Genomic DNA, 68000 nt, shown 5'->3' on the forward strand with positions numbered 1-68000 from the left:
GCATAAAAAGATGTGTCATTAATCTTTCTAAATCATTTATGTGTCTATATATATGAGGGCAAAGAGAATAACGGGCAAAACAAATTTAGAATAGAGAAATATGGCCTAAAAAATTAAACAAGTACAGAAATAAAGACAGACTTTCCCTGACATTCAGACCCTCGTGGATGCAAGATATCAATTTCAGTTCCAATAACACCTGTTTCTGAATGTTTAATTTCTCTGCAAGTTTTAAATAAAACATCTTTTTTATTTTCATATATAAATTCACCATTTAAAAAAGAAATATTTATTTCAATAAATCTTAACATAACAAAAAAATCGTCATAATTATTCTACCCTGATTGGTGTAAAATCACATTCCTCTGGGAAATTTGATCCTTCAACTGCCACAGTTTCGTCCTCATCTGAGTTTAGCTTATAACTTGGAATAGGTGAGAGTAGCGAATACCCTGAAAATGATGACATAGGCCGACACATTTCTACTGTATTTCCATTTTTGCTGTCCTCATTTGCGATAAACAAAGACGATAACCGTGCAGACGACATCGGGCGATTCTTTGTTATTGTTTTGTTTGTGCTATTTGTTGGCGAAAGTTATGTAAATGCAGAGGCTTACAATGGTCGGTTTAAATAATTATCATTCCTGTTGACTATTGATGGTAACGTTGCAATGCCTGAAGGCCATACTATTCTGCTTTCATCTAAGGATTCCTTTCTTCCCTTTTTCTGCGTTAGACGAGATAATCCCGCTGTTGGTAAAGAATGACTGGATTTTACCAGTGCATTCTTGGTAATTATGGACGGAAACTGCAGAAATTCTGATGGTAACCCTGGACAAGGTCTTTTGCATTTCTCGCTTATACTCACGGGAATGTGTGAAATAGGATTTTGATTTGCTTCCGATCTATTAACTTGATCGTCCCTCTTTGAAAAAACTTCAAAATAGTTTGGTAAGTGTTCGTTCGGATAGAGACTGGATATAAGGCAGTCCCTGAGTCGACGTTTCTTAATATTCGGAACAGGAATTATACTTATAGGACGCTTCGTCTAGTTTCATTTATTTTTTGCTTTTCTCTACATGTAACATTCTCTTCAGTATTTCAGACATAGCCCTTTAGTCTGAACGATATCCTATATTTTCTTGTGATTCTTGGTGATTTTGTACCCCTCTCTCGTTTTCTAGGTGATCCACTATCATCACCGTTCGGACTTGTAGCATTCTTGTACTATTGATTTTGATATCAGTCCCCTTTATCGTCGGTGTTATTTTTGGTTACGTCTTCCTGCATTCTACTGATAACGGTCAGCTTTGGTTTAGATTTCAGTTTCTTGGGACTCTCGAAAAAGACATTAAACTTATATTTTTCTACATAGCATGTTTTTCTTTTTATGCACCATAAAGATCATCAACACCAATTGCACTGTCAGCAGTTGTTGCATCTTCTTTGTGTATGTTTTTATGACTTGTTACTTTCCATTCACCAATGGAAGGTTGTGATTGAACCTGTGCCTTTCTTTCGTCTGAGGAGAGTTTTGATTTAGTCATATGTTTCTTTGGAATTTGAGACATAAAATCAAAACTAATATTTTTCTTCCCCTCACTGGTGGTCTGTTTTTGGACCATCTATATCCTTATCATCCTGTTTCACATCTTCTTTGTTTTCATTGCTTTTTATATTCTTATCTTTGACAGAAATCATCAGATTGAATGCTTTTCCTTTGTCTAGGGTGAGTTTTGGTTTAAACATTCGTTTCTAAGGTTTTTCGAACATCATGTCATAGACCAAGCTGAGTTCCTATAAGGGGATGAAGCGATGCTCCATCTCGAAGCAGGTTTCTACGATAAAAGGGGTCAGATTGACTGTGGAGAGAGAAATACATGTAGATGTAATACATTTAATGACTTGGGGGGATGAGAAATTAGACCAGTGGTCAATTTCGAAAGGGAGCTTGAAGAAGTTCAAGAAATACCACTGGTTTGCTGAGACTACTCCCATATTCAGTGAGTAGTTGAAGGCAGTTGAAGGGGAGGTGGGTGGGTAATTTGTTACTTTTTACGATAAAACTTATGTATGACTTTCCCTGTCAGCAGCAAAACTCAAACTGAAAACAACCTAGCATCCTGGGAAACCTGAGAAGCGTCTGTATCACCGCATGCCTCATGACCAAATAAGGAGTGTCCATGCAACCTGGGGCATGTGCTACACACATGCATCCTATAATGTGTCTTGAATAAACAACGCTTATTTACATAATATTAGCTCCTATTTATTATCGACTCCAAGGACTTAAGGATGTAATGCAAAGCTGTAATTACCACTTATAAAGTAGACCATGTGACAAAAAAGTACTATGTCTATTTTGCACGAGGTTTTTCCACTGTTAGACGATACAAGGGATGTAGCGACACATTGCGGTACATGTATTATATTCTTCTATGATATACTAATAATGATTCGTGTACCCTGTTATAGTTGATTCTAGTTTAGGTGTTCCTAATGATTTTTTAAACCCTGTTGTTGCAGTTCTTAAATTCTTGTGTTCCAGGTGATTATTTTTAAACCCTGTATTTGTAGTTCTCTTATTTAGGCATTCCTGGTGATATATTTTTCATAGATTTAAGACTTGTGACTTATATACCAAATATGACTTGAGTCATTATTCCTGAACCTACTTCTGATTAATACCTTCTGGCTCAACTGAATAGGACAAAACCTAATGTGTCAGAGTATAACATGAACCTCACTGTATAGGGGAGATAACTCTAGGAATTTACACATCTTCATTCTATACACCAGTTCTAAAAACATGATGACTCAAACACCACCTTCAAGATCTACTTTAAGACATACTACTAGACAAAATTTGGAATAGAAACTCCCTGCATAACAAGGCATCATTGAGTTTGCTGCTGACAAGATTATATATGTATTCAAAATTTTATTGATATAAAAATATAAATGTTTGGCCCTTGGGAGTCGTAATCAGCGAAGGGAAATTTAGCTCCAGGCCCTGTCGATGGACTAAGCCCCTTGGACTTGGACACTCCGTCAATCAACCGGAACAAGATTAGTTCCTATAATGGGACGAAGCAATGCTCCATCACGTAGCAGGTGGCTACGATAAAAGGGGGTCAGATTGACGGTGTAGAGAGAAATACATGTATATGTATTACATTAAATGACTTGGGGGGGGGGGGGGGGAAATGATGAGAAATTAGTCCAGTGGTCAATTTCGAAAGGGTCCAAAAAGTCAGATGTGAAACAGCTAGCGACCCTCAAGGTAATGAATGGGAAGAATTGAGTAAAAAGGAAGCCTTCAACTAAACACTGGGAAATTCTTTGTAAACACAGTATAAAATGTACATATTTTAATGCTATGACAAGCTATTAATGATACTGATATTAGTATAGTAATACAATAATAATAAAAGAGTTGATCTTAATGCTACATACATGTATCTATAAATGAACATTAACAACTGTTAAATTAAACTAAGTGTGACAAATATGTTGCTGTGCATACTTAATACAGGATTTATCTGTTCTTATGTAGCGATAACTATCAGAATTCCATCTGCCCAAAGTTTTGATCAAATGATCTTCAATGTTAGCCTTTCCAGCACTGGTAGCTGCGCCAATACGAAAAGAGTGTCCATTATAAAAGTCTGCTTGAAATCCACACAATTACCAATAATTTTTTTAAACTAGAAATAAAAAACTTCCTTTCCAAAGCTGAAAATTTTTCAGTCATGAACAGCGAATCTGAAAAAAATTGAAAACAACACGTTTAATAATTTCATGCGTCCGATGCGCATTTCTGGATTTACCTTCATCAGGAACGCTCAAAGCCAAACATTTGAAATCCGAGGGATGTATAAGTACCGAAACAGTTGAAGAGCTATATGACAAAAATACCTAAAACAAATAGCCAAATTCATCTAAGGTCAACGTGCACATTGACCTTTAGCTGATCTTAATTTCAAATATTTTTTTAAAGCTGTATAAATATGGACATAACGTATTGTTAAGCTTATGCAATTGTATGTCAATACCTTTTCTAAAAGGATCGATTTTAGATTTTTTTAAATGTAGAATTGCAAAATTTACATCAGAAACACATAAATACATTCGGAATTGAAATTAAATGCTTTAACAGTAAATTCACCACACCGTAAAACACATGAAATGCTACAATACAAACAGTTGCAAGCATACAATCTGTAAATTCTGAAATGTAACCAATCTTCAGTTTGAGAAAAACTTGCTTAATTATGTCAGAAGTAATAGGAAGTATTGGCCTGACAGACTGTTTTTGTGATCGCTTGACTGACTTCAGAACTAAGGCACATGTATCTTACAGATATACAGATTAATTGTAGAGTATTGTAATTTCAGATTTTGAAAACAATGTCCCACAAAATACCGGGTATATTAATAGTTAAATTTTGAAATGGTTATATCTTGTCTCATAAACAGCACTTTTCTTCTCGACGACTGCATTTGACCATAATTTGTTGACTGCGTTGGTCAAGTCTTAGACCACATTACTTCTGACACACCTGGGCAAGTATGTGGCTGAGCTCTGCCTGTGGAGCCAGTGTTTGAAAACGAGTAATCTGTAAACGAGACAAAGCATCAGAAATTTGGTTTTTGTGATCAGGGACATGTTTAGCACTGAAATGAAAATTACATTTAGCTGCACACCATGTTAGTTGGTGCATAAGTTTCATAATTTCTAAACATTTAGAACGCCATTTCTAACGAGAGCAACCGTTTCATAATTTTTTAAACATTTAGAACACCATTTCTAACGAGAGCGACCGTAGCTTCATTATTACACCAAAGTAATATCTTCTTTCAGGACTAAAAGTGTCCCCATAACAATGCTGCCACTACAATAGGGTAAAACTCTAGGAATGCCATTGAAGATTTTTCAATTAAAATAGGTAAATTATCAGGCCAAACAGATGAGAACCATTTCCCTTGAAAATAACACCCACATAAACTATTGTTGGAGCAGCATCTGTATACAGTTCAATATCAAAACTTGGTGTAAAATAGCTATCATGAAACATAGTGATACAATTCCTGTTTGAAAAAAATTTCAACCAAAATTCTAAATCAACTCTACATTCTTTGGTTAAATGAACAAACTCATTCAAATGTTTAACAGTAGTTGACAAATTAATAAGATATAACAAAAAAGATCTTCCAGGTAAAATAACTCTTGTGGCAAAATTGAAACGTACAAGATGATTTTACCAACAGTTTTGTTTGATAAAATCACATATCCTTTGTACTTTAATTATTGGAAGTCTTGCTTCCATTTTATTTGTATCCAATATAATGCCTAAATACTCTAGACAAGTTATCGGTCCTTCAGTCTTGTCCTTGGCTACTGGAATATTTAAACGTTTGAAAATGGTCATCATTATAGCCATGCTTCTTTCGCCATCCTCACTAATGTGACCAATAGACAGTACTTCTAGTATATGTTAAATATTCTTAACTTTATAATTTTTCTCTGCAATATAGCATATTGCCTGTGACAGTGTGTCATCAAATTTTGGACTGGACCGGCAACCGAATGTTAATCTTACATAAAAATAATAAAAGGACTGCAATTTAAAACAGAATAAAAGCCACTGGGATGACTTGTAAGGACATCTTTCTAAAGTACTGACTACTATTCTTTCTACAGTTAAAGATGGGCTTCAAAAATATTATGATGAGATATATTCTACCAGTCGTGTTAACCAGATGTGGATTCTCAAAAATTCGAAAGATCTACTGCTTAATCTTCGATCACAATCTTTGCAATTTTGCAGCAACATAAAAACTTTTGATTTTTCTACGCTTTACACTACTATTCCCCATGCTCAGTTGAAAGATCGACTTCACCATCTCATTAAACAGAGCTTTTTCTATAAAAATAGGAATCGTAGATACAAATTTCTTGTTTTGGGTTACAATAATTCATTTTTGGGAAGAACCACACTGAATCTACCAGAAAATATACTGAAGATGATATTATCAAAATGTTGGACTTTTTGATCGACAATATATTTGTTGAGTTTGGATGATTTATATTTCAACAGACAGTCGGTATTCCAATGGGTACTAATTGTGCACCCCTACTGGCCGATTTGTTTTTGTACTCGTATGAAGCAGAATTCATTCAGAACCTTCTAAAAGACAAAAAGAAAAAGCACCTTGCGAAATTCTTTAATTTTACTTTCCGATATATTGATGATGTCCTCATTTCAGCTAATACTTACATCTCATATATCCCAGTGAACTTGAAATTAAGAATACTACTGATACTAGAAGGACTGTTTCATACCTTGATCTTTTCCTCAATATTGACACAGATGAACGACTTCACACGAAAATCTATGATAAACGGGACGATTTCAACTTCCCAATTATCAATTTCCCATTTCTCAGCAGTAACAGACCCTCTGCCCCTTCGTATGGTGTTTATATATCTTAGTTGATACGTTATGCTCGTGCATGTTCACACTATACGGACTTCATATACAGGAGTGTGCTCCTAACGCAGAAACTGCTCCAACAAAGTTATGAGAAGGACAGATTAAAAATTACACTCCGTAAATTTTACGGACACCATCACGAATTGGTCGATCCATACGATGTGTCTTTGTCCAAACTAACTAAGGACATTTTTACCACGTGTTAGATTGTGGTTTGACATTACGTCGTCTTGTCTTTTAATTACCGAACGTGACTTATTCCCGATTGTGACTGTTTTGCTGAGTGAGACTTCGCATTGCTATAAGACGTGTCACGGTACCTTTCTATCCAAAATTCATGTATTTAGTTTTGATGTTATATTTGTTATTCTCATCGGATTTTGTCAAATGTCTTATCGTTTGTAGTTGTAAATCTTATTTTTTTTCTGTTATGGCAAAGATTTTTAATCACCCAGTTACTTAATTAAATTTTAGTTTGGGTCAACTAAATTTATACGATATATTTGGTTTACAGTTTGATTTAGAAGAAACACCGACATAGCTAGATAATACTATTAAGTATCTTATTACAACCACATTTTGTATTAATTAGTATTGTAATTTTCATTGTTATTGATAAATGTTATATGAGTATTATAAACCAAATCTTGAATTCTATCCTAATTCTATCCTATTTTGGGGAAATTTCAGAAATTCAAATGTGACGTCACCCTTTTTTTAGCGTTGATCTCTTTGGCTAACTCGGCTGTGAATTTTTATGTGCTGGTTTATGTTGTTTTATGTATCCGTTTTTATTCTGTAGTTAGTCACCACTTCGGTGTTATCATGTATATCTATTATATAGTCATTTTTATAAATTTACTGTTTGCAAAAGTATGAATTATTCTAAATACTAAGGATTTTCTTATCCCAGACATATAACCTTAGCCGTATTTGGCACAACTTTTTGGAACTTTTGGTCCTCAATGCTCTTCAACTTTGTACTTGTGTTGGCTGTCGTACTTTTTTTTATCTGAGTGTCACTGGTTAGTCTTGTGTGGACGAAACGCGCGTCTTGCGTATTAAATTTTAAACCTGGTACCTTTTGTTAGCTATTATTCGTATGTTTCTCTGTCCTATATGTTCTCCCATTTATTTGTATTGTAGTCCTGTCATGTAATGTTGTCATTTTAATGTTATATTTAACATTGCCATAAAAGCAGGAGGTTTGGCATGCCACAAAACCAGGTTCAACCCACCATTTTTTTCTTAAAATGTCCTGTACCAAGTCAGGAAAATGGCCTTTGTTATATTATAGTTCGTTTCTGTGTGTGTTACATTTTATGTTGTGTCGTAGTTCTCCTCTTATATTTGATGTGTTTCCCTCAGTTTTAGTTTGTAACCCGGATTTGTTTTTTTCTCAATCGATTTATGAATTTCGAACAGCGGTATACTACTGTTGCCTTTATTTGAACGCATCGGAAATGTCGTACTTACACAAACTGCTGTTTCTTCCCAATTTTAAAATAATTTTGATAGCGTCATCAATTTTTACATAAGACAGAGAGCATTTTTCTTTGTCAATCATATCATTAACACTTAAAAAGCTATCATTGTCATGTGGAGATGAAAGATCTAAAACTAAAAGTTTTTTCCCAGAGTGTTTACCCCCAACAACACCCAGTGGACTTACTCTATAATTTGTAAAAGATAAGGACTTAAAGGGTCCATATACAAAACATTTTTTACATTCTGTTTTAATTAATTCTGATATAATTGAAGGCTGAGACCTTGCAAAAAAATTGTTTTTACTTTCTTGTGATTCTAAAATTTCCACTTCAACCAGGCAATCAAAACCATGTCTCAGACCATTGCATAAATAAGATAAAAAATTTATATCAGAGTGTGAAATCAATTCATGCTCAAGTTTCTCTACATTTATTAATGTTAAAGCAACACGGTTGAACTTTTCTTCGAATAGTCATCCTGAATCTGATGTATTCCCCTTTGAGCACACCGTATAAGTAGACAAATCAATAGGTGGTGACATATCTGATCTCCTACAGGCTGAAGCCGAAAAAGTGTTGCACATTTCACTGACTTCGTGAAATATTCTAGAACGCACTTGTTTATCTAAAGTTTGTAGATTGTAAGAAGAATTGGATCTTGGAGTATCTTGCTGAACTGATGGGTTGAATGGGCAATTCTGTGTTGTATGATCTATCAGGTTGCAAATTTTGCAAGCATTGACCGAAGATCCTGCGGTAATTAAGGAAAGGAGTGAATTTTTTGTGGTAATCATAAAATTTTATACAGTAGAAGTTGTTGATATTTATGTCGATTAATTAGGCACTACACATTATTCTTTTATATTTCCCAAATGCCTGAATGAATTCTTGGATAGAAAGATGCCTGTTTAATCTTGGGTCGGTTTTGTTTGCCACATTAACTTGAACCCCATCTGCAATTACAGAACGACTCAATGAAGCTTCAAAATTGGGAATAAGGAGAGCACCTAAATTAACATCCTTACCCTCTATAATACTACGTTGCAATGAAGGTGCCACAATATCCACGTTTAAATATGAATCCGATCTGACTCGAATAAGTAACGCATATCCAATAGATGGTGGTGAAGGACGGTTCTGTTCAGTTCCGTGCCCAGTGAGGGGTATATCCTCCATGTTTCTGTTCTGGTACCACTGCGCCAGATCAAATTTCTTTGCATGGATACTTTTTGTTGATTTTTGATTAACGAGAAGGTTTACGGTCTGTTGAATACCTGACGCACATTGTGCGACAGATTGTGACTACGCTGAAAGAGTTTACGATAGCGGCCATGTTGTTGTCACCGACGATTATAACTTGCAAACTTCCGGTTGTTGCGTCAATGGTATCGCTACACGTACTCCTTTCTTCAACTGGAGGATTGCATGATACTTCTGTATAACTCTCTGCTGTCTGCATAGGAATAACGAGTGTTTCTTCGTTTACGGAATTATCCTCGGGATGGTGATCTTTGTTTTCTAAATAAAATTGTTTCAAAACGGATTTTGGAACATTTTTTGGTACGGCGATTGCTAACAGTTGCAACTTTTCTCTTAACTGTTAAGATGTCCAATTTTCTGGATTACTTAAGTCCAATTTTGTATTTGAATATGGATGATTCCTTGACTAGCGTCTGGAAGCCATATTTAACGAAAAAGATTCACGTAAATGTTTCTGACCAATCTCTAATTAATCCGTGGATTATAAACAGTTTAAGGCGCAAAGTTTCTTTCAGTTCGTACTTACGTTTATATACGAAGACAGACGTTATTTGTCCAATTAAAACGTAACAAACATACGATTAAGTCAATAATTAACTTTGAAAACGATAATGTGTTACTTTTTACGATAAAACTTATGCATGACTTTCCCTGTAAGCAGCAAAACTAAAACTGAAAACGACCTAACATGGTACCTGGGGAAACATGAGAAGGGTCTGTATCACTGCATGCCTCATGACCAAATAAGGAGTGTTCATGCAGTCTGGGGCATGTCAGTACCAATCATATGCTTCACATATGCATCCTATAATTTGTCTTGAATAAACAAAGCTTATATACATAATATAAGCTCCTATTTATATTCTTATCTTTGACAGAAATCATCAGATTGAATGCTTTTCCTTTGTCTGAGGTGAGTTTTGGTTTAAACATTCGTTTCTTAGGTTTTTCGAACATCATGTCAAAACAGGTATTAATATTTTCCCCATAACCGACTTTGTCTGTACCGTCTTTATGCTCATAAAAAATTCCCTTTTCCTCCTCGGCTCTTATTTTCTCGTCAATGATACCATCTGTGGCCTCATCAATATCCCCAGTGCAGACCAGTGCAGCTTTTGTCGTTTCATCCTCTTCTCTTATTATCTCATCCAGAATTCTTAAATTCGACTTAACTTATCAATACCAATTTGGCTAGCTTTGATTTCATCTTCATATATTAAATTTTCCTCGTAGTCTTCTACCTCTGCTTTAATATTCCGTCTTTTAACAGCTTCATTCAATTCCTTTGGATTTCTTGTATACACTCTAACGTACTTTTCTAGAGAAACACATTTATTGCCTATCCGCTATATATATAAAACGGTCACACATTTTAGTACCTTCTGCTTCCAAAACTGAATCCATACTAACCGATTTCTTAAGAACTCATTCTTTGAATGTTTCAGTTGGAAGTTTTTTTATTATTGCACAATCAATATTAATACTAGATAATGTATTTCCAATGGACAATTCTACAGCATTTGGATGATCTCCTCCTTGTTTCCTGTCATCCGATTGTAGTGGTGTATTTCCAATGGACAATTCTACATCATTTGGATGATCTCCTCCTTGTTTACTGTCATCCGATTGTAGTGGTGTATTTTGGCGTGCACACTCAGGTCTTTTCCTCCTTCTTATGACAATTCGTCTTCTGCTTTTCGAAGGTCTCCACATGTCATTACTGTCTCCATCAGGCCACCAGTTATTCTCAGCTGATTCAGTTGTTTTCTTTCCTAATTTTGTAGCCGTATCACCACTCTTCGTTGTCGTCTGATTCTCCTCAAAGTTAACTTGCCTATCTTGAGGTTAAAGGCAACGTTTATTGAGGTCATTGATTTCCAGTCCCAATGTTGATCTTACATACTATTCTTGGCCTTGACAAAATTTTCTATAGAATAAACTACTTTGACATCATCTAACCTGGTTAAAGACTGGTTTGCATGAATTTTGGAAAACATTTCCAGATCACCTACCTCTGGGACAGCTGGGTGAAACTCTACCTTTCCAAGATGACCGGAAATATTCTTTTACCTTCTCGTTGAATACATGATGACTGGCATGGTGTTAGGTGTGAATAAGGTGGTGGATCTTGTTTAATTGGGCAAAACATTTTTCGTAATCCAAAGAAAAACATTCGCCAAACGCCTCTAAATATCTGTGTTTTAGGAATTCCGTTGCCACTGAAACCTGATGAAAATAAAGCACATTTTTCGTGTATTAGCCATTTGACGAAATACTTCGATTTTTCTGTGATAGGCTGTCATGTACTTTGCTCGGAATGTTTCTTCTGTCTCTTCTCGTTCTGAATCTTTGAATGTTTGTTCAAATGATGTTGGGACTAGTAAGCTTGTTCCAGTGTTATCAAAAGTGAAACGCTCTGAGTGATGTGCATGGACATAATTAAGCTCTCCCTCAAGCTTATTACACATTTATGTTTTAAGATTTAACCAATACTGTTTTTCTTCCAACATCAAGTCCAATTCAATTATTCTTTTATTTTTCCTTTTAATTTCATCTTTGAGTCATAGCCAGTTGTTCAATATTTGACTCTGGATTTTGTTCTTTCCATGCCGACCTGAAAATAAAAGTAATTAGTTGTAGCAATATTTATATAGGAGGATAATCTTTTAGAATGTCAGCTCCAAACATTTTAAGTTTTTCGTCAATATTGTGTAACACCGCCGATTTTTTTTTCTCGAGCTGTATTTGTTCTCACAAGTAACTTCTATATTTTTGTTTTAAAACTTGCATCTCATATACGCTTCTGGTAAAAGAGAGACGGAGGATACCAAAGGGCTATTCAAACTCCTGTTGATGACAAACTGCAACACCATGACAAAAAAGCAAAAAGAAAGACCAAAAGACAAACAACAGTATACAAAACACAACATAGAAAACGGGAAAAATGCATTTATATCAATAACAAGCACAATGATAAAATAATATTTGTTACACCATTCTGCAGTTATCAGACAACTGAAATCAAACTTGCCGAATCTTTCTTTTGCAGTAGCGGATCCGGGGGGGGGGGGGGGGGTTACAATCAATGCATTTGAATGGTAACATATATTTGGAACCCCCCTTTCTCCTGGGTTGGAACCCTCCCTTTTAAAAATGGCTGGATCCGCCCCTGTGTTGTACGTGCAAACTAAAGCATTGTATTTTCAAAATATGAAGCGCTTTTCTGGATTTTCCTTCACCAGGAACGCTCAAACATTAAAAATGAAAGCCAATAATGTACAAATACGTTAGGAGCTGTATGATCAATATATATAGGGACGTATAAGAATAGCTGACTGTGTAATTGAAATTACAATCGTTTGAAAAAAAGTTAATTCGCGGTTATTACAACCGTTCACTTAAATAAATAGGATTGATTGATTGATTGATTGATTGGTTCGTTTGTTAATTGGTTGATTGATTGGTTGATTGATTGATCTGTTGGTTGATTGATTGATTGGTTAATAGATTGATTGAAAACGAATATGCACATTTGGAAAAATAAAGATGAATGTAAGCTTGAATGTAGACCGAATTCTTCTGTCTCTATATAGCATATATTTATTTCCTGATCTGCATTTGCTTTTTACTGTTTTGCTTTTTCCTATTATCGTTTTGTTTGCAAAAATAGTAAAAAGCAAATAAAGACCAGTAATATATGCTATATAGAGACAGAAGAATTCGGTCTAGCTTGAATGTCATTGTTTATTGTAATACTTGAATGAAGACAATCATGTAAAAAAAATATATACTAGTCTTACAAAAGACTAAGACAATTGGTTGGATCAAGAGAAATGATACAATGAAATCCCTACAGAAAATAAAAGATTTGTTCTTTATGTACACTGAATATAGCAGGTGAATATCATTTCACAATAATATATCCAGCAATGAAGGAAGTATATTAATATCTGCTATGAAAGAAGTTGTAAGTGTAAGTCTAAACAGAAAAACAAGTGACTAAAAAACGATCGGAATCATATGAACTCTAACCTGACCGTGACATCATGCACGTACGTCGACAGGTCACGGTAGGCGTCTCTTGGTTACATGCAACGCCTGTCATTCGGTTTCATAACAGTTGCCGTCCCACATATATCATTTTAAAAAGGAGTCATTAACTTAATAAAAAATAAATAAATAAAAAAGTTTTTTTCATATTGAAAATTGAGAAATTTAAACTTGACAAACATCTCAGTTAAACTTATAATTTCAGCTTAAACATTTGTTGCATATTACCAGTCTTTCTTTATTTCTATTTCCAAACCACCTCACATTGGTTAAATTGATGTTTGGTTTTTTTTCGGATTCATTATTTCGCTACCAGAGCATGCATACGATTAGATTTTTATATTATCTTGTGAGGGTTTTGTAAAAGTTTTCACAGCTTAATTGTTCCCAAATTTTGTAAGTAAATTCATTTTATATATTTTTTAGATATATATGTACAATGAGGCTACTAGTATTTTGTTTGTCATGTTCAATAAGACAAAATATATTTGTTTAAAGTCATAGGATCCTGAAAAAAAATGATTTTTTTTTTTTGTAAATACTTGAATGGCTAATAGGTTTTACTTTTAAAAAACGTGTACATATACTATTATTTAAAAGGAAATCCTTTATCGTATCCAAATCTTTAGCAATGTACTGCTATTAAATTGTTATCTTCCCGCACTCTGATTCACCGGGAGCAGGACGTTTGCGCTTTTTTACATGTAACACGAGAGGACATTTGCCCACCAAACATTTTTAAACACCTGGCAGCTTGTCCAGTATATTTGGTTTGTCCTGTATTATGGGCTTTTTATGTATGATGTAATGCATATAGACTCTACTTTCAGTTTTTTTTTTAATATACACAGGCCTTGTTATGACAAATGATTAGGAAAAAAGATGTTAAAAATACAAAAACAGTGCAAAATATAAAACTAAAATTATTTAATGAATTTGCCTAGACTATAAAAAAAATTCCAACTTGAACATCAGAATAACAAATATGTAAAAAGACTATGGTAGGGCGTATATTTTACAAAGCCTATGACCATGGAAATTAAAATAATCCTTTGTCATCTTAATTTTTTATAATCATCCATATTCACTGAATTTCATTAATTGTCAAAATCATTTATAGATATGGTTCCATGCAATGCTAAGAAGAGTAAGAAAAAAAAATAGAAGACTCGTGTAGACCAATGAATTGCTCCAAAAACGGCCATTTACATGTAAATCAGGGCTGAGATTACAATCAGAGACATCATGTTATAACATATACAATAATCTTAGATTCAATACAAACAGGCCTGGGACTATTATACTACAACAGTTAGTATAATAGTCCCAGAACAGGCTGAGACTGCTATATAGTAGTCTAAGTCAGACGACTACTACTTTTTATATAACATAGCTTTGTTGCAATAAATTAAACCCTAACGGGTTAAAATGTAAACTGTAAATGTAAATAAGAAAGGAGACATCACATGAGATACATATAGATCCATATAGACAAAATTGAAATACTATGTCTGATAAGAAACCATAAAAAAAACAGTGACCGTAGCGGTTCTGAATAACTGAATTAGTTATTGAAGAAATATTTGCTTTATTGCTTCAATTTTTAGAGTATGTAGAAAGTTGTATAAAATATTTGACAACTGGTTTACTGTTTCTTGGTGTTGCGTTGAAACCTAAAAATCAACACTTCATAATGAATTTTGCTATGCAGGTCACATGACTGTAAAATGGCTTCCAAAGAAATCGGTCCCAGAAATAGTGATCATTCGACGATTCATGCAAATATTGAATCAGCAAAACAGTGTTTGGATCTTGCCAGGGAACGGTTGCTTTTCAAACACTTTGATGATTGTATCAAAACATGCGAAAGAGGCATAGTAAAAGCTAAATTAGAATATAATGGGTATTAATATGTTTATTTATTAGTTTACTGTTTACATTGTGTAGTTATTACTCTATTATATAATACATAAACCCCTTTTAATATTCTGTGTCACAGTCCGAAGATTTTTTCTTATGTGAATGGTCAAATCAGAAAATCACTGTGGACACAGTAAGAATCCCAAAAGGTGCATAGGTTGCTGTCGTCTACTTCAAAATTTAAGTAACAGTCTGATCATTGACCCTTAAAATGCCACTGTGCATCTTTATGCAAAAATCTTCATGTTGTTAAATGTTTATCATGAACATGAATTTGTGTTAAATATATATAGACCCCAATCAAATCTTTTACCATTTATTCTCCCTGCATGAACATGTAACCAGATCAACTTTGTCTACCAGGCAACAATTTTTTTACAAAGGTCATAGACGCAAGACTTAACTGTTGTTATGGCATCGGCACTAGCCACAGCTTCGTGAGTTGTTTAATTTTGTGATAAGGTCAAATTGCCAAGACAAGTCTCTGGGTTAACAGGTTTTTTCTCTCAACATTTTGGCCAATTTTTTTACATTTGGTTAAATGTACTTAAGATCTACAAAAAGGGCCCTCTAAGCCCTATCATAAAAATACCACTAAACTTATTTTTGGGGAAAGATTCTTCACTCTTTACTGCCATGTTTCATCTCTTTAAAGAATTTATTTCTCATGTCAGATAAACTGTTCTTTATATATTTATCAAATAATTGCAAAACATGTATTTCAAAAACACAGCAACAGTTATCTGACTTTCAAAATGACTTGTGGGGGAAACTGCAGTTACAATTAATGTAGCTATTAAAATAGAAAATATCAGATTATTCCTTGAATGAAAAAACTTAATTAAAAACAAAGCAATCAAGGTGTCTACATGTAACTAATTTGTCTTTTATTTTACTTATAGAATTGTCTTTTTTATATGCATCTGATTTTAATGATCATTATGAAATACAGTACGCACTGAGAGTTTGTAATCGCGAATTCTAATCGCAGATTTCGGAGTGTAGCGGTGTCACACTGCGAATCACGGATTATACTCCCAATTTCCTCCAAAGATTCTCTCCCAACACCGCGTGGCTGTTAATTGGTTTATTGCCCATCGGATGTACTGAAAATTAATGACGCGTGACAACATAATCGGATTAGCCAGATTTATTACCTTTGTACAATTAATTGATCTTGATTGCACCTGTGTGCTTTAAAACACGGTATTAAAATTTCCTTTCTTTGACAGATAAAAATGTGACATTTTCATTCAAAATAAGATAATTATTCTTGTATGTATTTGTCCCATGTCATTGTCATTTGAAATAAAACGTACAAACATATAAAAATACGAATAAAACACTTATTTTGTATTTTTATTATAGTCCGGTCAGGTCATAATTTTTGTTTTTTCAACAAAGACAATTTTACTACAATTAGAATCTTTTATGACCTACTCAGTGAGCAATATCCGGTTCATTAATTGTTCAATATATAAATATCAACTGGCTTAAAACAAAATGATGTTTTTACGGTAATTTGTCCAATCTAAACCCAAGAGTTAATTTATCGGATCAACAAGTGAACTCTGTTACTTTCAATTTATTTTGCAATGTAAAATATTATGTTTCACTACCTCGGTAGATTACCGACTTGAAATATTTGAACTCAGAAAAGAAACTGTAAAGTGACAACTCTGTTGAACGAAGGGAAAACGTTTTGTATGCAATGTGCCCTATATTCATAAAAACACAACACTGAAAGACATTCCCCGCCCAGACACAACACAATAATCACAACCTAATTTAATTATATGAAGAAAAAAAATCATGTGTTGTTTATCTCTTGTTAAGATCTGTTATTGATCCTTTATTATTTAAAATAAAATTGGATGGGCGCAATCTGTATTTTACTGCTCGTTAAAAGTCCTTGGCGAAATTTAAAAAAGGAGTATTTCAACAATTAGTACTATAAAATATTTAAATGAAATTATATCGTGTTCTACAAGAAAGAAATATGTGAAAAAAATGTGGATCGGATTTTTACGATCTACACATTTTCACAGAGGATCTCTACCAACGCCAAATATAGTTTTTTTTTAATAAAACTATTTTTAAATGAACAGTGTAATTGAAAGAATTAACAACAACGTTTTGCTTTTAAATCTTTTATTTGTTTCAAGCAATCAGAAATATAACCTGATTATCAATAGACAGGAAATACAATTGTTTAATTACATAAGTAATCTCATATACCTTGACTGTCGCGTGCCGGTATAGATCAGAAGGATTAGGGCAATTAATTACCTGGTGTGACACCGCGTCACACCGGACTGGGAGAGATGTCGCTAATACAATAAACAAAAGGTAGCGAATTTACGCGGAAGTCAGAGGGAATACTCCCAAATTTCTCCGAGAATTTAGGGAGGGATGTCGGAGTTTCCTGGTGTCACACCAAGAAAAAACTTGGTGTTCGGAGTTTGGGAAGCCTATCGCGAAATCTGTACTGTACTTGTTCAATTTCTCTTGAATGGATGCAAAGCAAGTATACTTGACAACAATTTTCAGAAGGATATTTTTCACTGATTAAAAATGTTATATCTTTCAAAAAGATTCAAATGAAGCTCATAGTGTATGTGACTTGGGCTAAAGATGATAAGACGTAAAAATGATACTGCTAAACCTTGGCTGCCAAAACTTCCAACATAGACAAGTATTTTGAAGGTTCATTTAAATTTCTATAGCTATGAACAAATTCTTTAAGAATTTAACTAACATTTTCTAATTCCTTTAACATTCATAAAGAAAGGTGAGCAACTGTCCAATGACTGGTGCCTAGCTGAATTATTGATAAAATAAACTTTTATCTTTTTAGGAGTCCTGATATTGTAGAAGCACTATGCATTGTTGGAATACAGGCCTATGCAGAGCTAAATCATTGGCAACAGGTTCTTCCTTATGTACAGAATGTGTATACAAGTATTGAAGAATGTCCATTTAGAGTAGTTCAGCTATGGTGGGTGAAATAAACAGTTTCAAACATGATATAAAATCAAACTATGGTCAATGTTTGTAGTCTTTGATAAACAACATTGTCAAGTTGTTTGAAGACACAACATTTCACAACAGCCATTCTAAAATAAGTATACAAATGATGTACATGTTGTACATGATTCAAAACAGATGTGTGTACAAACTTTTGTAAGACACCGACAGCAACACTAAAACACAATTTAACAAAAAATAGACATCTGCAGGTCAGCATTTATACAGTCCAACAATGGACAACCATCCACAATATGGTAATTCCATACATGTGTAGGCTTGGTTAAAACCATAAAGTTTTTCAAGTTTAGATAATAACATACTTTTGTATATGATAACCATTTCAATGCTAAATTCTTATACAAAAAAAGGATATTCTGGAAATAAACAAATAACACTGAACATGTGAATGTTTGAACTTAGGATTAAAACATAAATTTAAGGTTGCAACCTCAAAATATGACATTCAAACATTGTAATCTCCTGTACACTTCGTTCTAATGTGAATACTGCATAAGTAAATAAGAAGTTCACTGGAAGGGAGACAGTATCAAGGCCATAAAAAAGAATATGTTTGTTTGCCCTAACCCTACCTACCAAGAAAATAGCTGCCTACTAAAAATCTTTTATTGTCCTGATGTGAAAATTTTTTTTTTAATCAGATAGGCATGAAGACTAACAAACATCTGACACTTCAATTTCTCTTTGCAGAAAAAAAAAGAAATTGCCTACCTACCTACCCACTGTCTCTACCTTTGGGTAGGGTTTGGGCAAACCAAAATATTTTTAAATGTGGCCCAAAACCCTCCAAACTGCCTCTTGTCTCATGCTGTACTGGAGGTCATGGGTTCAATCCCAAGCTGGTACAAAGGGAATACTCTTACATTGGTATTTACTGCTTTTCTGTCAAGTATTCAGCATTTATAAGTAATAAAAAAGACCGTTGATTTGGAGAAAAGAAAGGTGGCATGTCCCTCTGTAACATTATCTTGTTAGCTAGCAGGTTAAAATGCTACTCATGTCTCAAAACAGGGCATTAACATTTTATCATCATGAAGATGCATGTGATATTTGCCCCTGAATTTTTAGAAGACTGCAATCAACCAATCTTGCACCTCAATTGTGATTGTATTACTTCATAGAACTTTAAGATCAACTTAACCAATATCAGTATGTTATGAGAAAAGTTAACAGCACATAATTTTTTAATTTAACCATAATAGATTTAGTTTGAAGGTAATCATTTTATATATATCTTGTTTTGCAGTGTATTACTTCATGCCAAAGTAGAAGAGTATTCACAGTGTTATGCAATTGCTAGCATTTGGCTGAAAGATGTCAAAAACCAGAATGATCCCGATTACTTGACATTAGTTGAATTATACATATTAAATGTTTTGGTTCCAAGACAACAATACAATCTCATTGAACCTTTTGTGGAAGCTTGTCCAGGGCTGAATTATGAACAGAGGAAAATGTTGTGCAATAATTATAAAACTTTTGAATTTATATCCTCTTCAAATCAGGAGAATCCTGAAAATGAATATAGTACAACAGGGGAGATAATCAAGAAACAAACTCCAAATGTTGTAAAAGGTAATAGCATATGCAGTTTCTTTACCTTGTGGTTTTTACTTGATATCAATTATGCTTCTTCCAAACTTCATTTAGTTTAATATGTATGATATTAAAGGTTTTGTATTGAATTTGGAAACATAATGCTCTTTAATCATTTTGTAATATATTAATTATATGCCTTTCACAATTAATCTAGGTTATTGTGTCTTTTTTAAAGACTTTATAATTCTGAGCAGTTATATGAATTCAAGAGGTGAGATAGCAAGCAATTAACATTACCAAAAATGTACCACTTTGCTGAAACAAATATGAGTTAAAAGTCTGTTTTAGATAAAAATATGATAACTTATGATTTTTTTATTGTTATAAATTTTCATATTTCATAAGTTCTTGTTTTTTTTGGCAGATTCTTGGCTAATGGAGGTTATAAAGAATATAAAGTTTGCCATATTTGGCAGTGCACCATTATACAGCTTTAAACTCATCAAGATGACCATTCTTGCTGTGTGTCTATATTTAGTAACAATAGGTCATCAAAGAGGTAGGAACAATTAATGTGATTTATAGGTGACAAGTATTTTAAATAGGACAAGTCAATTTAAAATAATAATAATAATAAATAATAATAAAATTCTTTATTTAACGAAAGTAACACATTTAATAATTACATGTTAATCTTCCATGAGGCCTTCAATTTAACAGTATTAGAATTCAAAGAAAGTAGTAATCAGTATTAGTATTGTGATAGGGGTCTCTTCAGGTATCAATAACAAAGGAGACTTTATAGAGTTCGGATGGTTTATTACCAGAGAATATAAACTCACTTGTGGAGCGAGTTCTCTAGTAAGTAAGGAACTTAGCACAAAGTATAAACAAGTAATCTACACCAGAATCATGTCAGTAAAGATGTCGTGTCTAGAACTATAAAGCTGAATATATTAATAAATATAATCTGTAAATTCAGGATTCCTATATATTCAGTCTGGACAAATAAATGAATGTCTTTCTCTGACCAGTGTCCAGGTAAATTCTACCCAAGGAACACAAAGGAAAAACTCAACTTAACTGCCAATAACTAAGAACCAATCAAAACAAGAGTTCAATTTTAACCCCTGTGAATATGCATGAGTAACATTACTCAATACGTGAATTTTATACTAAATCAAGTCAAAAAGGATAAATATCCTTCAGTAAGAATACTTTGCAAGAGTGAAATAATTAAACTGAATTTCCAATAAGAATTTGATAAATAGATTTTTATTATAAATCAATGATTTCTAAAGTAGAAATTACATAATTAATAAAGCATAAAAAATCACTCTGCTACATCATAATACATTTATTCTTTATTTTGGTAACTACAATAAAGTCTATGGTCTTACAATGTATATAAGAGAATATGAATTTAAGTTTTGAAAGTTAAATATATTTTGCATGCAATAGAATCAATCTTATTCCTTTTTTCCATTCATGATATTTACATAGAAATTTAATTATGAATTTTGACTGATATCATACAGAAGTGTATCCAAGGAAAAAAACATGATTTTTTGTTAAAGTTTACCCTGATATTGTTATGGTTAAGGTCATAAACTTATATTAACATATTAAAATTACTCTTGTTTATTCTTTGCAAATGGTTAATTCATATAATCAAAGCTTATCAGCACATGTATATGATGTATTTTAATCTTTTTGCAGGATTTCTGACAAGCAATTTCAGCAAAGTTGGAATACTGTTTCAAGGAATGGTTAAAGTATTCAAGTCACTGTTTGGACCAGTGAGTTATACAATGAGATGAAGAGAGAAAAAAGTCATCTACGTTGTTATGTATCACTTTATTCAAGTATGGATGCAAGCTTAAATGTCATAGTGGAGAGAAAAAGTCATCTGTGTTGTTATGTATCACTTTATTCAAGTATGGATGCAAGCTTAAATGTCACAGTGGAGAGAAAAAGTCATCTGTGTTGTTATGTATCACTTTATTCAAGTATGGATGCAAGCTTAAATGTCATAGTGGAGAGAAAAAGTCATCTGTGTTGTTATGTTTCACTTTATTCAAGTATGGATGCAAGCTTAAATGTCACAGTGGTATGACAGGTGCTATGAAGATCATCCTAAATGTGTCAAAATACTGTCAACTCTTAACATGTAAAACTTAGGAGACAGTGTGCTTTACCTTATTCAGAATAAGTGTACTTTACGTTATTCAGAATTAGTGTTCTTAACCTTATTCAGAATTAGTGTACTTAACCTTATTCAGAATTAGTGTACTTAACCTTATTCAGAATTAGTGTGCTTTACCTTATTCAGAATTTAAAATTTTGTAATGTATTACAAAAATGTTCATGGGGTTAAGAGAAATATTGATTTTGTATTATAGATAAATGACATTGTTACTTACTGTGGACACTTCTATTTTCAAGGGTACCAAATTTCGAGGATGCAGGAAAAATTGCATTTTAGTGGGTACTTGAATTCATGGTTTTCACAATAAATTTCATATCAAATGATACAAAATAATCCATTTAAATACAACCCTAATACAAAATTTTGATAATCATAAACAGAAAGTTAAAAAATACTTCAATGTACTTGAAGGTACATGTACCTGTTAAGGTAGATAGGGTGTCTTCCTCCATCTTGGATTCTGAAAAAGCAGATAACAATCGGTCCAGATCTTTAATGAAATGTGCAAATTTCGAGAGTAGTATGTAATTCATGTGTAAGATTTTTCATTTTAATATAGAAAATTATGTGTTTTATCATATTTACAGCTGTATGTTACAAAAATCAGATGATTTTTGTTTTAATCATTTTTCTTAAATTTTGCCATATAAGGGTAGATAACTCAGATACAAGGAGAGATAACTCGATAAAGTAACTTTTGTAATAGAATGTGTTGTGAATTAACCTATTTTATTATGTAGCAAGAAAACAAGTCCCGTGACCCCATTATTTCTTTTTCTTATCTGAAAGCATATTATTAGAGCTATATTCTGATATTTTATCTTAAAATTCTATGGTGCAGTTTTCTTTTTATCACCCAAATTTGGGTTTTCCATGCATAATCTATACAAAATCTGACAATTTTGCGCAACCCGTAGCGTGAAAAAAAGCACAGTGACCCATACTTTTTATTATATTTTTGAAAAAAGCATGATATAAACTTCATTTTGACAAATTATCTAAAATTCTATGGATTTAAATTATGACCCCCATCTACCTTAAGTACTGAGACCTTGCTTAATCAGTCAAGAATCAAACAGATTTTTAAGTCCATATACACATGTACATTATTTAATTTGTTTATATGACAATAAAGATTATTATTATTTGTTCTCACAATGTAGGATAGTTGTGTGAACAATTTATTTTTTTTTAGTCAGAATCTTGCCAAACAAAACAAGGTGTTTTTTAAATTACATTGTTACTTGGTATTTACTGTTGATAAACATTAAATCATGATTAAATTGACAGCTTTTTCTTTCACTGCATCATTTGGAAATGTTTAAAATTTACAACTGGTTGTTATTTATATTATATACAATTTATTAATAAGTGCTTCCTTTTTAGCTCAAATAGTCAAAAGGGTTAGTTTATCTGTAACTTTGATATGGTGTTAGTTTTTTATCATTTGTTATTAACCGAATTTTCGAAGGAAATATCGGTTATTAAAATGGTGATGTACGGCGGGTGGCTGGGCGGATCTATGGGTGGCTGCCAAACAGTGTCAGCACAATAACATGAAAACGCTTTAACAAATTTTTTTCAAATTTAAATATGTTGTATCCTGGGACTTAATGAAGGGCTAGTTCAATTTTCAAGATATTAGTATATCTCCTTTGTGAGTTATCGTTATTTTTAATATCCAAAAGTGGAATTTTTAAATATTTTACTCTTGTTATTTTTTTCATGACTAAGCATAATGTCTTATCTCACAATAAAAATTGTAGTGACAGATTTATTTGAAAATTATCTATTTCCTAAGTGGTAATGATTATAAGCTATATTATTAGACATTTTAAAGTTAATTACATTATTAATTATTAACTAGATCTGGGTTATATCTTAGCATATAATATCATTGGAGACAATTTTGGAGTGACAGATTTATTTGAAAATTTTCTGTTTCCTGATAAGATCTGTAGGACTGTATATATAAAGTTTGAAATTTACTAGTAGGACTGTATAAATGAAATTTGAAATTTATTAGACATTTTGTAGATATTTAAGTCTCCCTAAACCATATATATTCTTACCCCCACCCCTTTCAATTTGAGAATGTGCTTTTATCTTTTTTTGTAAATGGTTGAGATCCCCACCCCTAAATCATATATATTCTTGTATGGGACAATAAAACAAATCAAATGAAATATTTGGGGAGTCCCCAGGTTCACCCCCACCCCCTACTTTTTGAAAACTTGTAAACAGTCAAGATCCCAACCCTGAAACCATATATATTCTTGTATATGACAACAAAACAAATCAAATGAAATAAAAAGGCCAGTCCCCTGGGGTCACCCCCACCCCCTCCTGTTTGAGAACTTGTAAATGGGTGAGATCCCCACCCCTAAACCATATACCGTATAGCGGGTTATTTTCGCGGGGTGTTTATTTTCGCTTATTTTGGCGGGTCAGGAGAAATCGCGAAAATAAATTCAGCGAAAATTTATGCATACGTTCGATACTTTCTAATAGCTAAAGCGTTTTGTAAACTATCTATTTTCCCTGTTTGACGGATCAATAACGGTTTATGTTAATTTAAACAATATAAATGCCAAATGCCATTGTTCACTGGCTATCAGGTTTTAATTATTTTTGGGTTACATTATAAAATAAATAATGATATAAGAGTGTAAGGTACGCTTGTCAGGTATTTTATCCTTATGAATAAGTGTCAAATTATATAAGAGTTGCAAGTCACTCATGATAAATTTATAATCTAATTAGTACTTCAAAGGTCCGGTCAATTTCGTAACTAATCAACTATTGATTAACTGTATCAAAATATAATCAATAAATAAGACGACATGCAGGTAAAACAATCATTTAACCATAACAATAGACCCGTGTTTGTCAATTTTGAAAACTTGCAACCATTTCAGTAAACGCCAAAATATTTAATTGGAATTAAAGAATCCACCAAAATAAAAACCGCCAAAATTTTTCGTATACTTTGTTGCCCCAAAATCGCGAAATTTTACACCCGCGAAAATAACCCGCTATACGGTATATTCTTGTACAGGACAATAACACAAATCAAATGAAACATAGGGGAAGTCCATGGGGGTCACCCCCACCCGCCTTCTTTTTGAAAACTTGTTAACGGTCAAGATCCCCTGCCCGAAAGTATATATATTGTTGTATGGGACAATAAAACAAATCTAATGAAATAAAAGGCGAGTCCCCTGGGGTCACCCCACCCCATCCTGTTTAAGAACTTATATATCGAGATCCCCACCCTAAACCATATATATTCTTGAATGGGACAATAAAACAAATCAAATGATAAATAGGGGAAGTCCATGGGGGTCACCCCCACCCCCTTCTTTTTGATAACTTGTAAACAGTCGAGATCCCCACCCCTAAACCATATATATTCTTGAATGGGACAATAAAACAAATCAAATGAAATTGAGGGGGAGTCCCCTGGGGTCACCCCCACCACCCTTTTTTTTTTAAACTTGTCAACGGTCAAAATCTCCACCCCGAAACCATATATATTCTTGTATGGGACAATCAAACAAATCAAATGAAATACAAGGCGAGTCCTCTGGGGTCACCCCCACCCCTTCCTGTTTAAGAACTTGTAAACAGTCGAGATCCCCACCCCTAAGCCCATATTCTTGTATGGGACAATAACACAAATCAAATGAAATATAGGGGAAGTCCATGGGGGTCACCCCCACCCCCTTTCTTTTTGAAAACTTGTAACGGTCAAGATCCACACCCTGAAACTATATATATATTCTTGTATGGGACAATAAAACAAAACAAATAAAAAATAAAAGGCAAGTCCCCTGTGGGTTCTTTGAAATGGTTAATCTAAACCTGTATTTCTTTTCATTATTAATAAGATAATACCACATTGAGGTCCAAAGGGTCCTAAATTACGCTTTTGATTAATTTCATCAAAAATTGAATTGTTTGGTTCTTTGATATGCTGATTCTAGCAATGTTTGAGTAAATCATATCTAATTTTAGAGAACTTAGTCATCACTGGTTGTTGTTATTATATTATTGATTATAATTTGAAAAATTGCATCATATCTTATTTTAGTGAACTATTTATCCAGTTTGAGTTATTTCCCTTTGCACAAAAAATATTATGGATAAAATTAACCTGTGTTTCATTTCAACATAAATTAAATATATATAGGGTTCTTTCAAATGCTGAATCTAAACCTGTATTTAAATATTGGATTTTTGGGCCCAGTTTTCAAGTTGGTCCAAATAAGGTTTCAAAATTAAACTTTGTTTGATTCAACAAAAAATTATTTATGGGGTTCTTTGAAATGCTGAATCTAACCATGTATTGAGAGATTTTGGATTGTGGGCTCCTTTATCAAATTGGTCCACATTGAGGTCCAAAGAATCTTAAATTAAACTTTTGTCTGATTTCATCAAAAACTAAATTCTTGGGGTTCTTTGATATGCTGATTCTAAAATGTACTTAGATTTTTGATATTGGACCATAATAGGTATTTGAATGTCCAATTTCAAGTATTTCAGTTCTTAAACCACATTCATTTTGTGTCACAAACCTATGCTGTGTCAAATATTCAATCACAATCCAAATTCAGAGCTGTTTTAAACTTAAATGTAGTGTCCATACTTGCTCAACTGTTTAGGGTTCGACCTCTGCAGGAAAATCCGGTTTGCTGTCACTCTGACAGCCTCTTGTTTCAATATAATTCTCTTCACCAGTTAAGAGCAAACTTAGCATGAATTATCTTATTGTGTTTTACCTTAGAAATCTTTGACTGATGATTCTGTAAACCAACCTGGTGACCAATTAGTAACAAAGCATATATATTTTAGCAGTATACCAGGATTACTTCTCAAATTGGCATTAATTTAAGCAGCCTAAGTAACTATTTTTATGCCCTTGCTGTAGCGGAGGGGGCTTTAAGTTTTACCCTTGTCCGTCTGTACGTCCCAAAGTTGGTTTCCGTTCTCTAACTTTAGTTTGCCTCAACCAAATGAAATGAAACTTATATAAAATGCTTATTACCACAAAACACAGATCAAGTTTGAATTTTTCTTTGGAAAATACTAATCCTTTGAGGCAACAATATTGTACGATTGTATTTTGTATTAAAAGGGTTTGAGTCCTATAAAAAAAATATCAAAAGATAGGAAATTAATTTTTTTGTTGATATGATATTACATTTTTAGGCATATTTAATTAATTTTACTGAAAGAATAGTTTTGCTTTCAATTTCGTTTTTTAACATTAAAGATACATAATTATTGCTAAAACCTAGAAGAGTTGGTTTTAATATGTTATGTTAATATTTTATATAATCTACATTATGGCTTTTCATCTTAAAATGATTCAATATATTAAATGTAGACTACACATTTGATATATTGAATCATTATAAGATGATAAGCCATTTTTCAAGTTCATATTTTTATGGCCGCCTTGGATAATAAAGGGGCATTATATTTCTTGTCTGTCCATCCATTTGTTCGTCCATCCTGTATCAGGTTTGGAGTTTTGAAGTCACTTCAACTTGAAACTTAGTAAACTTGTTCACTATGAAGGGAACTGTTTAAATTATAAACCAAAATGAGGGTTTTGACCAAGATTTCATAGTTAACTAAACATGGAAATGTGATAGTGCAAGCAGGGCATGGTGTCATATGTACACATATTGTTTGTATGATATATTTGTACATATAATGTTGCATATATTTTAACAAAGAAAAAGCAAATGAATTTGGTTTGTTTTGTAACATATCTAGGCTGTGCAATAATGTATAGTATTGTTGTGATTTTTTTGTTAGTTTCTTAGTATTTTTTGTTAAAGATGTTAATTGTAAGTACATTTATTATTTTTGTATTAAACTTTGATACATTTGATAGATATTAAGTCATATTTCATTATTAAAATGACATTTTTATAAATTTTGAATATCCGTAAAAATGATCTGATATTTTGTATATACTATAGTTTTATGTAGGTAACTAATATGTAATGGATTAGTTCATATTTTGTTTGATGAATGTGCACTAGGAAATATTTCATGCATACTCTGGACATTTACAAGTTGAAAAGAAAATAGAAAAAGTGACATAATAGGCACTAACTTTTGACTGCTACTGAAAAAGTTAGGACTGTTAGCCAGCCCCAAGGTTACTAGAGTTGACAAATCAAGCCTTATGTAGTATACAGGTGTCATGAAGTTCCTATTTTCTACAAAAACAGAAGGAGTATTTTCAATGTAGAGTTGTTGCAACATTCTCCAAACAGGACCTGGTCTATAACTTAGCTTTCAGTAATATCACTTTTCAATGGAGTATTTGTCACAATCTTTTAAATGTGGCAAGTTGACGATGAAGACCATATAGGAACTATGTGTCTAGATAATTCTCAGAAAAAAATGTACAAATTGTTCAATCCACATCATCTGCCATAATGGCCAATACTATTTAAACCATAATTTAGACCTGAAATTGACAAACATATCTTGATATGTAGGGTTTTCAACAGACTGTCACTTTAGTAATGACTGTTTTCTATCAAAGATTTGTTTCATCATTGTTCAGAAGATATGTCATTAGATAAAAGGAAATGTAAGGTATACATCAATGAGACAGCAACCTAACAACACATTAAATCAAAAATGGAGAATGTGTCCAGGGACACAGATGATGCCCCCGCTTACATATAACGTTATAAAGGGACATAACTCAAGAACAGTAAAAGTGACGCAACTCAAATTCGAACTTGATCTGTGTTTTGTGGTAATTAGTATTTTGTATTAGTTTTATAACATTTGGTTGAGGCAAATTAAAGTTAGAGAACGGAAACTAATATTAGGACGTACGGACAGACAAGGGTAACACCTCTGCCGTGGCGGGGGCATAAAAATCATGTTGATGTGGATGTTGCAAGTCAGGATCATCATTCAAAGGTTATACTATGACTTGTATTACAGGTGTGAATGAGTACTATTAAGTCAAGTTTTGAAGTTAGGGGTCCATTTGCCAGAAATGAAAGTATATAGTATAAATTATATATGTTGATGATATTTCACCATGATTGCTTCTTGTACATCACAATGCTTTTCCACTGCATTTAAGCCCCTCTTACCATCAATTTTATGAAGTTGTATGAATAAAGGGAAATGTGGCATCTATGTGAATAAGACAGTAACTCAACAACACAAAATAGACTTCTAGAAGTTAACATATAGTCTTCTATAAAAGATTGGTGTTGATACAACATATCAAACTCTTAATCACCTGGAATCTTAATTCAGATTTATGGAAGAAACCTGCAACTGTTATTTTAAAAATTGAAAAAGCAGATTAAAATATTAAGTAGTTTTTACACAATAATATCTGCAACTATATTCAGAACTATACTAAGTGTATAAAAGTGTTGAAGATATTTTATATTTTAGCAGCAACAAAAATTAATTATTAAACCTTTGGTTTATTTTACAAAAAAACCCTAAAAGTCTGTTTATATTACACATGTTGCAGAATTTTATTTGAGTGTCCACTAATTTTACCAAAGAATAAATAGGAATTTCATATGTGTCTATTGTGATCTCTTTCTCTGGTATACATAGGCTATGGTGATCTGGCAATTCTATTGTTAATAGAGCTATATCTTGCTATCACTCATTCATACATACATACATGCATACAAAAAACAACCTATGAATAGACCATTGTCAATACATAAGGCCTAGCTAAAACACATTTCTACTCTTCAAGAAGGCATTAGCCAACTTCATAGACGGCTTTTAGTTATTTGTGTATTTTTTTGTTGCTGTATACTCCACATCTCTTTTGTTATTCATATTTAAAAATATAATGGAAATACATCATTCAATTCAAATATAATCCAATACAACAAGAGCTGATTGGAATGACTGTCATTATAATGGATGATACTAACTCTAAACTTGTATTTATGCCCCTCCACCGGACATACAAAAGAAACACACAGGCACTCATTCTTCCAATACACAATACCACAGTGGAACAATTTACCTATCTCTTTCTGTTGATATCTTTATAGAGAACAAATCATAGCTGCTGTTCTTTGAACTCTTATTTAAAAAATAAAACATCTTATACATACTTTCTGGGACTAATACACGTATCTATTAATTCCAGATACTTTCAACTACATAGTTTATTGTTTTGCACTAACCTAGCAAATTGGTAAACTGTTCCATTGAATGTCCTTTTTTCCCGTTAATTTATGCAAATAGGCCAAGCATGCAACAAGCATGCAACAGTACATAATCACCTACCTATTGTGTAACTGGATTCATGAAAACCTAAAAAGAAGAAAAGAAGGAGACTTGTGGACATGTAATTGGCTGGTTTACGTTTCAGTGAGAAAATAATTAGCAAGATCTCAGCTAGGCTGAACAACACTACTGATACTTAAGAAATAATTCTTCTTTCATGCCATGCTTTATGCTCATTTTAAAATGGGTAGGCATTATATTTGTCAATATCTTTATACCGAGCGTTAGCGAGGTGTAAAATATTGACAAATATAATGCCACTCATGTTAAAATTAGCATAATTGCCATAAAGCATGGCATGATAGAATTATTTCGATTATTTCGATTCCGATAGGATTATTTAGAACTTTTGTACTTCGATTGATTGTTGATTGCTTAACGTCCAGTGGCAAATATTTCATGCATGTTCAGGACGAGAATAAGTTAACAATAAATACAATAGGTAGGTACTGTAATAGAGGCCATCCGGGATGAAGGTCAGGGAAATTTGGACTGCCACGGGAAAAATGAGGGTATATTGGATAAGGACAGAAATTTAGCCTTGCAACAGGCCACCTACGGACCCCTCAAAGAGTTGTTGCAAGGGTTCTTAACGTGCAAAGAACGTGGCACTCTCTTTACACGAGGCATCGGATTTAACGTCCCCATTCTGACCGGACGTGACTGCGAACTTGTACATCCCGCACAGCCAAACGGAAGCCCCACTTTAGCGAGGGTTTTACCGCCGGTTGGAGGAAGACCAATGGTGACCATATTTCTATTCCCCAGTCACCCTTGGGAGGTTTTGTACTTCGAAGCGGACCTAAAATTATTATACACACCTCCGGCGTTGTTCAAAATACAACTGACGTTGCAATTTCAATTGTGACGTCAATCACGTGCAGCCAACGACAACCACGGGGCTTCCACAGGGTACCCCCCTCAGGTCGCAAGGTCGCTTTTAAATTCGTCGCAAGGTCGCGAGGTCGTTTTTAAGGGAAATGTACAGGTCGCAGGTAGTTTTTTTCTAACAGGTCGGAAGTCGTTTTTATATTTAAAGGATCCATTTAAGTCATTGTTGTGTCGATTCTTGTGTTATTAAACCAGGAACATAACCAGGGTCAGAATTTTATTCTCTCAAACATCTCAAATCAAATGGTCCGTACCTTAGACTTTAAATATATCTAGAGCTTATTGACTGGGGATCATTATTCAGCTATGTTATTAATAGGCTGGGGCGTGTTGGGTTAAACATGTTTCCGTAGGTAAATAATATTGCTGTGGAACTTTTTTTTCAAGAAAGTGTAATAGAGTATTGACCAGTATTACTTTCTGTTCGGTGGAATTGTGAAATAGAAGTCAACAAATACGTTCTTGCTCAATCCTTTGTCGCTTTGAAGGTGTCATGCTTGTCATCCTCAGCCTAAGCAATGTGTTACTGTAATTTGAATTTCAAAATGATTGAGTGACGTTTTTTCGACGCACTGGTCAACTCCACCGTAGCGAATCACATGATTTTGACATAATCAATAATATTCTAGTCAACAAAAGAAACGATACAAAGTTAAATTTATCAATAATTCTATATTTTACAATTTAAAGTTTCTGTATAAGTTTATTTCTGTATTCAACATCAAAAAGCACCTGTTAAGTCTTTTTAAAAAAAAATAAAAATCCGAAACGAATACGACGAAAATCCTGAATGTTACTTTTTCGTCCGCTAATCGAGTTCGCCGTGAATCAATGAAGCATTTAAATTGTTTGATGTCAATAATTGGGCTACTGCATCAGGTAAATAATTTGCCATCTTAAAAAATGGAGAGAAAAAATCGAGCATTTGATGCCACGGTTACTCCAAAATGAGCATGAACAAGCTGTTGCTATGGTCAGAGCTGGGATGACGCACGCTGCATGACGTCGCAAATCATTTTCATGGGGCTGGAATAACAATATCAAGACTTGATGATTCGTCTTAGGCAATCCGGCTCAACAAATGATAGATCCCGTAGCGGCAGACCCCATGCGACGTCACAACGTCCAAATCGCGCGATACGTCTTTTACACTTTCGCAACCGTTTTGGAGGCGGATGTTCGGTGGTATGGGGTGGAATATGTCACAACGGACGCACACAGTTAAAAGTCGTTGATGTTAACTTGAACGATTTGAGATATAGGGGTCATAGGGATCAAATTCGACAAAGCGGTTTCAACCACGTCTTCCAACAGGATAACGTTAGATGTCACGTGACATGGATTTGTATTGACAATCTTGAGCAAAACCATTTTCGAGTTCTCCCTTGGCCAGCATTTTCACTGAATCTCTCTCATATAGAACATTTATGGGATCAAGTTGGCAGACGTGTTCGATAAGGCATAATCCAACCGGGAAACGCTACAAAGCTTGCATTTGGCTCTCATACAGGAGTTGAATAATATCCCCGAATCCAACATTATGACTTTGGTAGGATCTGTGCCTCTTAGGTGTGAAGCTGTGGTAGCTGCGAGAGGCGGCCATGCATACTCGCTATTACATTCCGCAAACTGAAATTCCGGATACTGACTTTGATCCGTCCGTATTCAGTCCAGGAACTGTCTGGAACGTTATTTTTTGTTATTTTGTCACGTAGAACGTTAAAATAACTTATTTTATCTATTTGTAATTGTTTTCTACTAAACGGTAAAATATTATTTATGATCAAAGTAGTGTATCGATTCTTTTGTTGACTAGTAAATATTACAGTAAATACGAGCGAAACATATCTTTATAAGTAAAGAATTGCGGCATAAAAATTAAATACGCGGAAAATGGCAAAGTTCACGAAGTCTAGTCTGATTAATCATTTTACAAAAAAAAAAAAAAAAAAAAAGTGCAAGCAAAAGGGGGGGGGGGGGGGTAAGCGATCTACGCCCCCCTCTGGATCCGCCACTGATAGTTTCAACCAAACATTCAGTATTTCACTAATCCAACACAATATTGACCAAAATTCATATTGAGCAAGTCCCCAGAACTCTTATAAAATCACCGGGGATGTAGAGTTGGATTTAACTACTGAGATACTTTGAACACGATCTATAGACTGATGGCAACAAGGAAATGTCTTGAAGACAGGGGTGTCCCGCTCGGCGCTTTTTTCCATTTTCGATGGAAATCCCCCTTTTGTATACAGTTGTTAGTCCATATCATGATGAATAAAGAGTACGGTACAAAATTGCATGAAGATTCGACTTGAAACTTTTTAGGACATCATCTTTAACGAAAAGGTAAACCAAAGTGTAACTGACGAACGAACGGATGGACGAACAGACCGAATAACTTTATTTACCGCAACAATGTTGTCGGGACATAAAACATGAAACTGATCATCAACCTTAATTGGATACATTTGTCTCTTGAGAGCACACACAGAGACGCTAGTAGCTAGACTAGTGCCCTATGCGCTAGTGATGACCATCGCACATAGTGTCCATAGTGTATTAACCCAGACCAAATTAAATCTTTTTTTAAGAAACAAAAATGGTCCAAAAATGGTCATAACTTGACAATTTGATAGCTTATCGGGCTCTAGAAACAAAGAAACGAAGACTTCTAATCGACTATAGATACAAAAAGGGTCACAAATGGTCACAAATTGTCACAAATAGTTCAAAATTTATTATTTGAAAACTGCATGTTGATTTAAGATGAAAATCGAACTTAACTTGAACTTTATAGTGCTAAACAATTGGGAACAAATGAAATAAATCTTTGGTCCGTTCTCAAGTTTTCATCTGGATACCAACATGGGACGGTCAGACAGATGGAAGTACGGACGGATACCCAACCATGTTATACTTCTCTACTGCGTGTAGTGGAGTATAATAAAGTAGACAAAAGTGTGACCGATGGGACCAACAGTCAGCAGTTTATGCACAGGGGTTTGTTACAATTTACCGGGTTTACTAAATGTGATTTTTTCGGGGTTCGTATGGATCGTAAACCCGGCAAATATTGTAACAAACCCCTGTGGTTTATGTTTAATTACAGACATTTTGCCGATCTGTCAGCCAACCGAAATTGCGACAAGGGACCACAAAGGAAAACATCGCGCCCAAAATGGCAAGGTCGTTTTAAAGCGTGGGTGAAGTCGGAGGTCGTTTTTTCTAAATTTTACAGGTCGCAGGTCGTTTTTAGAAGGCCCTCAGGTCGGAAGTCGCTCTAAAAAGCCCGGAGGTCGCAGGTCGTTTTTGACCCTGCGGGAGCCTCAACCACCGACTCGGAATAATATGCTCTTGATTTGGGACATGCACCAAAAGAATACGGGCTCAAACCTCACCAAACAGTGGTGTAACAGCACAAAATTAGATCAATTGGGAAGGATCTGACTCGTCAATCCGACACAAATATAAAGAACCCTAACAAAAAGACCAACTAAAAAATAATGATTGTTCAAAGAGTATCTATAACGAAAAGTAAAATCATTGATTTTGAGCACGTTTTTACATTTCAGGATAATGGAAGTGGTATTTTTTTTTTATCTCAGTCAATTAAAGCTAGTACAAAGTCATTTGAAATTAATGATCAATGTTTTCCCATACTTAAATGTCAATTAGTACAAATCCAACGGATTTTGTACATAGGGACTTGACTACATGTACGATATATAGCCCGTTAATGGTATGCGTGCATTAAAAAGAAAAACGTTTACCCCTACTATCCAAAACGGGTTTTGGATAGTAGGGTAAAAGGGTGGTAAAAGGTTTTTTAGCTTGAACCCCCTGAGGGGTCATTTATACAGGTAGTTATTTATGTCTTTGATACGGTCCCTCTATGGATAGGCTACCACGTGACATTGTATATTTAAACAATCAAAGTTCATTTTAGATTGGAAAGTTAAACAATAAAGACTAGTTTGCAGTCAAAAAATCGTTTGTATGTTAGAACCTATTTGCCTTTTGAAAAAAAAAACGTGTTTTTGATAATGTGAATGTTTATAATGATAATGCAATTATATAATTCATGCTTTGAGACGGTCCCTGTACGCATTGTGTGTGTAGTATACAGTATGCTGTTGTACATTGTGACAATAAACCTGGGAATAGTTTATTGATATATAATGTTCAAGAATAAACTGATTATTTCTGAACGTTTTTCATTTGATATTTTGTATTTCAATCATAGCATTGGAAAATGTCGGAAGGCATGGAGAAAATTAAGAAAGCGATATTTATCTTTGTTCGGAAACACAGTGGTCGGAAAGCAGAAAGATAATCAAACAAAAGGATTTTTCTGTCAAAAATGTCTAATTTCATTAATAAATACTACCAGACTAAGAGAATATTCATTATTAAGTTTAAACTGATCGAGACTGAATTTATTCTTAATAGAATATAATTAAAATTGTCATATATACGTGCATTATGTCACTAGTTTGAACAGTCATTACATCTATGAAAGTTATATGCAACCAAGGAATTGTATATTTAAGTATACAATTCCTTGATGCAACGTATGAGCACCAATGACCAGGGATGCGTATCCAAAGTTAGCTAAATATCTAAATTTTAAACGGTCGTGATTGTAACTTTTTTTATTCGAGCGTCACTGATGATTCTTTGTAGAATTAACTCGCGTCTGGAGTACAACATTTTAATCCTGGTATCTTTTTATATCTACATAACTTTTTATATAGATTGGTTCTTTTCAGAGTATGTTCAGGTATTCATAAAACTTCTGAAAATAAGATATTCTTCAAAACCAAGTTTTCCTGGTGAATATTTGGAGTGAATGAAAATATACTTGCATGGTTTCTATTCACAAGGATTTGAAGTCCTTGCATCTCACAAAAAACGTAGTTAATATTTTACAATAATAATAACAAAATTTAATTACTATGTTAATTATTTTATACTTTTTAGTATGATTTATTAGTCTCTGCTTACATTTTGTATAGCAATATATTCATATAGTGGAATGTTAGACTTTAAAAAGAGATTGATTTGATAAATAAAATGTCCATCCGTAAATACTTGACGTTTGTTTTTATTGATATTATATTCTAAATTTACGGAAAAAATCACTAACAGGAATGTATGTTTATTATAAAATTTCAATTCTTTTTGTTTTTGTTTGTTTTAATAGTTCAACCTTATAGCATCTAAATATTTATACTATGGTACGATTTTGGAAATTGTATTCATTGTGTTGACCAGCTATCATTCACATCATATATCATCCTGTTCACACGCACACTTTCGGTTTGCGTTCACAAAAAATCCGGATAAAATGTCAATGAATCCGGAGTCAAAACACTTGAGGTAGGTAGTTTGACATCAGAATTCAACTATTAGATTAATATATATATGCGATGACGCAAATGCGTATTCCTATCCAGAGCATCAGTGCGTATGCTTTCTATTTACTATTTCTTGCGCAAAAATACCACGTGCCTGCATAAATATTTATTTTATTCGTGAATGCTAATTTTCGCATTTCTTATCTAAATTCAGGACACGGCAGTAAGAGCTTGACGTGTGACTTTCAAACACGGTCATCATTGTTTACGGTATTCTGACCTCTAGGTGTTTCTCTATTGTTTTCTTTTTTTTTGAATCACTGTCCTATTATAAACTTTGACATTTTCGAAATGCTAAGGATTTCTACCCAAGGAATAGATTAATTAACTTCGTACTTTATTTGGCCTTTTTAACTTTTTTTATTCGAGCGTCACATGACTGATGATTCTTTGTAGACTCAGCTTAACTCGCGTCTGGCGTACATCATTTTAATCATGGTATCTTTTTATAACTTTTTATATAGATGGGTTCTTTTGAGAGTATGTTCAGGTATTCATAAAACTTCTGAAAATAAGATTTTCTTCAAAACCAAGTTTTTCTGTAGAATATTTGGATTGATTTATGTAAAATCAGGAAATCCTTAAAATTTGAGATGTTTTATGAGACCAAAATAAGTCTCTATATAAGAGGTCCCAATGAAGCTGATGTGTTACTCTCAAGAAAAATATACGTAACCTTCTTATATATAAGTTGCATGCCACAGGGTTTCACTTCTCATGGAAATTGGGACTTTAAATTTATCTATACAACATCTACCATGAGTACAGACAGCTTCAATAGCGAGTTGAGAATAATTGAAGGCATCCATGCAGGAAACAAAATATGAAGATATAATAGATAAAATAAATGCATCCAGATTATAAAGCAAACTGAGTGCTTAAATTTATATTGCAATTGGTTTGTGCAATTTGCATTAGACATCCGTTTGTAGAAACTGGGATTTGCAAAAGGGTTATGAAAAAGTTATGTACATTCCCAAGTAATAAATAAAAAAGTCGAGCTTTAAATTGTATATTCAAATAATAGCTGTATATATACACTTTTCTATTCACAACTATCCAACATTGCATGCTTTCAACTGAATTGTGCAAGAATCTACACACAATTACATATTTTAATAAAGGTGTTTTAACATCATCATTATCTTATTCTATTCACAGTCAATTATTTCAAATCAAAAGCAAACAAAAATTCAGCAACAATTTTTTGGTGACCAGTGTGGTCTTGGGTTCACGTACTGCTTTTCTTTTTGTAAAGAAAGCAACTTGTTTTATTGTTAGGATAGTAGGGATATACGTATTTTTTTTTTTAAATACGAAGACGATTAACGGGCTATATATATGACCTATAGTTAAGTTCCTGTGATTTAGTAAAAATTAAGACAGTCCGAGAGAAACATGACCTTTCGCAGTGCCAAAATTTAAGTACCGACATGATATAGGAGTAAAACATAAAATAAGGAGATGCGGTACGATTGTCAATGAGACAAAAATCCACAAGAGAACAAGGAATAAGTATGTAAGCAGCTTTATGGCACGTAATTGCCTTCTTCAATGCCTAAAACCTAGTATATACTATAGTAAGCTATATAGGCACCGGTATTACAAGATATAACAAAATGTGGAACAATCCAAAAGAGAAAACCAAAGGCTTGAATGATTTATGCCATAAACGAAAATAAGGTTAGTAATAACCAACGACAACCACTGAATTACAGAATCCTGACTTGGGACAGGCATATACGGTGACCTATAGTTGCTTACATCCACGTTACTTGCACTCAGATGGTTAGTTGTCTCATTGGCAATCATGCATAGCACAATGACATCTCGGTATTTTTACATAAAGAAGACGGCGGCGTTAACATGTTTATGAGCGCTCAACACTTCCCCCTTACCTGGGAAATTAGTGTAACAGCACAATAAAAGTACTAGCAGTAACTGAGTGCTGGTTCAAAACGAAATCCAACTTATAATAAAATAAAACATGTTTTCCCATTTATCATTTTTGTATGTATTAATTTATCAAATTAAAACAAATGTTAACCCCGATAAAGACAAGATCGCGAGCCTTCTTGTACTGTTTATGGCGATGCTACATGAAATCTTCTATGCACGGATATAAGGTTGTAATACTGCATGATTTCTAACATGCAGCAGGTAACTTACTTTGATGGCTTGCTTTCTGTAACTGCTAGCATGCGGTTTATTATTATTCATTATCAATTTTTTTACTTGATTTTGTGTTTTGTCATATCTTATATCGTCATTTTAGACTTTAGTACTTTCAAGCGGCAAGACAGAAATGACAGGAAATATCCATCAATTCCTTCTAAAATGCCAAAAGTTTGGATCAGACGTCTTCAAAGTATAATTAAGGAGTATGTACGTGTGTTATATTGGAGTTAATTGATGTGACTACCAAAAGAAACTGTGGTAGTTGTCACATAGCCACATAGGAAACAACATTTCACAATAATGAAGAAAAAAAAACATTTCATAATTGATGCGTCCGAAGCGCTTTCTTTGATTTACCTTCATCAACCGAGGGAAGGTCCAAAGCCAAATATTTGAAAGCCAATGATGTATATAGTGTAAGTACCGAAACGCGTGTAGAGCTATCTGACCGAAATGGACATAAAATGATAGTCAAACCCATCTAGAGTCAACTTTGCCTGATGGAGTTGAAACCTTTGTTTCTTAATTTATAAACGGACAATTTAAGAAAGGCATATACATTATGTAAAGCATGTGAACGCGGTTTCGAGGCATCGACTACTGAGCTGATGATACCCTCGATATGATTTACAACGAACAATTTAGTCACAATATCACATGTAGATTACAGAATTCTTCATATACAAAGTTTGGAGGATCCCTCCAAAGAATTGTGTCATCATCAGTGATTATATAATTAGTCGATTATAATATGTAAAAGCATTATCGATGCGGCCTAAGTCTATCACTATCTGGCCGCGTGAACGGTTATATGAGGTGATCAGCAAGAGATACGCATACTGAATACTGAAAGTCCCTGACAGTTGTAAAAAGTTTTAACCTCTTCAAGTAAAAGAAACGATGCTAGATTTTTTTTAAATATATTTCAGTAAAATATAGCTGAAATAGCGATTCAAGGGGGCGAAGCTTGTGAAAAAAAATAAAAAATAGTTTTGGCATAAAAAGTCTATATTTTACCTCGTCCCTGGCTCGGAGGCATGCTTGTGGTATTTTAAAATCTACTAACTTTTTTAAGATATTTTAAGACTGAAGTTTATTGAGCACTACTGAAGGACTAATTCAGAGGGGCTTTTACCGTGACAGCAGAAGTATAGACAAATAACCCGAAAAATACAGACTGTGATTAAAGCTTTATCCAGACACCTAGTCCTAAGGATCCCTTCAATAATTATACTGAATTATTAACGGCAAATATTTATACACACTTTTGAGGTTTTCCAAACACAGGATAAATTTATGACAAACGGAGGAAACGTTGCTCGTGTTATAATAATTACGACCCCACCGACATAATGTTTTTTAGTAGTGTCGTGTGCAAAAGAGTATTATTTTGCGACTTGGTAAAGACGTTGAGCGACGTGCGGAGAGAAGGAAGTCGGTGTTGGTTGGAGGAATAAGGGTTTTTGTGAGTAATTATTACATTGAATACTTTATAAATGCTCTTAACATCTTTATTCATAATTAAATTCCACTTATTAGGGTAGAAAATTGCTGGATTTATGATAAATTTGGAAACGAAAATGGTCATCATGTGTTATTATCTCGGACTGGCCATGCCGTATTTTTATGACAACTAGTTAATGACACGTTCTCGTTTCAAGTAGGACAACAATAAACACACATTTTATTTTACTCCTTAATGATTAATTTCTCAAAATGTGTGAAACAGCATATTGTCATTTGTAATGTACGTTCGGAACATGATTGACACCGTTTTCCTGTGTCATTTGGGTACGGCAAATTCCGAGAAGTTTCGAATAACTAAACCACGTGCGAACCATGTGCGTGGTGCTTTCGTAAAAGGGGGAGAAGTGTTTAATTAAAAAAATAAATATGTCGAATAGTTTACTGGACAATCTTTGTATTATTAATTTGTTGACTAGGATTGAGAGTAAAAAATATTCGAAAATATTGCTTCATAAGATATTTGAGACTCACTTGGAAGTCACAATATGTTTTTACATGGCATGTTCCAATATTTTTTTTTTTTGCAAATACATCACTCAGATAATTACTCCAGGGATTGCTACTTGATTGAGGAATAGTTCCCTCATTTGCTGGGTTGTTACCAACCTGATATAGAGAGATAACTCTTTTCATGGTGGAATAGACCCCCTTTTAAAAAAAAAAACAAGTTTTGTTTTAATTTTTTTAGGTAAATATTTTGTAATTTTTTAACTCAATTTCTTTTTGCTCTTTTCCATATTATATTGCAATAACAGAAAATTATAAATTTTGATCCACTTCAGGCACTTGTATAGACCATCTTATTGGTTTATTCTAATCCAGACAAATTTGGAAATTACTCAACTTTTTCATGTCAACACAAACCAGTTGAAGCTCACTGGGGTCCTGTTTAAACTATGTATTGTCAAAGTAACTCTTTTGTCCAGTTTGGGCTTAAAAGCCAGGAGTTGTATTATTTTCCTCATGGCAGGAAAGATTGAAAATTCATACATCACAATTTGCTCACCTCTGGCACATTTGATGCACATTATTAGTCCCCTACCAACTAAGTCGAAGGGGACTTTAGGTTTGCACTCCGTCCATCTGTCTGTCCATCCGTCAGTCCGGCAAATCAGTTTTCCACACTTTTCTTCATGCTTGAAGATATTGATTTGATAATTGGTATATAGTTTTATCATGACAAGTTACAGTTCAAGTTCGAATTTTGTTCCGGTCTCATGATTTTGTGCAGAGTTATGGTCATTGGACTTAGAAAATTCACTTAAATAATTAGTTTTCAACACTTTTTTTCGTCATGCTTGAAGATATTGACTTGATATTTGTTATATAGTTTACACCATGACAATTATAGATCAAGTTAGAATTTTGTTCCAATATAATGAATTTTTTACCGGTAGGGGACTATGTATTGCCATGCAAATCCAAATGCAAGGAATGAATCATAAAGTTCTAAAGGAAAAGTGTCCATTTATCAAGTTTTGCAGCTGAAAACAACTTAGTTACTTCTCTGGCATACCCATATTTCGATGTGCATTTTTTTCTGTCTGCAGAGGTGGAAAAATATACAAACTGAAACACCTTAGTTTCACTTAATATGGTCCACTCTGTTAAACAGTTTAAATCTATTGTTTGCAGGTATCATTTTCCTTCTTGTCCATGTCAAACTTAATATGGTCCACTCTATTAATCAGTTAAAATCTATTGTTTGCAGGTATCATTTTCCTTCTATTGTCCATGTCAAACAATACAGTTATAATATGAGTGGAGCTTCTCAAACACCTTTCCCAGACTACACGAATGAATTTTATTTTTACAGGACATTCGGTCTGGTAAACAACCTAGCTTTACCAGACCGAATGAAATTATACCAGACCATTTTTTTTTACATCTTATTGTATGTTATCCGACAAAATACAACAAACTTATGACTTCTTGTGGCCTACTCCTCTCTAAAATGCACAAAATCAAAATCATGTGACAAGAGTGTATATTTTGATGAAAGTTGTGCACAATTGCTTGAATCATTTCAGTGATAAAGAAAAGTAATGTCACATGACATGAAAATTATTTGTAAACTAAAAATAATTAAGAGTTTCTATATAAAATATTTCCTGTTTCTTCTTTCTTTTTCATATATCTTTTGATTTTCAATTCTAGTGTTTATATTTCATAGCTGTATTTTGTGACCTGCTTGGATTTTTTAAATTTATTTATTGTATTTGATCGGCAAACCCGGAATAAGCCTTATCCGTTCCCGGAATCTGATCCGGTATTGTCTACATTTCCGGTTGATGGCAGCCATTGTCTGTTGTTTTTGTCATTCAGATATGTTTTTACTCGGATTTACACATTACTTGTTGGCGATTTTCGGCATAAAGCTAGCGGTTGAACAAAATAAACATTGCTGTAATGAATAATAAAGATAAAAATGAATTTTGAGATCGTTTTGGAATTTTGTTAGAATGCTTGAAAAATCCATGAAAAAAAACAACACCGGACATTCGGGCTGGAATTCAACAAAATTTTGCCAGACCGATCCATTATTCACCGGATTTGTCCGACGGTCCGACAAATTTCCTGTAGTCTGCTTTCCCCCAAACTATTTAATTTTTTTTTTTTTCAGTATATTTATACAGAAACATGCAGTAAATGAGAAATGTGAAAATTGTACATTTGTATTGCAGGTTGGTGTTAGAATGAGTGATAAGTGTTATAAATGTAATAAGCCAGGCCATTTTGCCAGGGAATGTCCAGATGGTGATGGTGGTGGCAGAAGAGGTGGTGGTGGTTACCGTTCCGGAGGAGGCGGTCGTAGTGGAGGAGGAGGAGGTGGTGGAGGTAGGTTGTAAGAGACTTCAGACTTCTGGTTTTCTTGACCAGAAAGTTTCAGCATAATGATGTTCTCAAGTGGGTGCGGATTATGCATGCTTAGATTTTCCTCCATGAATAATGAATATGTGAACTACATTGTATAAGAATATAAAACAGTGATAGTGTAAGTGTACACAAGTCTGAATTTCATTGATATTACATATGGTCTATACAATGCATGCAGTAGCATTTTACAGTCCTATGAAGTAATATTTTTTATTAAAAAGTTTGCATTATAAAACTCTTAAAATACTTGTCCAGTATGTTGGCATTTTAAAAAAAAAATAGGTTTGTTTTTTTTTAACGATTTTTATTTGGTGAAGGGAATTTAAAAGAAAAATAGAATTTTTTTTTGGTAAACTTTTTATTGTTTATTAGGGCAGCAATGCTACAAGTGCAAACGTTATGGGCATTTTGCTCGAGAATGCAAGATGGAAGGTGATCGATGTTACAAATGCAATAAAGTAGGGCACATTGCCAAGGAATGCACAGAGGAACTAGAGGAAGGTGGGTGTTCTGTGTAGCTCAAAATTTGTATCCATGTCTCAATTCATATTCCATCTTGAATTCACTAACATTTTTTCATCAAATGTGTGTTTTCATTTTACATCAAAATTGTGCTGTACAAGTTTTCATTTTGTTATCCAATACAGAAGTTTTAATCCCAGATAGGTTAATCTATTGCAGGTATGTCAGGGGTTGAATATTTTTCAGCAGATGCCCAAGCCCCCCCCGACACCAATTGTACTTCTAATCACTGTGAATTTTTTATTTAATATTTGAAAAATATCAAGATCTGTAATACACTTTGTCAATTCAGTGCTGTTGTATAATCTATGAACATTTTTCTTTTCAATCCATATCTTTAACTGAGACAACTTCATTCATATTGTTTTTCAATGAGGGTGTGTCAGAAAGAGACAAAACACTGAAGGATGTACAGTTTGTATTTTATATCTGAACAATAAATGTCTAACAACTTTGTGTACACCGACATTTTGCTGCAAGTAGAAAATGATAGAAATGAAAACTATTGGGATGTGGGAAATAAATAATTATTCAAACAATTTTTTTCTTGATGGGCAAGCTAAACGTGCTATTTTCCTTAATTCGTTCGTTCCAAGTCCCAAATACTGAAAATATATGTCAGACTAAGTTCTGGTGTCAAGACAAACGTTTTTTTCAACCCCTGTATAATACATTCATCATTCATCTGTACTGTTGGTAATGGTGCCATTAAGAGTTCATCTTTACTTTCAGGCCAAAAAAAAATATATGTCTGTTTATGGTGACCAGACCAATCCTGCTTTCGAGCGCTGACTCCTAAGTCATTTTATTTCCATCTTAAAGTGAACAATTATTTGAACTACGTGTCAAAAGCAAAGTTGGAGTTGCCAATAAAAGAAATCAGTTGCCTGATATACATCCAATTGTTCACAATCGTGAATATGATAGCTGTTTTAAGGAAATTCAAGACTCGTGTGATGAAATAAACACTTTGCCACCATTTTTATACGACCGCAAAAAATCGTATATTGGTATGGCGTTGGCGTCGTCATCGTCGTCCGAAGACACATTGGTTTTCGCACTCTAACTTTAGTTTAAGTGAATGGATCTCTTTGAAATTTTACCATAAGGTTCAATACCACAAAAGGAAGGTGGGGATTGATTTTGGGGGTTATGGTTCCAACAGTTAAGGAATTAGGGGCCACAAAGGGGCAAAAAATGAGCATTTTCTAGTTTCCAGACAATAACTGTGGAACGGTGTATGGATCTCTCTGAAATTATACTACAAGTTTCCATACCACAAAGGGATGGTTAGGATTTGCTTTGGGGGGTTATGGCTCAAACCGTTTAGGAATTAGGGGCAAAAAAGAGGGAAAAACAAGGTTGTCCTGGTTAATGGACAAATACTTTAGTACAAAACATAATTTAAAGCAGTGTAAGGGAGATAAATCAAATACATCATTGAAATTATCTCCCTTACACTGCTTTTAAATTATGAATAAAGTAATGGTTAATGAACAATTTAGATAATTTAAAACAGTGTAAGGGAGGTAATCCAAATACAACGTTTTTGGTTACTTCCCTTACACTGCTTTTAAATTATGTTTAAAGAAATGCATATTTATAAAGGAAGACCAGTAAAAATATCTGCAAATGTTGCATCTTTTTTTTTTACAAAAAAATCCATATGAAAGATTTGACACTATATTTTAAATTCTATTATAAAATAGATTAAGTTAGCACTATGGTAAATTTAAATGGGTAGTTATGGTTGCAAACTCCATTGGAAATTTGATTGAGATTATGACCATATCTTGAGGGAAAGAAATTTTTTGGGGAAAAAGGGGGGGGGGGTAAAAAGAAATTGTGGGGGGTCAATTTTTTCTCATTTCAGATTTCAGAAATTAAAAAGAATTATTCTTCAAATATTTTTTTTTCAAATTTCAAATATTGAAAAATTTCAAGAAGTAATCTTTAATTGCACAGTATGGCGCATTAGATTTTTAAAATCTTTGACCACATTTATTTATTTGTTTTGCCGAATCTAACTGTGTATTTAGATTTTTAATTTTGGGTCCAGTTTTCAAATTGGTCTACATTAAGGTCCAAAGGGTCCAAAATTAAACTTTGTTTGATTTTAACAAAAATTGAATTTATGGGGTTCTTTGATATGCTGAATCTAAAAATGTATTTAGACTTTTGATTTTTGGCCCAGTTTTCAAGTTGGTCCAAATTGGGGTTCAAAATTAAACTTTGTTTTATTTCAACAAAAATTGAATATATTTGATATGCTGAATCTAACCATGTATTTTGATTTTGGACATTGGACCATAATAGGTAAATTAAAAAAATTAAAGTTCTTAAACCACATTCTTTCTGTGTCAGAAACCTATGCTGTGTCAAATATTTAATCACAATCAAAATTCAGAGCTGTATCAAGCTTGCAAGAAATTTTGGTGAATTGTTTATATCTATTGACATGAGCTCCCTTTGGATTTTTATAAATTTTAGTATTTACGTTTCCGAGTTATGGGGTTTTATTCATAAAAAAAGGGGGATTTTCCAGTTTTCGGACCATAACTCAAAAATGCTTTCAGCAGTTCTCATGAAACTTTGATGAATTGTTGATATCTATTGATGTAAGCTCCCTTTAGAATTTAATAAATTTTAGATTTTACATTTCCGAATTATGGGGTTTATTCATTAAAAAAGGGGGGATTTTCCAGTTTTCAGACAAAAACTCAAAAATGCTTTCAACAATTCGTATGAAACTTTGGTGAACTGTTTATATCTATTGATGTAAGCTCCCTTTAGAATTTTATAAATTTACTTGTTTATAGTCTGACAACAGATTTACTAAGTATTGCGCAACAGCACAGTGTATTGCGCAACAGCAAGAAATCTTTAATTGAATATAAATTCAATTCATATAACCAACTTCAAGTTCTTTGACTACATTTATTCAGAAACCTATAATAGATGTATGTCAAATATTTAATTACAATCCAAATTCAGACCTGTATCAAGCTTGAATATTGTGTCCATTTTTGCCCCAACTGTTCAGGGTTAAACCTCTGCGGGCGTATCCAGCTGCGCTCAGCGAAGCAGTTTTTTTTTAGTTTTTGCACTCTGCCTCGTGCAAATTAAAAAAAAAAAACGAATTCAGACACATTCTTCTTTTATTTTTATACGCCCGTTTACGGGACGTATTATGGTATATCAGTCTGTCCGTCTGTCCCTCTGTCCGTCCGTCGTCAACATGTCGGACATTAACTCAAAACCGCTTTAACCAATTTGCATAAAACTTTGGTGAATTGTTTATATCTATTGACGTGAGCTCCCTTTCGTTTTTTATAAATTTTAGATAATATGTTTCTGAGTTATGGGGTTTTATTCATTAAAAAAAGAGGGATTTTCCAGTTTTCGGACAATAACTCAAGAATGCTTTCACCAACTTGCAAGAAATTGTGGTGAATTGTTTATATCTATTGACATGAGCTCCCTTTCGATTTTTATATATTTTAGATTTTACGTTTCCGAGTTACAGGGTTTTATTCATAAAAAAAGGGGGATTTTCCAGTTTCGGACAAAAAATAAAAAATGCTTTCAGCAGTTCGTATGAAACTTTGGTGAATTGTTTATATCTATTGATGTAAGCTCGTCGTCAACATGTCGGACATTAACTCAAAAACGCTTTAACCAATTTGCATAAAACTTTGGTGAATTGTTTATATCTATTGACGTGAGCTCCCTTTCGTTTTTTATAAATTTTAGATAATACGTTTCTGAGTTATGGGGTTTTATTCATTAAAAAAAGAGGATTTTCCAGTTTTCGGACAATAACTCAAGAATGCTTTCACCAACTTGCAAGAAATTGTGGTGAATTGTTTATATCTATTGACATGAGCTGCCTTTCAATTTTTATATATTTTAGATTTTACGTTTCCGAGTTGCAGGGTTTTATTCATAAAAAAAGGGGGATTTTCCAGTTTCGGACAAAAAATAAAAAATGCTTTCAGCAGTTCGTATGAAACTTTGGTGAATTGTTTATATCTATTGATGTAAGCTCCATTTAGAATTTTATAAATTTTACATTTTACATTTCTGAGTTATGGGGTTTTATTCATTAAAAAAAGGGGGATTTTCCAGATTTCTGACAATAACTCAAAAATGCTGTCAGCAATTCTCATGAAACTTTTGTGAATTGTTTATATCTATTGATGTAAGCTCCCTTTACATTTTCATAAATTTCTAATATGACATTGAGAATTAATTGAACTTTATTTGTTTATAGTCTGACAACAGATTTACTAAGTATTGCGCAACAGCACAGTGTATTGCACAACAGCAAGAAATCTTTAATTGAATATAAATTCAATTCATATAACCAATTTCAAGTTCTTTGACTACATTTATTCAGTCTTCATGTCAGCATGATATACGGTGAAGTAGTTTCAGATTCATCACTACTGTTTTTAACCAATATTTATATATTATTCTAACGCATACTGGCCAAGTATGAAATTTTCGTAGTTTTCCCCAAGAAACTACAAAAAAACTCCCTGAAATTTGCTGTTTTTATTTTGACACAGGAACTTTAGATTTAACACCAAATGAAGCACCATTCTAGATTGAAAACTCTGTATATACATACTACTAATAGATCAGAAGTTTAAAAATGTACTCAAATTAATGTATTTTCAGGTGCCTGTTATAACTGTGGCAAATCTGGTCACATGAAGAGAGACTGCCCCGAGTCAATGAGAGGTGGAGGTGGTGGCGGCGGCGATGGCTGCTACAACTGTGGAAAATCAGGTCACTTGGCTAGAGATTGTCCAGAAGAACGTAGTAGCCGCGGGGGAGACCGGGGAATTGATGACCGTAAATGCTACAATTGTGGAAAAAGTGGTCACCTGTCGAGGGATTGTGATAGTAGTAGTAATAGACGTGGAGGTGGAGGTGGCAGTGATCGCGGTGGTCGTGATGGTGGGATGGACAATGTAGAATGTTACAAGTAAGTATATGGATATCTGTAAAAGCAAGTCAGCTACTCTTAAAAAAACTCTTCTTTGCCATTAAAACAAATGTTTTTTTTTTCGAACATAGATTTGATTCAGAAAAGATAGTTTATTTTCTTGTGAATATATTGAAGCAGGATTTCACATAGGCATTGCAAAATGAATGATATATGTTCAAATCTTAAATCCTTTTGATTAAACATTGAATATTGTATCAGACTATTTTTCTTTTAAATTGCACTATTTGTAATGCAAAAAAAAACATTAAATGTCTCCATAATTTTTAGATTTTTTGTTTAAGTTAAGTTGAGCATGCGCTTTATACCAGAGGTAGCTGGGTGTAAATCACAACTGGCTTTAAGGAAACTATAATTTGAGGGAAATTTTACCGATAACATATTTACTCCCAATATTTTTTGGTCTTGTTGATTTTTGAGCATAGATAGCTAATGGCAGTTTGTCTAACCAAATATGTGCACATTTTGGTGAAAGCAAAATTACTATTGATACATGTGTTCTTTAGCATGCCTCCAATTATTTTTATGGATCTAAAATACATAGTTATGCTTTTTATACGACCGCAAAAAAATTTTTGTGGTCGTATATTGGTATGACGTTGTCGTCGTCCGGCGTCGTCCGAAGACACATTGGTTTTCGCACTCTAACTTTAGTTTAAGTGAATGGATCTTTATGAAATTTTACCACAAGGTTCAATACCACAAAAGGAAGGTTGGGATTGATTTTGGGGGTTATGGTAATAACAGTAAAGGAATTAGGGGCCAAAAAGGGGCCAAAAATAAGCATTTTTGTAACTTCCAGACATAACTTGTGTGTTAGTGTATGGATCTCTCTGACATTGTACCACAAGGTTCCATATCACTAAAGGAATGCTGGGATTGATTTTGGGGGTAATTGCCTCCAAATTTTAGGAATTGGGGCCAAAAAAGGGGCAAAAAACAAGCATTTTTCTAGTTTCATGACAATAACTTGTGTGTAAGTGTATGGATCTTTCTGAAATTGTACTACAAGGTTCCATATCACAAAGGGAAAGCTGGGTTTGAGTTTGGGGGTAATTGCCCTAAACGTTTAGGAATTTGGGGCCAAAAAGGGGCCAAAAAACACATTTTTTTCTAGTTTCCAGACAATAACTTGTGTTCAAGTGTATGGATCTCTCTGAAATTGTACTGCAAGGTACCATACCACAAAGGGAAGGCTGGGATTGAGTTTGGGGGTGATGAATCATAATGGGGGTTCAAAAAATTTTGGGGGGGGATTTATTTTTTTTTCATTTTTTTTCTTTTCTTCCTTTTTTGTTTCTTTTAAAATTTTCCATTTTAAGTTGGTTATTTCTGATTTATATTTAAAATCAAATAATAATGATATGGTAGGAGATACACACCAAACAGGATGTGTAAATTATTATATAATAAGTATTGTGCAATAGCAAGAAATTTTCAATTGCACAGTATTGCACAATAGCAAGAAATCTTCAATTGCACAGTATTGCGCAATAGCAAGAAATCTTCAATTGCACAGTATTGCGCAATAGCAAGAAATATCCAATAGCACAATATTGCGCAATAGCAAGAAATTGTCAATTGTACAGTATTGCGCAATAGCAAGAAATATTTAATAGCACAGGATTGTGCAAAAGAAGATACTTCCTATAAATTGCTTATTTCTTGACCAATTTCAATGGGGTTTTATTCTTGATTTCATGGGGTTCTTTAATATGCTGAATCTAACCGTGTATTTAGTTTTTGGATTTTGGGCCCTGTTTTTAAATTGGTCCACATTGAGGTCCAAAGGGTCCAAAATTAAACTTTGTTTGATTTCATCAAAAATTGAATTATTGGGCTTCTTTGATATGCCGAATCTAACTGTGTATTTAGATTCTTAAATTTTGGTTCCGTTTTCAAATTGGTCTACATTAAGGTCCAAAGGGTCCAAAATTAAACTTAGTTTGATTTAAACAAAAATTGAATTCTTAGGGTTCTTTGATATGCTGAATCTAAACATGTATTTAGATTTTTGATTATGGGCCCAGTTTTCAAGTTGGTCCAAATCGGGGTCCAAAATAAAACTTTGTTTGATTTCAACAAAAATTGAATATATGGGGTTCTTTGATATGCTGAATCTAACCATGTATTTAGATTTTTGGGCCCCGTTATCAACTTTGTCCACATTGAGGTCAAAAGGGTCCAAAATTAAACTTTGTTTGATTTCATCAAAAATTGAATTCTTGGGGTTCTTTGATATGCTGAATCTAACCGTGTATTTAGATTCTTAATTTTTGGTTCCGTTTTCAAATTGGTCTACATTAAGGTCCAAAGGGTCCAAAATTAAACTTAGTTTGATTTTAACAAAAATTGAATTCTTAGGGTTCTTTGATATGCTGAATCTAAACATGTATTTAGATTTTTGATTATGGGCCCAGTTTTCAAGTTGGTCCAAATCGGGGTCCAAAATTAAACTTTGTTTGATTTCAACAAAAATTGAATATATGGGGTTCTTTGATATGCTGAATCTAACCATGTATTTAGATTTTTGATTTTTGGGCCCCGTTATTAACTTTGTCCACATTGAGGTCAAAAGGGTCCAAAATTAAACTTTGTTTGATTTCATCAAAAATTGAATTCTTGGGGTTCTTTGATATGCTGAATATAACCATGTATTTAGATTTTGGATATTGGACCCATAATAGGTGAATGTCCAATTTAAAATTTTTAAGTTCTTAGACCACATTCAATCTGTGTTAGAAACCTATGCTGTGTCAAATATTTAATCACAATCCAAATCCAAAGCTGTATCAAGCTTGAATGTTGTGTCCATACTTCCCCCAACTGTTCAGGGTTCGACCTCTGCGGTCGTATCAAGCTGCGCCCTGCGGAGCATTTTATTTGTTTGATAAAATGATATTTATATTTGGCAAGAGGGTAAAAATCAAAGAAATTTACATGCACAGTACTTGCAATTGTATCTGAAATTAAATTTAAGGCCAAGGTTGTACATGTATGATGCTCATTCATAATTTAGATATGAACTTGAAACTTTGTCTTTTTAGGTGTGGAGAAATGGGTCACTTTGCCAGAAACTGTTCTGGAGGAGGTGGTGGTGGTGACAGGAATGCTGATGTCAAGTGCTACAGATGTAACGAGTACGGCCACTTTGCTCGTGAATGTGATCAATAATCATGACAACACTTGAGAGGAGGTGTTTTGCGTCATGTGACCGTTCCTCCTGCAGCCCCAAGTTTAGTAAATGAAAACCGACTTGGGGATAAATTTTGTAAATGTAATATTTGGTAGTGGCATAGACCCAGGTGTATTGTGGATGGGTCTCTTAATTTTATTTTAACAATCTTCAAGTAGATTTGATTTTGTTGTTTTTCTCAAGGATTGAGTATTTGCATTATAATTAGAATGATCACTATTCAACATTAAGCTAGATATAACAGAATATTAAGTTCAAAATGAAGGAATTCAGAGAGTTGAGTGAAATTGAGAGTTTTTGGGAACAATATTACATGAAGCTTATAAAATTAAATATGTGCTGATGTGATCACACAAACAGTGTGTTCTTTGTAGCGATATTCTTTTTTTTTTTTTTTTCCTTGACGAATCAGCTGATGTGTTGTGTAGTTTTCATATTGTAAATAATTATTTTATATTGTGTAACTCCAAAGTTGTGTAGAGAGAAGGTTCCGAGAAGGAAACATCATTCCATATTAATCATCTTGCATTGCTGTTCCCATTGATTTGCTGGATATTCTGTGTTATAATTAGTGGAGATGTTGATTTCTGTCAATACGCAGATGATATTTCTGTCAATACGCAGATGATATGCAGGACTTTAAATTTGCATACACTGTACATGTACAAATTAGTACAAGTGGATTTTTTATATATCAAAAGTTGAAGTTGAAGGAGGGAGGTCAGATCATGTGTCATACGTAATTACATTAATTACAGAATGAAAATGAGTAAAAAATCACAAGCGGTTAAAGATTCTGTTGTATAAAAATTGTATATTTCAACATGTGGAAATTGGTTGGAATTTTAACAATGGCACCAGATTTTATTTTAGTTGTATAAAAGAAGCCAATGTTAATTTGTTATGGTGTCATTAAGATTTTTAAATAGTTGTCGAGTGTTAAGAGGTGTTCCAAGTGAAGGAACTTTGTGGAAGCCGTCCATGATTATTTCAGGTGGAAGTAAAAAGAGGTTCCAGGGTTAATATAACTTAATATATATACAAGGCAGCTTGGGTTCCCTTAAAAGCAGAAGGGACAAGTTTATAGTATTAGAGAGTTCTATTATTATCAGCATTTAAAAACTTGTTTTTATTAGAAAGGCATTAGTGAAATGTAGACATCTATATTTCATAGTACCTATAAATAGAACTTTGATGCTGAAGTGCAAAATGTTAAGGCTTGCCTGTACCAAGTACAGAATAGCATGTTTTGTTATTTTATCACTCTTTGTTATTGTGTTCAGCATTTTGCATTTTTAGTATCAATACATTTTGTTTATTGCTTTGTTTTTTCTTAAAGCAATATTGTTCGGATGATAAGTATCAAAAAAGAATTTTTAATGGATATATATATATTCAATACAATGTAGTTATGCCTATTATTTTTTTTTGTATTGTCTTGAACATTACAGTTCATTTAGGAAGGTTAAAGGAAACTTGATCCATGATATATTTTTTAAAGAAACAAAGTGCACTTTAAAAGTTAATATATGGATCTGCCTATGGAAAACTATGCATTGTCTTCCTGTTTAAGTTGAGGTGGTTATGAGGAGATGTCTCCTTTCAAAGGAGAAGAGTTGCATTTATGTACAATAACTTGATATTCATATCAGCTCATTTTTATTGTCATTCAATGATTCATTTTATAATTAATCGCCTTCATTGAGTTATTGTATATGATTTGCATTGAAAAGGACACACATAACATCATTTAGTAACACATTTGCACTTTAGATCAGAATTTTATGACCTGAATGTACGTGTTGGCTTGATTTTGCAAAGGGAAGTGCTATGTGTGTCCTTTCCAGACCTACTTAAAGGCAGCTTAATTAAATCATGTTGTCGCAGTGGAGTTCGTGAAGGAGTATTTTGTACATATATTTGTTAATTTTTTAGTGTCAATATCTGAACAAAGTATAAAATAAAATTTAACTGAAAGATTTTTTGATCGGTGTCACGTGAAGAATTGGGTGAAAAAAATTGAATGAAATTTAAAATGTGAAAAGGGTCATTTTAAAGAAAATGTGAAAGTTAACTTAATACAGTTAACTTAATACAAGAGAAAATGAATTGGATATTTAAAAATTGTGAACAATTGTAAAATTAAAATGCTTAACTGTGGATTTTAGAACAAATAAAGAAAAATGAGTTCAGGATTATTGTCTTTCTTGCCTTGGTGAGTTCAGGATTATTGTCTTTCTTGCCTTAGTGAGTTCAGGATTATTGTCTTTCTTGCCTTAGTGAGTTCAGGATTATTGTCTTTCTTGCCTTAGTGAGTTCAGGATTATTGCTTTGCCATAGTTTCATTTAACTGCTTTTGTAATTCCTGTGGTGCATATAGTTTGATGTCATCTGACTGTTAATATTCTAAAGTAAGAATCGGCTAGAATAAAACATATCTGGATTAAACGTTCACAGGACATCTAGATGAAATTCAATTTAAAAGAAAATAGAACAACATGAACATTGAATATAAGGTCTCTGCAATGTGCAAAAACAACATCGTCTACAATTTCTCAAACATCAATGCAGACTAAATTTATATTAATACTGAAATAGATAAAAGAAACAGTAATTGGAAATGCTCACTTGTGTTTAAGAATTAGTTTGACAAAGTTGGTCTGATTCTGTTTTAGGATGTATGATCTTCATTTAGCAGTAGTAAGAAGTATGAAAAGAAAAAAGTAAAGGTAGTCATATGGGGAAAATACATTGCGAATCTGCTCCAATCTCTTTTACAACAAAAAAAGGTCAATCTATGCATTGTTTGCTTGAAGAATTGTAAATCCGTTTATGAAAAAAATAGTTGTGGGGTAGATGTACAAGATGGCTTAAAAGAAGTTACTTCAGACTATTATTCACGCAGCTCATTTCATGGTCTAGTAGTAAGGTGTACAAGTCCAAATGGCAGGTTCATCTTACCTTGACCTCATTTTCATGGCTGATTGTTAAAATGATGAATTTTTGTGGTATGGTCTTCCACTGATACATTTCAGTGTGCACTCTTCGTTAATATATTAGGAACTACATTTCTTTTAAAGATGGTTGGTTGATGTTTCAACACTTGGTTATTTCATGGAGGAAGCTAGAGAACCACTGGCCTTCGTAAGAAAAACGAACAATCCTAGTCAATAAAACTTGGGAGCCAAACGCACCTGCTACGTGCGGGACCTGAACTCGAAACATCCGTGTTGACAGTGATGCAGTAGTTGGGACCACTCGGCCATGGAGGCCCCTTAAGTATAAAGATGTATATCGGTCATTCTACAGGATTCACTTGACTTACCTCGAGTCATTGTTCAGAGCCAATCGGCTATGTTTCTGTGATAATTTCCGTTTCTCAGATACTTCAATAGATCAACATAATTAGGCATATAGAAATACTGTTTGGCTTGCATGTCAATCAGACAGACTTCACCTGACCTATTTTCATGGTTCTGTGACCAACATTGAGCTTTTGTGATTGGAATTGTTTCTTGGATGCTATAAACTATATTGGGTGTATAGAATGATTGTTAGGTAAACATGTTAACAGAAATGGTTCCAACTTTAATCTCATTTCATAGTTCATTTGTCAACATTGTTGTCTCGCCTGAAAGTCGCTGTCGAAAGAGATAAAGGGATTGCTTTTCTGGCGTCAACAATGTTAAGTTTTCTGCTTAAGTTAGTTTCATGGGAACTACTTGTGATAGATCATTGATATTTAATATAAAGTTGCATTACTATCAGTACCGGTACATATCAGTTAATTAGCAATTTTCAATGTTAAGTTTTCTGCTCAAGTTAGTTTGATAGGATCTAGTACTTGTGATAGATCAATGATATTTTGTATGAAGTTTCATTACTATGATTACACATCAGTTTGACAACTATTTTGAGGCCCTACCCCTAGGACATGGTCAAGTGATTTGAATTAGTTGGCAATTTTCAATGTCCAGTTTTTATATGACCGCAAAAATTAAAAATTTTTTGGTCGTATATTGGTATGACGTTGTCGTCGTCGGCGTCGTCCGAAGACACATTGGTTTTCGCACTCTAACTTTAGTTTAAGTGAATGGATCTCCATGAAATTTTACCATAAGGTTCAATACCACGAAAGGAAGGTTGGGATTGATTTTGGGGGTTATGGTACCAACAGTTAAGGAATTAGGGGCCAAAAATAAGCATTTTTGTAACTTCCAGACAATAACTTGTGTGTAAGTGTATGGATCTCTCTGACATTGTACCACAAGGTTCCATATCACAAAGGGAAGGCTGTAATTGATTTTGGGGGTAATTGCCTCAAAATTTTAGGAATTGGGGGCCAAAAAAGCCGCAAAAAACAAGCATTTTTCTAGTTTCATGACAATAACATTTGTGTAAGTGTTTGGATATTTCTGAAATTGTACTACAAGGTTCCATATCACAAAGGGAAAGCTGGTATTGAGTTTGGGGGTAATTGCCCGAAACGTTTAGGAATTGGGGGCCAAAAAGGGGCCAAAAATAAGCATTTTTCTAGTTTCCAGCCAATAACTTGTGTTCAAGTGTATGGATCTCTCTGAAATTGTACTGCAAGGTACCATACCACAAAGGGAAGGCTGGGATTGAGTTTGGGGGTGATGAATCATAAGGGGGTTCAAAAAATTTGGGGGGGGGGGGATTTTTTTTTTTTCTTTTTTTTTCTTTTTTTCCTTTTTTTTTTCTTTTAAAATTTTCCATTTTAAGTTGGTTATTTCTGATTTATATTTAAAAGCAAATAATAATGATATGGTAGGAGATACACACCAAACAGGATGTGTAAATTATTATATAATAAGTATTGTGCAATAGCAAGAAATTTTCAATTGCACAGTATTGCACAATAGCAAGAAATCTTCAATTGCACAGTATTGCCCAATAGCAAGAAATCTTCAATTGCACAGTATTGTGCAATAGCAAGAAATATCCAATAGCACAATATTGCACAATAGCAAGAAATTGTCAATTGTACAGTATTGCGCAATAGCAAGAAGTATTCAATTGCACAGTATTGTGCAAAAGAAGATACTTCGTATAAATTGCTTATTTCTTGATCAATTTCAATGGGGTTTTATTCTTGAATTCTTGGGGTTCTTTAATATGCTGAATCTAACGGTGTATTAAGTTTTTGGATTTTGGGCCCCGTTTTTAAATTGGTCCACATTGAGGTCCAAAGGGTCTAAAATTTAAGATTTCATCAAAAATTGAATTATTGGGGTTCTTTGATATGCCGAATCTAACCGTGATTTAGATTCTTAATTTTTGGTTCCGTTTTCAAATTGGTCTACATTAAGGTCCAAAGGGTCCAAAATTAAACTTAGTTTGATTTTAACAAAAATTAAATTTTTAGGGTTCTTTGATATGCTGAATCTAAACATGTATTTAGAAATTTGATTATGGGCCCAGTTTTCAAGTTGGTCCAAGTTGGGGTCCAAAATTAAACTTTGTTTGATTTCAACAAAAATTGAATATATGGGGTTCTTTGATATGCTGAATCTAACCATGTATTTTGATTTTTGGGCCCTGTTATCAATTTGGTCCACATTGAGGTCAAAAGGGTCCAAAATTAAACTTTGTTTGATTTCATCAAAAATTGAATTCTTTGGATTCTTTGATATGCTGAATCTAACCATGTATTTAGATTTTGGATATTGGACCATAATAGGTGAATGTCCAATTTAAAATTTTTAAGTTCTTAGACCACATTCATTCTGTGTCAGAAACCTATGCTGTGTCAAATATTTAATCACAATCCAAATTCAGAGCTGTATCAAGCTTGAATGTTGTGTCCATACTTGCCCCAACTGTTCAGGGTTCGACCTCTGCGGTCGTATCAAGCTGCGCCCTGCGGAGCATTTTATTCAGCTTAAATCAGTTTGATAAGAACTACTTGTGATAGATCAATGATATTTTGTATAAAGTTACATTAATATCAGTACATATCAGTTTGACGATTATTTTGAGGCCCTGCCCCCTAGGAGATGGTCCAGTGACTTTAAATTTATTAGCAATTTTCAATGTTAAGTTTTTCAGCTCAAGTTATATTGATAGGAACTACTTACAATAAACAACGATATTTTCAAAAAGTTACATTACTGTCTGTACATATCAGTTTGTTGACCATTTTCAGGCCCTGCCCACTAGATCATGGTCCAGTGACTGAACTAATAAGCAATGTTGCTGTCCATCAGATTGTCTTTTTCTGAATTTTATGCACTCATATCTTCAAGACATATCTCTGTGTCAGCAGTTTATTTTTATGATAAGGTTCTGTTTCTCAGATACTGCAAGTAATAGGTAAACTATGCTGGGTGTATTGAGTGATTATAAGATGTGCATGTCTTTCTGTCGTGGTTCGCCTGACCTTCACTTCATTTTCATAGTTCATTGGTCAATTTAAGTTTCCATGATAAGGTCTGTTTCTCAGGTAATATAATTAATAAGTCCAGTTCATTGGGTATGACCGGGTTTGCATGACTTTGACCTCGTTTCCATGCTTCTTGAGTTAACGTTAAGTTTTTATACGTCCGTTTACGGGACGTATTATGGAATACTGTTGTCCGTCGTCAACATGTCGGACAATAACTCAAAAACAGTTAACCGATTTGCATGAAACTTTAGAGAATTGTTTTTATCTATTGACGTAAGCTCCATTTCCATTTCTATAAATTTTAGATTTTACATTTCCAAGTTGTGGGGTTTAATTTGTTAAAAAAAGGGGGAATTTCCAGTTTTCAGACAATAACTCAAAAATGTTTTGAACAGTTTTCATGAAACTTTTGTGAATTGTTTATATCTATTGACATAAGCTCCCTTTCGATTTTTATAAATTTTAGATTTTATGTTTTCGAGTTGTGGGATTTTATTCATAATAAAGGGGGAATTTTCCAGTTTTCAGACAATAACTCTAAAGTGCTTTGAGCAGTTTTCATGATACTTTGGTGACTGGTTTATCTCTATTGAAATAATCTCCCTTACTGATGTTTTTTGTAAATTTCTGATATGACATTGAGAAGTTGTGGAATTCGAACTTTATTTGTTGAAAAAACAACGGGCGTATCATGCGTTCATGGCGCAGCTCTTTATTATAACTACGTCTGTTTCAAAGATATTATCAGTAATAGGTCAACTATATTGTAGTAAGAGATTGCTCTGGTGGCATCTTTTAGTCCTAAAAAGGGCCATCCAATGTCGGAGCAATCTCTTGACTACTCTATTGGGTGTTTAGAAGGTGAACATGTCCATCTGATAAGGTTTATCTTATCTTGACCTTATTTTCAATGATCATTGATAAGTTTCTGATATACCTGTACATGTATTAAGACCTTGATCTTAAAGAATTTCACAAAAAAATTCATTGAAAACTATGCAGGCCAGACATTTCAGGGTGTAAACTCCTTGTTCCAAAACAGAAACAAAGTTGGTCATTGGAACTGGACAATAAGAATAGTTTCATTTCACCACCTGCTTTTAAAAAACTAAAAACACCTTTTCTTTAACAATTAACTAAAATGTTTAACCATTTCGTTTCAAGAAATGGATTCAAATTACGGTTTGGAAAAGTGTTATGGTGAATTGGTATTCAGAAAGATCTAAGCCTGTTGGAAAAGCACAGTAACTGCGACTACCCAAGAACTGCAATAACACTTAATTCCTCAAAGGACAACAATATAACTAAACCAACAACTGATTAAGTTCCTAACCTTTCAGATAATGAACTGAAATTTGGAATAAATTATATAATGAGTACTAGTTAGGGAGTTACCATTTGATTTTTATGGGGCTAGGATGAAAAATTTTGTCCTGCATTTTTTGTCGAGCCTGTGAATTTTGTTGCAAAAGCGAGACATAGCGATCCTACATTCTGTCGTCGTCTGCGGCGGTGTCCACAAATATTCACTCTGTGGTTAAAGTTTTTGAAATTTTAATAACTTTCTTAAACTATCCTGGATTTGTACCATACTTGGACAGAAGCTTGTTTATGATCATAAGATAGTATTCAAAAGTAAATTTTGTTAAAAAAAAATCCTGTTTATCCGTATTTTACTTATAAATGGACTTAGTTTTTCTGCCAGTTAACATTACATTCACTCTGTGGTTAAAGTTTTTAAAATAATAACGTTCTTAAACTATTTTGGATTTGTACCAAACTTGGACAGAAGCTTGTTTATGATCAAAAGCTATTATCTAGAAGTAAATTTTGTAAAAAAAAAATTTCCTGTTTTTCCATATATTACTTATAAATGGACTTAGTTTTTCTTCCAGTTAACAATACATACAGTCTGCAGTTAAAGTTGTTAAAACATTTATTAGATTCATAAACCATTCTGGATTCTTACCAAACTTGAAAAGAAGCTTCTTACATTCAAAAGATAGTATCTAGAGGAAAATTTTTAATAATTATTTCCCCATTTTTGTTGAGCCTGCAACTTTTGTTTGATTGCATACTGTATTCATTTTTTATAAGCATAACTTTTTTCATACATTAATCAAACGTTTTATTTCATTAACTGTAAATCTATAATGTGCATTCCCCTATCACACTGAAAATATAGACAACAGCAAAAGTAGGCGAGACCCAAAACTCCTGACCTGCCTTTTTTTTTAAATTTCATTCTAGCCCTCGAAAGGTTCTGTTTCTTCAGGAAAGTAAATATTTTTGTCCCCCAGCAACACATTGCGGCTGACATAGAAATATCGGGCTTCCGTCCTTCTGTCTGGTCTTGTTAGCGCTCTCACATGTACAATTCTTGCTAGATTTTTTTAAAATTTATATTATAGGTATATATCAGCAATATTTCGGAAGAGGTCGACAATCAGTCCCGATCAATAATTTTTTAAAGAGTTATGCCCCTTGGAAACATTAATTATATGAAAAATTGCATTGTTAGCACTCTCATGTGTACAATTCTTGCCAGATTTTTATGAAATTTATATTGTAGGTTTATATCAGCAATTTCTCGGACGAGTTCGAAAATCAGTGCCGATTAATAACTTTTGAAAGAGTTATGGTCCTTAGAAATATTAATAATATGAAAAATTGCATTGTTAGCGCTCTCATGTGTACAATTCTTGCCAGATTTTTATGAAACTTATATTGTAGGTTTGTATCAGTGATGTCTAGGATGAGTTCGAAAATCAGTACCGATCAATTTATTTTTAAGAGAATACTGCACCTTAGAAATATTAATTATATGGAAATTTGCATTGTTAGCGCTCTAATGTGTACAATTCTTGCCAGATTTTTATGAAACGTATATCATAGGTTTATATCAGCAATGTCTCAGACAAATTTGAAAATCATTGCTGATCAATTATTATACGACCGCAAAAAAATTTTGTGGTCGTATATTGGTATGACGTTGGCGTCGTCGTCGTCGTCGTCCGGCGTCGTCGTCCGAAGACACATTGGTTTTCGCACTCTAACTTTAGTTTAAGTGAATGGATCTTTTTGAAATTTGACCATAAGGTTAAATACCACAAAAGGAAGGTTGGGATTGATTTTGGGGGTTATGGTACCAACAGTTAAGGAAAAAGGGGCCAAAAATAAGCATTTTCTAGTTTCCAGACAATAACTGTGGAACGGTGTATGGATCTCTCTGAAATTATACTACAAGTTTCCATACCACAAAGGGATGGTTAGGATTTGCTTTGGGGAGTTATGGCTCAAACCGTTTAGGAATTAGGGGCAAAAAAGGGGGAAAACAGGGTTGTCCTGGTTAATGGACAAATACTTTAGTACAAAACATAATTTAAAGCAGTGTAAGGGAGATAAATCAAATACATCATTGAAATTATCTCCCTTACACTGCTTTTAAATTATGTATAAAGTAATGGTTAATGAACAATAAAGATAATTTAAAACAGTGAAAGGGAGGTAATCCAAATACAACGTTTTGGTTACTTCCCATACACTGCTTTTAAATTATGTTTAAAGAAATGCATATTTATAAAGGAAGACCAGTAAAAATATCTGCAAATGTTGCATCTTTTTTTTTTTACAAAAAAATCCATATGAAAGATTTGACACTATATTTTTAATTCTATTATAAAATAGATTTAGTTAGCACTATGGTAAATTTTAATAGGTAATTATCGTTGCCAACTCCATTGGAAATTTGAATTGAGATTATGACCATATCTTGAGGGAAAGAATTTTTGGGGAAAAAAAGGGGGGGGGGGATAAAAAGAAATTGTGGGGGGTCAATTTTTTCTCATTTCAGATTTCAGAAATTAAAAAGAATTATTCTTCAAAAATTTTTTTTTTTTCAATTTTCAAATATTGAAAAATTTCAAGAAGTCTTTATTTGCACAGTATGGCGCATTAGATTTGTAAAATCTTTGATCACATTTATTTATTTGTTATGCCGAATCTAACAGTGTATTTAGATTTTTAATTTTGGGTCCAGTTTTCAAATTGGTCTACATTAAGGTCCAAAGGGTCCAAAATTAAACTTTGTTTGATTTTAGCAAAAATTGAATATATGAGGTTCTTTGATATGCAGAATCAAAACATGTATTTAGATTTTTGATTTTTGGCCCAGTTTTCAAGTTGGTCCAAATTGGGGTCCAAAATTAAACTTTGTTTGATTTCAACAAAAATTGAATATATGGGGTTCTTTGATATGCTGAATCTAACCATGTATTTAGATTTTTTATTTGTGGACCCCGTTATCAAATTGGTTCATATTGAGGTCAAAAGGGTACAAAATTAAACTTTGTTTGATTTCATCAAAAATTGAATTATTGGGGTTCTTTGATATTCCAAATCTAACCGTGTATTTAGATTTTTAATTTTGGGTCCTGTTTTTTAAATTGGTCTACATTAAGGTCCAAAGGGTCCAAAATGAAACTTAGTTTGATTTTAACAAAAATTGAATTCTTGGGGTTCTTTGATATGCTGAATCTAAACATGTGTTTAGATTTTTGATTATGGGCCCAGTTTTCAAGTTGGTCCAAGATAGGGTCCAGTATTTAAACTTTGTTTGATTTCAACAAAAATTGAATATATGGGGTTCTTTGATATGCTGAATCTAAACATGTATTTAGATTTTTGATTATGGGCCCAGTTTTTAAGTTGGTCCAAATTGGGGTCCAAAATTAAACTTTGTTTGATTTCAACAAAAATTGAATATATGAGGTTCTTTGATATGCTGAATCTAACCATGTATTTAGATTTTCTATTTGTAGGCCCCGCTTTCAAATTGGTTCATATTGAGGTCAAAAGGGTCCAAAATTAAACTTTGTTTGATTTCATCAAAAATTGAATTATTGGGGTTCTTTGATATGCCAAATCTAACCGTGTTTTTAGATTTTTAATTTGGGTCCCGTTTTTTAAATTGGTCTTCATTGAGGTCCAAAGGGTCCAAAATTAAACTTAGTTTGATTTTAACAAAAATTGAATTCTTGGGGTTCTTTGATATGCTGAATCTAAACATATGTTTAGATTTTTGATTATGGGCCCAGTTTTCAAGTTTGTCCAAGTTTGGGTCCAAAATTAAACTTTGTTTGATTTTAACAAAAATTGAATATATGGGGTTCTTTGATATGCTGAATCTAACCATGTATTTTGATTTTAGACATTGGACCATAATAGGTAAATTAAAAAAAATCAAGTTCTTAGACCACATTCTTTCTGTGTCAGAAACCTATGCTGTGTCAAATATTTAATAACAATCCAAATTCAGAGCTGTATCAAGCTTGAATGTTGTGTCCATATTTGCCCCAACTGTTCAGGATTCGACCTCTGCGGTCGTATCAAGCTGCGCCCCAGCGAAGCATTTTATTCAATGTTGTTTTTGTCAGTCAGGTAGGATTTTACTTGGATTTACACATTATTTGTTGGCGATTTTCGGCATAAAGCTAGCGGTTGGCTGTCATGAATAATAAAGATGAAAATAAATTTTGAGATCGTTTGGGAATTTTGCTCCCAAAATTGGGAAAAATGTAGGGTATTTGCCATTGGGAATGGGTCCGAATATTGGACCCTGTGGAATGCTAGAAAAATCCATGCAGTAGTTTAGAATGGTTTAAAAAAGATCTAATAGATGTTACATGCATTATGCCTTCCTCTCAAAAAGTTTGCATGTGTTTTAAAGTGGTTATTTAGCAATGTAATTTTTTCCCTCAGTATTAACATTAATTTGGAAGTAAGTTAAAGGATTTCAGTTAACCAAAATTATTTCACGCCTAATTTATATAAACAAATCCCACGCCGATATATAACATGTACAACAATCAAACATCAACCCACGCCAAACTGGATGTAATTGAAAGACATCTAGAGGTCAATATACAGTCTCGAACAAAAGACAAAATACATTGTGTAAGGAAAAATATAGCGAATTTTTATACGACCGCAAAAAAATTTTGTGGTCGTATATTGGTATGACGTTGGCGGCGTCGTCGTCATCCGAAGACACATTGGTTTTCGCACTCTAACTTTAGTTTAAGTGAATGGATCTCCATGAAATTTTACCATAAGGTTCAATACCACAAAAGGAAGGTTGGGATTGATTTTAGGGGCTAGGGTACCAACAGTTAAGGAATTAGGGGCCCAAAAGGGGCCAAAAATAAGCATTTTTGTAACTTCCAGACATAACGTGTGTGTTAGTGTATGGATCTCTCTGACATGTACCACAAGGTTCCATATCACAAAGGGAATGCTGGGATTGATTTTGGGGTAATTGCCTCAAAATTTTAGGAATTAGGGGCCAAAAAAGGGGCAAATAACAAGCATTTTTATATGGACAAATACTTTAGTACGAAACATAATTTAAAGCAGTGTAAGGGAGATAAATCAAATACATCATTTGTATTACCTCCCTTACACTGCTTTTAAATTATGTATAAAGTAATGGTTAATGAACAATTAAGACAATTTAAAACAGTGTAAGGGAGGTAATCCACATACAACGTTTTGATTACTTCCCTTACACTGCTTTTAAATTATGTTTAAAGAAATGCATATTTATAAAGGAAGAACAGTAAAAATATCTGCAAATGTTGCATCTTTTTTTTTTACAAAAAAAAACCATATGAAAGATTTGACACCATATTTTAAATTCTATTATAAAATAGATTAAGTTAGCACTATGGTAAATTTAAATGGGTAATTATGGTTGCAAATTCCATTGGAAATTTGAATTGAGATTATGACCATATCTTGAGGGAAAGAATTTTTGGGGGAAAAGGGGGGGGGGGGGGGGGGGTAAAAAGAAATTATGGGGGGTCAATTTTTTCTCATTTCAGATTTCAGAAATTAAAAAGAATTATTCTTCAAATATTATTTTTTTTTCAAATTTCAAATATTGAATAAATTTCAAGAAGTAATCTTTAATTGCACAGTATGGCGCATTACATTTGTAAAATCTTTGACCACATTTATTTATTTGTAATGCCAAATCTGACCATGTATTTAGATTTTTAATTTTGGGTCCAGTTTTCAAATTGGTCTACATTAAGGTCCAAAGGGTCCAAAATTAAACTTTGTTTGATTTTAACAAAAATTGAATTCTTGGGGTTCTTTGATATGCTGAATCAAAACATGTATTTAGATTTTTGATTATGGGCCCTGTTTTCAAGTTGGTCCAAGTTGGGGTCCAAAATTAAACTTTGTTTGATTTCAACAAAAATTGAATATATGGGGTTCTTTGATATGCTGAATCTAACCATGTATTTTGATTTTTGGGCCCTGTTATCAATTTGGTCCACATTGAGGTCAAAAGGGTCCAAAATTAAACTTTGTTTGATTTCATCAAAAATTGAATTCTTTGGATTCTTTGATATGCTGAATCTAACCATGTATTTAGATTTTGGATATTGGACCATAATAGGTAAATTAAAAAAATTTAAGTTCTTAGACCACATTCATTCTGTGTCAGAAACCTATGCTGTGTCAAATATTTAATCACAATCCAAATTCAGAGCTGTATCAAGCTTGAATGTTGTGTCCATACTTGCCCCAACTGTTCAGGGTTCGACCTCTGCGGTCGTATCAAGCTGCGCCCAGCGGAGCATTTTATTTTTAAGAGAATTATACCCCTTAGAAATATTAATTATACGTGACTTTGCATTGTAAGTGCTCTCACATGTACAATTTTTGTCAGATTTTTATCACATTCATATCAAAGGTAAATGTCAGCAATGTTACAGACAATTTCGAAAATAATTGCCAATCAAAATTTTTTAAAGAGTTATGCCCCTTGGAAATATTATATATATCAGAAATTGCTCTCAAGTTTCCAACTCTCTAAGATAATTTCAAAAAGTTTTAAAAAACAAAAAACTATTTTTTTGTTTATTGACTTAGGACAGATAAAATATGTGCAAGCAGCAACGCGGGGGGACATTGGAACTCTCTTCTTTTATTTGATTTGATGCATACAGTCCAATATGGATTATGTTCAACTGGATTATTTATACAGGCTATCAGTGATAATAAATTGATTTTTTTATTGTATATACCCATCACAAACAAGTAGGCTGTACAAAGTTTGTTGGAAAGCACCATTCTAGACATTGTAGGCATAGATACCAGGTGAGAAATACTAGGTCTACATCTTTTTATACGACCACCAAAAAATTTCTGTGGTTGTATATTGGTATGATGTTGGCGTCGTCGTCGGCAGCGGCGGCGTCGTCCGGCATCGTCGTCCGAAGACACATTAGTTTTCGCACTCTAACTTTAGTTTAAGTGAATGGATCTCTATGAAATTTTATCATAAGGTTCAATACCACAAAAGGAAGGTGGGGATTGATTTTGGGGGTTATGGTACCAACAGTTAAGGAATTAGGGGCCAAAAAGTGGCCAAAAATAAGCATTTTTGTAACTTCCAGACATAACTTGTGTGTAAGTGTATGGATCTCTCTGACATTGTACCACAAGGTTCCATATCTCAAAGGGAATGCTGGGATTGAATTTGGGGGTAATTGCCTCCAAATTTTAGGAATTAGGGGCCAAAAAGGGGCAAAAAACAAGCATTTTTCTAGTTTCAGGACAATAACTTGTGTGTAAGTGTATGGATCTCTCTGACATTGTATCACAAGGTTCCATATCACAAAGGGAATGCTGGGATTGATTTTGGGGGTAATTCCATCAAAATTTTAGGAATTAGGGGCCAAAAAGGGGCAAAAAACAAGCATTATTCTAGTTTCATAACAATAACTTGTGTGTAAGTGTATGGATCTTTATGAAATTGTACTACAAGGTTCCATATCACAAAGGGAAAGCTGGAATTGAGTTTGGGGGTAATTGCCCAAAAAGTTTAGGAATTAGGGGCCAAAAATAAGCATTTTTCTAGTTTCCAGACAATAACTTGTGTTCAGGTGTATGGATCTCTCTGAAATTGTACTGCAAGGTACCATACCACAAAGGAAATGCTGGGATTGATTTTGGGGGTAATTCCATCAAAATTTTAGGAATTAGGGGCCATAAAAGGGCCAAAAAACAAGCATTTTTCTAGTTTCAGGACAATTACTTGTGTGTAAGTGTATGGATCTTTCTGAAATTGTACTGCAAGGTTCCATATCACAAAGGGAAAGCTGGGTTTGAGTTTGGGGGTAATTGCCCTAAACGTTTAGGAATGTGGGGCCAAAAAGGGGCCAAAAAACAAGCATTTTTCTAGTTTCCAGACAATAACTTGTGTTCAAGTGTATGGATCTATCTGAAATTGTACTGCAAGGTACCATACCACAAAGGGAAGGCTGGAATTGAGTTTGGGGGTGATGTTCAAAAAATTTGGGGGGGGGGGGGGGATTTTTTTTCCCTTTTTTTTCTTTAAAATTTTCCATTTTAAATTGGTTATTTCTGATTTATATATAAAAGCAAATAATAATGATATGGTTTGAATAGGTAAATTAAAATTTTTTAAGTTCTTTGACCACTTTCATTCTGTGTCAGAAACCTATCCTGTGTCAAATATTTAATTACAATCCAAATTCAGTGCTGTATCAAGCTTGAATGTTGTGTCCATACTTGCCCCAACTGTTCAGGGTTCGACCTCTGCGGTCGTA

At 33.4% G+C, this 68000-nt stretch overlaps 2 protein-coding genes across 3 annotated transcripts; both read left to right on the plus strand.

Moving 5' to 3' along the window:
* The first annotated feature begins 15017 nt into the window (after positions 1–15017).
* LOC127722188 (peroxisome assembly protein 26-like) lies at positions 15018–27914 on the plus strand. The gene is made up of 5 exons (XM_052229087.1): positions 15018–15199; positions 18074–18214; positions 19511–19839; positions 20228–20362; positions 21523–27914. The coding sequence occupies exons 1-5, from the start codon at positions 15024–15026 to the stop codon at positions 21621–21623; spliced, it is 882 nt and encodes a 293-aa protein (XP_052085047.1). The 5' UTR covers positions 15018–15023; the 3' UTR covers positions 21624–27914.
* A 12240-nt stretch (positions 27915–40154) lies between these two features.
* Positions 40155–54143, plus strand: LOC127722196 (CCHC-type zinc finger nucleic acid binding protein-like). Of its 2 annotated transcripts, XM_052229098.1 has the most exons (5): positions 40155–40279; positions 43026–43179; positions 43591–43719; positions 48424–48733; positions 51802–54143. In XM_052229098.1, the coding sequence occupies exons 2-5, from the start codon at positions 43038–43040 to the stop codon at positions 51926–51928; spliced, it is 708 nt and encodes a 235-aa protein (XP_052085058.1). In that variant the 5' UTR covers positions 40155–40279; positions 43026–43037; the 3' UTR covers positions 51929–54143. The 2 variants fall into 2 exon arrangements, with proteins under 2 accessions (XP_052085058.1, XP_052085067.1); XM_052229107.1 differs by lacking the exon at positions 43591–43719.
* The last annotated feature ends 13857 nt before the right edge of the window (positions 54144–68000 follow it).

Source organism: Mytilus californianus, unplaced genomic scaffold (assembly GCF_021869535.1).
Source record: "Mytilus californianus isolate M0D057914Y unplaced genomic scaffold, xbMytCali1.0.p SCAF_1, whole genome shotgun sequence".
NCBI lineage: Eukaryota > Metazoa > Mollusca > Bivalvia > Mytilida > Mytilidae > Mytilus > Mytilus californianus.

What these genes read in the sequence shown, in the direction of transcription:
- LOC127722188 (XM_052229087.1), top strand. Translation starts at nt 15,024, where the DNA reads ATGGCTTCCAAAGAAATCGGTCCCAGAAATAGTGATCATTCGACGATT. An exon ending in GCTAAATTAGAATATAATGG is followed by an intron (nt 15,200 to 18,073) that starts GTATTAATATGT and finishes TTATCTTTTTAG; the next exon opens with GAGTCCTGATATTGTAGAAG. An exon ending in AACAATAGGTCATCAAAGAG is followed by an intron (nt 20,363 to 21,522) that starts GTAGGAACAATT and finishes ATCTTTTTGCAG; the next exon opens with GATTTCTGACAAGCAATTTC.
- LOC127722196 (XM_052229098.1), top strand. Translation starts at nt 43,038, where the DNA reads ATGAGTGATAAGTGTTATAAATGTAATAAGCCAGGCCATTTTGCCAGG. An exon ending in AGGAGGAGGAGGTGGTGGAG is followed by an intron (nt 43,180 to 43,590) that starts GTAGGTTGTAAG and finishes ATTGTTTATTAG; the next exon opens with GGCAGCAATGCTACAAGTGC. An exon ending in GACAATGTAGAATGTTACAA is followed by an intron (nt 48,734 to 51,801) that starts GTAAGTATATGG and finishes TTGTCTTTTTAG; the next exon opens with GTGTGGAGAAATGGGTCACT.